Source organism: Mytilus galloprovincialis, chromosome 8, assembly GCF_965363235.1.
Source record: "Mytilus galloprovincialis chromosome 8, xbMytGall1.hap1.1, whole genome shotgun sequence".
NCBI classification, from domain to species: domain Eukaryota; kingdom Metazoa; phylum Mollusca; class Bivalvia; order Mytilida; family Mytilidae; genus Mytilus; species Mytilus galloprovincialis.
The window spans coordinates 90,796,658-90,857,605 of NC_134845.1; the positions used below are offsets into that span (position 1 = coordinate 90,796,658).

Here is a 60,948-nt window from a genome sequence, read left to right on the forward strand (position 1 = left end):
AGAAACTTGTTAGACAACTCGGCCTTCCAGACGCGTGTTTCATTCACGTGTACTCAACTTCTTTTTTTGTGTGTTTAATCGTTCGGTTGCTTCAACCTTAGAAGCAAGGAAAATATGAATAAAAAAATTGAATGTTGTTATCTTGAAGTTAATTGATTACATGATATTTCAAGTATGTCAGATAACCTAATTTATCTTGAAAATCTACTATACTAACAGACTGTACAAGGGATGAGAAGGTACTGATATATCTTTTAATGGCCGTTCATGGAAGTTTTCAATACATTTCTTTTGTCCTTTTTTCAGGTTAATTTTCAACATCACTTCCGCCTCATTCATGACACAAAATGACTTTTATCATTTGGCAACCTAAAAGTGAAGTAGCAGGGCTTTTATTGCGTTAGTCAGCTCAAAATATTAGCGAGTGTTTTAAACATGGTTTAAAAACTCACTTATAATCGGATTCTAAAGAAAAGCACTGGCACTGGCTTAGGAAAACGTCTTTGTTAGATATAGATCATTTACGTGTCATGGAGAAAACCAATGCTGGACAATATCAAAAAGATATACGTTATAAGCACACAAACATCTATTGCAATAGCAATTAAACAACCACTATACAAATCACCAAAAAGCCCAGGACTAAAAATAACGAACAAATAAGGCTAATAAAAATCGAGTCACAAGTGATTAAACACTAGCTAAAAAAAAGTTTTGTTATAGATAATAAAATGTCTTTACTGTAAAAATATAAAATCACACGCCCTTTGACCTACGAATCAGGCCAAGAGAAGCATTTCTACGGCATTCATACATTCACCCAACAACCTCTTTTAGTATTATGACAGTTGTTGTCCATTTTGATGGTTTTTTATCATTTGATTTTTCCATTTGATTAGGGATTTTCCGTTTAGAATTTTCCTCTGAGTTCAGTATGTTTGTGATTTTACTTTTTAGTACATTAAAAACGAAAGGATAAATATTGTTTAATCTTCAAATCATAAAATGTCAATGCATTCTATCCTGCTATCAGTTCATATCTTACCAAACAGTATTTTATTTGTAATTCTGATGGACTTATATAAACTTAGAGGGGGCGGGGCCAAATAATTTCAATGGATATGAGATATGCAAATGCTTATACAAATGCATACCAATTTTCATGTATTTGCTACTAGTGGTTACCCATAAATTGACCTAATCACAAATTAATACATAAAACTAAGCAAAATAGACCAAAAGACCATAACTGTGGGGATGGTGCTAAACAATCTCCATGGTTATGATATGTGCCAATACTTATACAAATGCATACGCTGAAATGTCTCGCCTTCTTTACTTACCATTGATATTATGGTGATAGTCTAAAATATAAAGCTTTATTACAATTGTCACATAAACTTAACATTACTCAAGAAATCTAAGCATTGACCAATAACCCTTTAAAATGAGGTCAAGGTCAGATGAACCATACCAGGCAGGCATGTACAGCTAGCAATTCTGCCATACAACAAGTTTAGTTAACCTATTGCTTATATCTTAGAAAAAACAGAACAAAACACAAAAACTTAACATTTAGCAATGAACCGTGAAAATGAGATCAAGGTCAAATAAAACCTGTGTGACTGACATATAGATCATAAAATATTTCCATACACCAAACAGTTAACCTATTGTATATAGTATTAGAAAAAATGACCAAAACTCAAAAACTTAACTTTGACCACTGAACCATGTAAATGAGACCAAGGTCGAATGACACTTTCTAGGTAGACATGTACACCTTACAATCTTCCACACAACAGATATAGTAGACCTATTCCATACAGTATAAGAAAAACAACTAAACTATAACCACTGAACCATAAAAATTAGGTCAAGGGCAGATGCACAGTGTACACCTTACAGTCCTTCCATACACCGAATATACTAGACCTTTTTCTTATAGTATCTGAGATATGGACTTGACCACAAAAATCTTAACCTTGTTTACTGATCCATGAAATGAGGTCGAGGACATTGAACACGTGACAGCCACCGCCGGACCACTATCTCTATGTCAAGCTTTCTGCGACAAAATCGCAGGCTCGACGAACACCACACCAAACAATAGACCTAATCACAAATTAATACATTGTTGATGCCTTCGCCGCCGCCGCCGGAAACAGCATAGCTTTGTCTCGCTTTATGACTCTGTCAAGCTAGACAAAAATTTAAATAATATGGGAGCAAGTCAACATTATATTACAATCTTAATAGCTATAAAATTTGTAAGGGTTCCGCGGAACCCAGTGTCTCGCATACTTTTGCTGTTAATCAAACACTCAACAAAAATGAATGGAAAAAAACATCAATAAAATTATTCCTCTTAATACTATCTATTGATTGTCAGAAGCTTCTGTTCAAGTTTGGTAAAAATCCAGGCTAGTTTAAGAATCATAAAAATGTTTTAAAAACTTTAATTGCAGACTGTATGTAATGTTAACTGGAAGAAAAACTAAGTCCATTTACAAGAAAAATACGGGAAAAATGGAAATTTATTTTCACAAAATTTACTTTTGGATACCATCTCCTGATCATAAACAAGCTTCTGGCCAAGTTTCGTACAACTCCAGGCTAGTTTAAGAAAGATATTAAAATTTTAAAAACTTCAACCACAGAGTGAATGTAATGTTTCCTGGCAGAAAAAACTAAGTCCATTTATAAGTAAAATACGGAAAAAATGGAATTTTATTTTTACAAAATTTACTTCTTGATTCTATCTTCTGATCATAAACAAGCTCCTGGCCAAGTTTCGTACAACTCCAGGATAGTTTAAGAAAGATATTAAAATTTTAAAAACTTCAACCACAGAGTGAATGTAATGTTTCCTGGCAGAAAAAACTAAGTCCATTTATAAGTAAAAAACGGAAAAAATGGAATTTTATTTTTACAAAATTTACTTCTGGATTCTATCTTCTGATCATAAACAAGCTCCTGGCCAAGTTTCATACAATTCCAGGATAGTTTAAGAAAGTTATTAAAATTTCAAAAACTTTAACCACAGAGTGGATATTTGTTGACGCCGCCGACGACGACGACGACACCGACGTCGACAGAATGTAGGATTGCTAAGTCTCGCTTTTTCAAATAAAGTCGAAGGCTCAACAAAAACCCCATAACCCTTGTGGTGATTATGAGCACATTAATATAAACACATTTTCATAACCTGACTATTCGAAGCCCAGACTAAGGGCAGTAAAGTTTACTCCTCCCTCCCGACATGTGAACACGTTTTGTATAAGTTTATAATTATTGTAAACACATTATGTTTTTTTCTGCAGATCTAAAAAAAAACATGATGTAAATATTGTTTTGTGATATGAAAGACTATACATTATTTTTCATTGTAGATATGTTTGAAAGACATGTATGCTGCAGCGGTCTTAGTGTAATACCAATGTAATTTGAGGACAGTTGCATTATTAGATAATAAAACTTTGCTGCACTTGTCTAGGCGAGCTGTTTCCCAAAGATATGTGTTTGATTTTTGTTCATAAATACTTTATTTGTATTTGAGGCCATGAATAAGAAAATAAGCTTGTTTATGATCATAAAAGAAGGACGAAAGATACCAAAGGGACAGTCAAACTCATAAATCTAAAACAAACTGCAACACCATGGCTAAAAATGAAAAAAACAAAAACAAAACAAACAACAGCACACATGACACAACATAGAAAACTAAAGAATAAACAACACGAAGCCCACCAAAAAACTAGGGGTGATCTCAGGTGCTCCGGAAGGGTAAGCAGATCCTGTTCCACATGTGACACCCGTCGTGTTGCTTATGATATAACAAATCCGGTAAATAGTCTAAGATAGTCTATGTTAGTCATAAGATAGTATCATGAAGTAAATTTGTAAAAAAAATCGATTCATGAACTATCCTGAATTTTTACCAAACCATTTGATATGGGAAATTCAGTTTGGTATTTTCCTTGGTATTTTTATTATTTTACTTATGATTTGGCTGTTTTTTCTTCAGATCCATGACTATTTGACCGCAAATGTAAGATTGTCTTTGGGTTAAGGGGAAGGAAGGTAATGATTGTTAAAGTCATGGGCTAGGGCAATACATTTCTCAATAGGAGCTGGGAAAGAGGGCTTGTACAGGCAAGGTTAACTTTGCTTTCCTTCTATACTTTTCTTCCATTTTATGTTTTTGAAAGTTTGCAACTGCTTTAAATAAATAAAAAAACAAATAATGATACATTTTATTAATATGTTAGAAACACTGAATGAGGACGGACACTTTCAGAGACAGACACTCGATATTCAATTACAGATCGTTTAATATACTTAGAGACAGACCTGAATAATAAGTGTAAAACTACACATTCAAGATATTTGCAGATAATATACAGATCAGTCTTTTGGTGTACATACGAAAAATTCTTACAAATTTTAAAAATAGGGTAAATAAGAAGACAATAATGTTATAATATCAAAGAAAAGAAAATGCCTTAAATTCAATAGACATTTAATTGTTTTATGGACTTTAAGACTTAAATCATAAGTAGCCAATACATGTCTAAGATTTGCTATATTATGAAAGTCGAGATAGAATTCATCAGAAATATGACAGTTAGTCGACAGGTCAAGCTTAAAAACTTGTTTCTGTAAAGATCTTAATGTTCCATAGGTAGAGTTGTTAGCAATCTATAAATACATCATATTATTATTCAGATTGTCTGATATTTTTGCAAATCATTGGCGGTACATTGATCAATAGAATTTCTCTTGATAACATATGATAAAAGTCATTGATGAATACAACATAACTATTAAATAATCAAGTAAAATATTCTCGCATATTGAAAAATAAATGCACAATACTTTCATAATTTTCATGTGTTATAAACCTTTGATTTCATATCATGTTCAGTTGAAACTTTAATTACAACCTTCTTTAGATTGCAGTTTAGAATTTGACATCTCATATAAGAAAATGCGTATGTTAATGACCATACTTTGATTTCTATATACATTTCAAACATTTTTTAAAGCTTTGTTTGTTAGCTGTCAAATGTAGTGTCACAATATACACATCATTGAACAGCTCCGAGATTCAACATGATTTGGATTTCTTAATATTATAATGTCCACAACCATATACCTAGATTCATTTCTGAATAGTTTCTAGTTTTATATGAGTTGATAAGTTAAAAGTTAAGATTTAAAAAAAAATTTCCTGTTATGAAAGTATCTTTGAAGCTATGGTTAGTAAATGATAGTTTTTATTCTACAAAGAAAGTGTCCATCGAAAAAAACAAACCACATGCAATTACTATGCAACTATGTACACTTAAGTAATTACTCTGTAACTATATAAATATACATGTATTAAATATCAAGAATAAATATTGCACATAAATACATTTGATTTAGTGTTGGAATATTGTTAAAAAAAAATCCCCCCCCCAAAAAAAATATATCATTAATTTGTTTTGACCTATATATCAGAATGAGGGTTTAGACAAAAGTCCTAATTTCTACTTTATACAATCCCTTATTTTTTTCTCGATTCATTACATTTTTTTTATTCTAATATTCAGTATTCTGTATTCCAATAAAATATTTTCTATACTCATCATTAAACATGAATACATTGGAAATAGTAAGAGTTTTATTTTATGGATTTCTTTATTGATATGGACAACAGAAAACAATGAGGTATTTTTAAGCGGAAATAAAAATTAACAACAACATATGAAGCATAATTATACATGTTATAGTACAGTATTAAACTATTTTTGCAAGAGGCATTTCACATTATAAGTTTAATAGATATAGGAAGATGTGGTGTGAGTACCAATAAGACAACTCTCCATCCAAATAACAATTTAAAAAAAGTAAACCATTATAGATCAATGTACGGCCTTCAACACGGAGCCTTGGCTCACACTAAGCAACAAGCTATAAAGAGCCCCAAAATTACTAGTGTAAAACCATTCAAACGGGAAAACCAACGGTCTAATCTATATAAAATATAAAAACGAGAAACAAGAAAGTTTAGAAATGTTTAGAGATGACAATTAAACGTGCGCATAGAAAAGTCACTGATGAAAAGACATTCAACATCATCAATTAGCTTTCTTTTGAATAAAAAGTTTTGAAGCCTTTCAAATTATTATTCTAAGGTTAATTTCTGAAAATATGTATGACTTATGCTGAATAAAGTATAGTAACTCACAACTTTAAATAAAAATACTTAATAAATTAAATTAAATTAAATCACAACACAAAATGGAAAACCACAAATCTATCACAGAAAAACAGCAAAAAGCATCTTGCTTAGTTACAAACTGCAAATCAAAGCAAAAACAGGACTGGGCTCTACAAAAAATCATTGATTTTTCAATGATTACATTAAAACAACATCTAAATTCAATTGAATTTGTGCAAACCAGTCCACTATATTAGCAGAAAATAAAAAAAATACAGGTTTATCAAAATCATGTTTAAAATCATTTTAGTTTAGCTTAAGGTAAGTTTTACCAATATTTTTTTCAAGCATTCACATAAAAAGGAGTGATACAGTCTGTGTTACTCAGACGCTTTGAATATATTAATGAAAATGGTTTTTCCACCACAAAACTTAATTTTTCCCCAGAACTGTTATGAATATTTAAGATCTTATATCAACAGTTCTTGTTGAAATTGATGAAAGAAAAAAAAATATTGAAAAGATTAACCAGTGAAGATAAGTGTTCAGAACATAATAATGCAGCGTGTGTATTAACCTATTAAACATACCCATTCATATGTATATATACCAACTATACAATTATCAAGATATTTGGTACACTAAATACTTCTATAATCACTAAATATGATAATTTACGAATTAGAAATACAATTCCTATTTATCACTGTCATTGAAAATACATTAAAAGGGGTTTGAACTTATATTAGTCCAGTGCTTATATTAAATAGTGTAATCATATATACATATATATATATCAAGTTTATAAAACAAGCAAAAATGCAACAGAAAAAATATATTGTAAATATTAAGGCTCTAGTCTGATTATTGATGTATTCAAAATAACTAAAAAAGTTTAAAATGTATCTTTTACCAAGCCATTCTGTCATATCCTCATTTTAATTTTGATTTACATATATATTCTTGTTAATTACAGCGCTTTACAGTTCTCAGACACTTAGGTTGACATTCAAGCGCCTTTACATACACAATATTTTTACAGTGTAAGAAAATAAATATTTTATTGCTACAAGCTCTAGAAAGGGGAAAAAGTGATGCTTCCTTTCACAAAAATTATAGCGCCTAGCAATAGTCTAAATTCTCAGCTTGCAACTAGATATCAATTTTGATTAATCTATAACTTTACTAAGGTATAAATTGTATGTTTACGTTATATGCTAAGTAATCATAAATACACATGTATAACATATACAAATATTCAGTTTATATATGTTACTATATTTAAAAAAAAAACAATTAGAAAGATACATGTAATTAGAGCACTGATTTCAAACAAAACCCATCTTATTTTGGCTCAATCAGTCTTACTTTGACATCCATCAAATAAATAAAAAAGAGCAAATATAAACAAACATTTGTCAATTTTTTTTCTAAAACATGCAAGGTTGCTATGGTTATTCTATGCTACCTTTGGCTCAATTATGCAAAATTTTGTTTTAAACAAAATTTGCTCATTGCTATTGGGAACCTACCAATTACTACCAACTATAAACATTGTATACATATTGAAATCAAATATCAGGTTAAAAACATTTGTTATTACAGTAATTGAAATATTTTCTTCAATTTCTAATTTTCAAGTCAACTTCATATTTTCTAGTATGGTTCAGGATCAATTCATCCCTATTTATATAGCTATTTATATATCATGTATGAGTACTTGATTTCTTTACAACTAAAAGACATGTTCATAAATTATATCACACCTCAATGATTTGTGTTCAACGTGAATACAAGTGAACAGAAATGATACATTGATAAAAGCAGTATAAAAATGAACATGCTGAATCAAGGTTTTAAGAATTAAAATAAAGCTTTTAAAAATCTATTGTAAAATACATAAAATGTGGAAGACTTCATAATTGCATATAGATGCTATCATCGTTGTTGCATTTAATTAGACTGAGGAAGATAGACCATGGTTCGTAAAGACTCACAACAATTTAATACATATTTGATTTTGCTTAATAATTCACTATCTCAAGTTACAAAACTGGATTTGGTATTTCTAGAACAATACAGTACTGAATACAGTTTTATGACTGAGAGCTGCAGTCAAAGACTTGACGTATAATAGAAAAAACATTAAAGGGAGCAATTATGAGTTACAGAAAATAACTATTTTTAGTTGTTTTATCTTAAATCAGGTTTAAATATTCATAAAATATTGAACTGTTTAATTAACATAAGTAATATCAATTAATGATATCCATTCCTTTCAGAAATAATAATCTCTTTGTCATAATTAAATACAACATCAGACATGATTTTTGGGGTAATTTTTTTTTATCAGATTTTACATTTTCATAAAATAAAGATTTTTTTTTCAACAGAATTAAATAACAATGGTCTATCTTCCTAGCAGAACAAAAAAAAAAAACTCATTGGCAAGATGATTACTGGCTTCATTTTTTCCCTAATACAAAAAATAAATTCAATCCAAATTTCCTAAACATTCAGATATATCATTGTATAAATGCCATACTTGTCATTTAAGTGACATTTTACGCATAATTTTTTCATCAGATGAAGCGAAATCATTTATTGTAAATTTTACATTTTAAACTATGGGAGTGTTTGTTTGTCCTTCAAACAAATGAAATAAAATCAATACAAATGAGCTGATTACATCTCCTTCATTTTCATTGGTTGATAAAAATAGACAGACTATGATGACACAAACTGGTGTATAAATAATTTAAAAGCATGCCAGATGGTTGATGGAATATTTGAAAATGGTAACAGTGATTTTAAATATGATAAAGCCTTTTTGGAATGCTATTTAAATTAAAAACAAAAAAGCTTTCATGGTATCTTTAATATCCATGTACTTCTGGGAACAGATAAATGCAATTGTCAAAACCATGAATGATATATAAAATACACAATGCTGACGAAAATGTTACCAACTTATATTTCTATTTTTTTTTATATATATCCATCTGCATCTAACATGTATCCTATAGAATTTTAATATTATGAATAATTCTATATTTAAATTATTTTGGGCTATTTCTTCTTTTATCATAAGACTGTTTCAAAGTGCCTTCCATTCCTCTGATGTGATAAATTTTTTAATCACCCTTAGCCGTTTAGAACCCTTGAACATTTTTAAATGGATTAGCATTTCGGTATCCAATACTTTTTGGCAAATACAAATGATTGTCTTTAAATGTCACATTCATAACTAATATTTTTGAAGCAATGGTAAATGAAACAAAATTTTAATCTGATAATTTCTATTCTTTCTTGTAAACTTATTACGTCCCATGCAAGATCAATAAGAATTCTTACATGTATATCAAATTATCAATAAATTAGTCTAAAAAGTTAAAACATGTCGTTAATAATAATTTTGTAAGAATAAACAAATATTGTTGATATCAATAGTTTTGGCTCTCATATGGCAATAGTATACAAGCAGACATTTTCACTGGAGTTTTAAGTCATTTAAATCTTGAAGACATATTATACATTAAAACCTAAAAGTTAAAATCTTCCAATAGAAAACTGCCATGAAATCTATTTTTAGGGTTAAAATCTAGAATGTTTAGTACTACACAAATAAGTTCAAAAGTTGTTGAAAAAATAAAATTTTAAATCTTTTATATTAATTTGCTTTTGAGTAAATTCTTATTCTAAATCTTACATTTCCTATATTCAAATTTCAAAATTTGACATTTCCTATAAATTGTATTGATATTTTAAATTTTACTTTTTTCTATATTGATACATGTATTTTAAATTTTACTTTTCCTATATTGATATTTTAAATCTGACTTTTCCTAAATTTCTTATTCTTAATTTGATGTTTCCTATACCCCCCCAAAAGAGGTCAACACTATGCAAAAGTAGTCAATTGATATTATTTATATCACACTAACTAGCTATAGACATTAACAAACAGATATAATCACAATAAATGCCAGTTCACAATAATTAGCAATTACAATTTTTCTCAAATAACCAGATACAATGTTAAGAATGGAACCATGCAACTTAGTTCATTAATATTAAAATACAGTCTGCACCAAAATTATTTCCAAAGATTAGTCCAATATTCTGATATTTTTCTTAAGTGTCTAAACAAATTTTAAAACAACTTGCTAGTCCAAAAAAGTTGTTTCCTAATCTGTGGACTAGTGGATAATGGTGCAGATTGAAAAAATGGAACTTATTCAAAATTCTTTAATATTCCACATAAATTATTCAAATCGTTAAGATTCCTTACATGTGAAGATATATTATCTAGCAGGTAGTACACATATATGTCTACCTTATCCCTCTATACATCTAAAAGATATTTTAATCTTAAAATTCACAATATTTGGAATTCAAAACAATTGCTAGCAACCAAATTCCATCGATGCCTGAAACACACGAGTCAGCATACATTATAAATGTCTATCATCATGATGCTGTATGCTTTAGTTCTGTTTGTTCCTCTTTGTTCTTATTTACTTGTATGGTAGCAAATTGCTGTACACCAGATCTAGGATGAGACCAGGTCGTAATCTGTGTTGAATGGCTGAAAAATAAATAAACAGTTTTAAACTACATTTTACATTTGAAAAAGCCTGTACGAAGTCAAGATATGACAGTTGTTGTCCATTCGTTTGATGTGTTTTATCCTTTGATTTTGCCTTTTGATTAGGGACTTTCCGTTCGAATTTTCCTCTGAGTTCTGTATTTTTGTGATTTTACTATTCGTTGGATACCAATTTCTGTGGATTTCATGGGTATAGCTTTTCCACGAAACTTAGTGTTCAACGAATTACCAATTCTCTATAACTTTATGTGCAGACTTTAGCAAAACCACGAAATCAAAATATCCACGAAAAAAACAAGTTTTCCTCAATCCACAAAAATTGGAACCCACCAATATAAATCAATCCACAGTACCCCCATACAAAAAATTGCTGTAAAAAATACAATAAGAAAGCAATCGTCAGAGGAAAAATTACTAGATATTAAATGTTAACAAGAATATCTGTCCATACAACACTATGCTGTGCTCGTACTATCTTATGTTGATAATCAGTTCAGCCATCAAAATCATGATCAAAATGGTAGTTATTCACATAATTATAGAAAAGTTCCCCTCAGTCTCACAACAAACAATTGTAACGAGTTTTAAATTTCACAACTAACTGTACTGAGTTTTAAATTTTAAAACTTACAAATTGTACTGACTTTTAACATTCACATGACCAAAACTTCAGGCTAAATTACCTTTACCAAAAACTTTAACCAGAAAATGTATTTATTACCCACACATCATATTTCTATGTTCAGTGATAGTGTATTCAGGTTCCAACCCTCAACTTAGCATATGACTTTAAAAGTTCACATCATACAAGATTGATTGATTTTTGGTGTATTAACAACACTTTTCAGAACCACATTTAGGCTATTTTGTGGCAGCCAGTTTTTATTGGTGGAGGAAGCCGGAGAAAACCATCGACCTTCAAGAGGAAAACTGACAATCCTAATCAATTAAGGTTGGAGTCAAGTACACCTGCACAAGCGGGGTTCAAACTCACAACCTCAGTGGTTAGTGGAAACAGTAGTAACTACTTAGACCACTCGACCACAAAGGACCCTCTCACATCATAAAAAACATGTGTTCTAAGTTTCAAAATTGTTGTTACAACAACTTTATTCAACTTCATTATTAACAACCTCATCATTAAACAGAACTGACGGAAGAACTCACATAGGATCTAATGCGTTCTGGGTAATATGTTCACAACAATACATCAAAACCTTGTGATTGGCTTAAACAATAGTAATTCAACCAATGACATAACGTAATTTTAATTTTGGGGTACGAATAAAAATGTTACAAAATCCTTTAGAAAGTCCAATACAATCAACATCAAAACATTGAAATTGGCTAACACATATCACAATGGCCTAAATAATGTGAATTTAATTCTAATTTTAAGATACAAACAATTTAATTACCCACAATACACTAGATTCCAAAACATTGTGATTGGCTTACAACAATCTAAACAATAGTAATTCAACCAATGATGTGTCATAGTTTTCATTTTTGGGGTGTAAACAATGAAATTATCCTTAATCCTAAATTTTCTGAAATGACAAATTACCACTTGTACTTACTTTAGGTAATACTTCATACCATCAGCAGTATAGGCTTCTTCCCAACCATACGGTAAAGCTGAAACACAGAGTTGATGCCTTTTGTAAATTAGTGCACATTAAACTTTGATGTTTTTTTAATATGGCCATGTTAACTTTATGTTAATTAATTGTATACAAAATGCTGAACTACTAAGTATTCGAAACACTAGGGTTTTACTATTTCCAGGTAAAAACTGTCTTAGTTGTACAAGTATTTGCCACACCTATTCAGAATTTTTTTAATGTGCCATAACTTTTATATTTGATTCAATCTTCAAACTGTTTTAATTTGAGCGCCTCCGATGAGTTGTATGTAGATAAAAAGTAATCAGCAAAACAAATTATAAAGCTTTGTATATTTAATGAGATAATTTAGATATCTTTTTATAAAGGATTTATGTGTATTTGTGCTTTACTTACGTTCAGCTTCAATAATAGATCTGACAGCACATACAACTTCTTTGGCTTCAGCAGCTATTGTCTTTGGTGATAACTTTTTATGTTTACTTAGATAAGCAGGTGGTTTGTTTCCTCTAGCGACTTCACCTTGCTGTCTACAAATTGATAAAATACATATATTGATAATATCCTTATATTTATCTATCATGAAAGGATATTGTAAAATTTAAATATCATAAGCTGTTTTGTTTCATTTTATATTTAGCTGTTACATTGATTTGCTTAGTAGTATTCATTGTGAATTTATTATTGATTAGATAACAAGACTTATGGATTTTTATATTTTCTAAAGACATGTATACATATTTTGGCAAATCCAGAAAAGGGCTATTCCAGAAAAAAATGTATTGGGGGGTTGGAAGGCACATTATATTAATAATACATGGGTGATGGGTATCAGAGCAACTTTTCACACTATAATGCACTATAAGTCTCAATTACAATTGTCTGGGTGGCGGGTGCTGACAAAAAAAGCCTTCCAACCCCCCCCCCCCCATACATTTTTTTCTGGAATAGCCCAAATCAATTTTCCACAAAACTAAAATGTTTTCCATAATCCATGAAAACAGGTAATTACAAATTCCACCAAGAATATATGACATCTTAGACAAAAGACAAGTCAGACCAAGGCAACTTGGGCTTATTCAAAATAAACTTTGATAATTTTTAAATACACTTCTTAAAATACTTTTTAAATACACTTCTTATAATACTTTTTAAATACACTTCTTGCCAGTTAGAACCAGATGCTCCGCAGGGCGCAGCTTTATACGACCGCAGAGGTTGAACCCTGAACGGTTGGGGCAAGTATGGACACAACATTCAAGCTGGATTCAGCTCTAAATTTGGATTGTGATTAAATAGTTGACACAGCATAGGTTTCTGACACAGAATGAATGTGTTCTAATGAACTTAAAATTTTTGTTTTCTCTTAGAGCAATTCACTATGCTGTTGAATATTAATCCTCTCAAAAAAATGTTTGAAGAAATTTTCTTTTTTATTTATGAAATTTCAAATGAGAAAAATTGAACCCAATTTTTTTAATCACATCCCCCTTTCCCTTATTCCAAAACTAATCTCAATTAAAATTTTTAATGGAGTTTGCAACAATAACTACTCATTTAAATACATCATAAAATATTAAGATGTAAAAAAACTGCTTGTTATCACTGAATGGTAAAGATTATTTTAATTTATCAGTTGGTAGTAAAAAGTGAATATACATTGTATATTGTATATATAACAAAGATTTAAGTTGATTCTGGACAAAGAAAGATAACTCCAATTAAAAAAAAATCTTGCTATTGCACAATATTTTGCAATTAGATATTTCTTGCTTACTATTCTGGACAAAGAAAGATAACTCTAATTAAAAAAAATTTTGCTATTTCACAATATTGTGCAATTAGATATTTCTTGCCATTGAGCAATACTGTGCAATTGAAAAGACTTGCTATTGCACAATACTTAATATAATAATTTTAGATCCTGATTTGGACCAACTTGAAAAAAGTAAAATCACAAAAATAAACTCAGAGGAAAATCAATTCGGAAAGTCCATAATCACATGGCAAAATCAAATAACAAAACGCATCAAAAACGAATGGACAAGAACTGTCATATTCCTGACTTGGTACAGGCATTTTCAAATGTAGAAAATGGTGGATTGAACCTGGTTTTATAGCTAGCTAAACCTCTCACTTGTATGACAGTCGCATCAAATTCCATTATATAGTCATTATATAGATGCGTGAACAAAACAAACAGACAAACTGGGCCCATAATAAAAAATCTAAGTACATTTTTGGATTCAGCATATCAAAGAACCCCAAGATTTCAATTTTTGTTAAAATCAGACTAAGTTTAATTTTGGACCCTTTGGACTTTAGTATAGACCAATTTGAAAACAGGACCAAAAATGAAGAATCTACATACACAGTTAGATTTGGTATATCAAAGAACCCCATTTATTCAATTTTTGATGAAATCAAACAAAGTTTAATTTTGGACCCCGATTTGGACCAACTTGAAAACTGGGCCAATAATCAAGAATCTAAGTACATTTTTAGATTCAGCATATCAAAGAACCTAACTGATTCATTTTTTGTCAAAATCAAACTAAGTTTAATTTTGGACCCTTTTATGGTCATAAACCTTGTGTTTAAATTTCATAGATTTCTATTTACTTATACTAACATTATGGTGCGAAAACCAAGAAAAATGCTTATTTGGGTCCCTTTTTGGCCCCTAATTCCTAAACTGTTGGGACCTAAACTCCCAAAATCAATACCAACCTTCCTTTTGTAGTCATTAACATTGTGTTTAAATTTCATTGATCTCTATTTACTTAAACTAAAGTTATTGTGCGAAAACCAAGAATAATGCTTATTTGGGCCCTTTTTTGGCCCCTAATTCCTAAACTGTTGAAACCAAAACTCCCAAAATCAATCCCAACCGTTCTTTTGTGGTCATAAACCTTGTGTCAAAATTTCATAGATTTCTATTAACTTAAACTAAAGTTATAGTGCGAAAACCAAGAAAATGCTTATTTGGGCCCTTTTTGGCCCCTAATTCCTAAAATGTTGGGACCAAAACTCCCAAAATTAATACCAACCTTCCTTTTGTGATCATAAACCTTGTGTTAAAATTTCATATATTTCCATTCACTTTTACTAAAGTTAGAGTGCGAAAACTAAAAGTATTCGGACGACGACGACGACGACGCCAACGTGATAGCAATATACGACGAAAAATTTTTCAAATTTTGCGGTCGTATAAAAACATTTCAAACCTTTAAAACTGAATAAAAAGTGTCAATATATGGACCAAACTAGTTTTTGTTAATGGTCAGAATTGTCTTATAAAGTGGTCCAAGTTGTTTTAAAATTGATTCCTCTACCAAAACCATGTGTGAGTGGTTAAAAAACTGCAAGCACAGAAACATAGCAGTGGTTCTGTGAAAACAAAATATGTATGTGCCTATCCCAAGTCAGGAGCCTGTAATTCAGTGGTTGTCGTTTGTTTATGTGTTACATATTTGTGTTTTGTTCATTTTTTATATAAATAAGGCCATTATTTTTCTCATTTGAATTGTTTTACATTGTCATATCGGGGCCTTTTATAGCTGACTATGCGGTATGGGCTGTGCTCATTGTTGAAGGCTGTATGGTGAACTATAGTTGTTAATGTCTGTGTCAGTTTGGTCTCTTATGGACAGTTGTCTTCTTGGCAATCATACCACATCTTCTTTTTTATATCATACAATTTCCATAGAATTGTTGTACTTTTTACGTACCTAATAGATAACACATTACTGCCTCCTGTCATTATTTCATGTACATTCTGCCAAAAAATGAATAATTAAATTAAATGCCACACCAAACAAATTACTGTAAAAAAGTATCTTTAAGTTTTCATATTACCATGAAAAAAAGCTATTCTAAATTAAAAAATTTTAGTGAGTGCTCTCACATACCCCATGTCCACACATTGTCACTAGACAAATAAAATTATTGTAGGGGAAAAAAAATTGAATCATAATATACATAGTATGTCCTTAATTACTTAAAAAAGTTTCATGAAATTCTTTTGTGTGGTTTCAGAGAGTTGCCATGACAAATTTTGCAGTAGTATATTGGGGCATATAAGTTCAAAAGGGCGCAACTCCTAGAAACAAAAATTGAATCATACTTTCCTGTCGATATGCACATCTACATAGTATGTCCTTATTATCTAAACAGGTTTCATAAAATTATGTTGTGGGGTTTTGAGTTTTTGCAATGACAAGAACAGGACTGATGGACAGACAGACAGACAGACAGCCAGACGGAGAGACAAAAACATTATAATTAAATGCAGGCTACTAACTCAACAGCAAACAATATACTGTTAAAATGTTTCATTTGAGCATAGATCAAATTTTGCAATTTCAAAGCAGAAACGTTTTTGCTAGGTTTTATGTTCCTCTTTTCTCATTCCTGACTCTTTATAATACCCTATTCTTCCTTAAATACAAGATTTCGCAATTGAACTTAATTTAGGCTGTAAACAAACAAACAATTTATATTAGAAATATGATTGAATCTGTATTCTCATTCATCATCTTTATCCAATACAAAAACAGAAGTTGTTTAACAAAGGGAGATAATCCCTAGTATTTAGGTTTGGAAATAATAAAATTATGTCTTCAAATACTGGAATACATGAATATCACAAAAATTAACCTCTGCAAACTGTAACAACTTTTCTGTAGCCACTTCATACGTCTTCCTGCCTGCTTCTGACTTTCTCAGCTGACAAGTCAACACCGCTATCTTTTGCTGTGTAGCTGGATTAACTTCCTGTCAAAATATTTACAATTCTCTTTTACAGAAAATAATCAAAGGTGTGTAAGGTTACATAAACTGTAGATTATTATCTTCTGTAGCACGGATTCTCATGAATTTTGTGGGAAAAAACTGAACTGATGTACAGTAGTTGTCGTTTGTTTATGTACTTTATACGTGTTTCTCGTTTCTGTTTTTTTATATAGATTAGACTGTTGGTTTTCCCATTTGAATGGTTTTACACTAGTAATTTTGGGGCCCTTTATAGCTTGTTGTTCGGTGTGAGCCAAGGCTCTGTGTTGAAGGCTGTACATTGACCTATAATGGTTACTTTTATAAATTGTTATTTGGATGGAGAGTTGTCTCATTGGCATTCACACCACATCTTCCTATATCTATTCAAATTAATTATCAAAATAGCAGATGCATAATTTCATGTTTGATAGTAAAATATGCCTTAATTGAATTTTGTTGAGTTATTTTCTTGCAGTTGCCAATACAATTTGGCATTAAATCCTTTATGAAATAAACAGAGATGTGTCCATGGGACACAGATGATGCTCCCTCCTGCATATACATGTAGCGTAACAAAGGGATATATCTAGAGGACTTTAAAAGTGGCACCACCAACATTGGAACTTGGTGTATGTTTTATATTAATAAGCATGATGTATAAGCATCCTAACATTTGATTGAGGCAAACTAAAATTAGAGAACAGAAACCAATTTTTGAAGGTACAGTTGTACTTGGACTCATTAATGCCCTCTCTGCTACAGCGTGTATTCATAACTGAATCATTGTTTTGTAATAAAAATTTGTTCAACAGGTCAAAACTGCTTTAAGAATGATAAATTTATTTAACACTATTAATGATTAAAATATGTGAAGTGTATACATGTACCATGGAAGCTACGCATTAATATATTTAAACTTACCCCTTGAAATCGTAACTGTTGCTTAAGTTTTGCAATTTCTTTCTCCAATAACTGGACGACTTCCTCATAATCTTGTTCCATACTTCTGGCAGCCCTCTGAGCCTGTTCAGCTAGCTGTACTTTGTCTCTGAGTGACCTGGTTTCATCAACTGCTCCTATAGCTCTCTGGAAATAATTTAATTTTGGATGTAACGCGTCTTCTGATTGGCTTACGTTATTTTGTTATCAAACCATAGACATAATTTAGTCATGTGACCGTGACGTCATCAACGTTTTTTCATGGTTTTCTACGGTTTAAAATGGAATTTAGAATTAAATTATAAGAAATGACTGTAATATTTTTTCTGTCTATTCGAAATAACATAAAAAATGTGGGGCACACTGTTAAATAACCCGATACGCGCGTTATTCAGTGAGCACCAAATTTTTTATGTTATTTCTTCATAGACAGAAAAAATATTACAGTCATTCCTTAAATAAAAATGATTATGTCAAACTGTATAAAGGAAACTTGCCACATTCCTATCAATACCAACTTGTTGCTTACCAAACACCTGACTTATTCCCAACATGGACAACATGCACATTCACTGTAGAAAATATAACCTCAGGAAGTGGTGTTAGATGCTATCAAATATTACTACATACTACATACTATGGTTATTCGTTGGATACCAATTTTTGTGGGTTTCTTGAGAACTGATGAACCAAAAATTTAAAGTCATATGAAACGAGTGACTGGTGAAAAATTATGTTTATCCAATTCTTGAACCCATGCATGTATATCATGTATATGTTACTAGATATAGGAAGATGTGGTGTGAGTGCCAATGAGACAACTCTCCATACAAATAACAATTTAAAAAGTAAACCATTATAGGTTAAACCCTAGACCGTATGAGTATTTGGACCGTATGCATACTTTTTGAAAATACTCAAACGGTCAGACTGTATGAGTAATATTTGTTATAAAATGCGTCATTTTTTTTAATTTGAGGTTTCATATGACTTAAACTGTTCAAGGAATTGCAGATTTTTCTATAGGCTTTTTATGCAGAGATTGGCAACCATGAAATAAAATAACCACCAAAATGGAAAACCAAGAAAAATGCTTATTTGCCCCTAATTCCTAAACTGTTGGGACCTCAACTCCCAAAATCAATCCCAACTTTCCTTTTGTGGTCATAAACTTTGTGTTCAAATTTTATTGATTTCTAATTACTTATACTAAAGTTATTGTGCGAAAACCAAGAATAATGCTTATTTTGGCCCTTTTTGGCCCCTAATTCCTAAACTATTGGGACCAAAACTTCTAAAATCAATCTTAACCTTCCTTTTATGGTCATAAACCTTGTGTTAAAATTTCATAGATTTCTATTTACCTATATTAAAGTTATTGTGCGAAAACCAAATGTCTTTGGACGACGACGAAGACGACGACGCCAACGTGATACCAATATACGACCAAAAAATTTTCAAAAAAAAGGGTACAAAAAAAAATATAAAGGGCAATAACTCGTTAAGGGGTCAACTGACCATTTTGGTAATGTTGACTTATTTGTACGTCTTACTTTGCTGAACATTATTGCTGTTTACAGTTTTCCTCTATCTATATAACAACATTCAAGATAATAACCGTAAACGGAAAAAAAATCCTAAAAATTACCAATTCAGGGGCAGCAACCCTACAACCGGTTGTCTGATTCATCTGAAAATTTCAGGGCAGATTTAAATCTTAAATATTATTATTTTCGTGGGTTTCTTGAGAACTGATGAACCACAAATTTATATGTTACAGACCATATGAGTATTTGGACCGTATGCATACTTTTTGAAAATACTCAAACGGTCGGACTGTGGTTATTTTATTTCATGGTTGCCAATCTCTGCATAAAAAGCCTATAGAAAAATCTGCAAATTTAAATATCAATTTTACCCTTGTCAGATTTGCTCTAAATGCTTTGGTTTCAGAGTTATAAGCCAAAATATACATTTTACCCCTATGTTCTATTTTCAGCCATGGCGGCCATCTTGGTTGGTTTAACGGGGCACCGGACACAATTTTTAAACTAGATACCCCAATGATGATTGTGGACAAGTATGGTTAAATTTGGCCCAGTAGTTTCATGAGAAGTGTTTTGTAAAAGTTAACGACAACGGACCCTGACGGACGATGGACCCCAAGTGATTAGAAAAGCTCACTTGGCCCTTGGGGCCAGGTGAGGTAAAACTCAAGAGTCATATCATTTTGCTCATTAGGCTTTGATGCTGAGTAGATAAACTCATAAACTTAGATGAAACTACATTGAAAAAATTCTATTAAATAAACAATATGCGAGGAAGTATGAATGAATATACAGTCGATTCTCGTTATGTCGAAGTCAGCCAGACCAGAGAAATATTTCGATATAAACGTAGTTCGACTCAAACGAACACCAGAAGTTCGACAATCTAAGGGACACAACTCTTGCTTAGCTTGGTAAAGCTAAAATAAATCCGGGTGAATATGGCAAGGGGATCGATATTCTAGAATCAGATTGATGTATTTGTATGTCACAGTCTTTTATTATTATAATGACATTATTTTTACTTATTCAATTGTTTCAATTAAAAAAAAATCCTATGGCTTTTCCAAGAGAGTAATTTCCATTCGATAGTTTCGTTATTCAGGTTGGTTATAGCTGACAAAATTGTTTATTCTCAGATACAAGAGATTTAAGAAAATTTTGATTTCTATTCATTTTGTTTTATCTCACTCTTTCTTATCAAAAGAAAATACAACAAGATTAAAGACGCTGTTTAAGTAGTTTTTAGGTGATCATCAACTGAAGCCATAATCCTCACTTTATACACACCCAAGCTCATTAGTGTAAATCATAAATTAATTGTTTTGTAAACATTTTAAATACTTTTTCATGAACATTAACAAAGTATCACTAATTATTTATATAAATAAAAATTCCATAAAAGATAATTTTAGGTAAACACTTATGGAAATAGCATGTCATAAATCAATACAGTGGACAGTGACAGGAAATTTAATTACACGTGTATTGTCAGATTAACTCTTCAATCCATTTGAATCCCGGAGGTCATGTCTTGACATATGTGTATAAGCTCGAAATTAAAAAATGAATTTTGAATGTTTTTGTTAACCTTGGGACCGTAAATTTAGTGCGACTCAACCGAAATTTCGACTCATCCAATTTCGACTCATCAGGAGTCGAATTACATACTTTTGTATGGAATAAAGTTTGGGACCATGTGAAAACTTCGACTCATCCGAAATTTCTAGTCAACCGAGTTCGAGACAACGAGAGTTAACCGTATTCACCTTTTTAATTCTGGCCAACTCTCCTTCAGCCACAGATTGGTAGTGGTCTTTTTCACTTAAAGCATTCTGAAATATACAAAAATTACAGATTTTATTAGATTCTCTCTCAACTACTGAACAACTAACTTAATGATAATCCATTAGTTCTGGACACTTATAATTTGCCGTTAAAATTTGATACTTATAATTTTGCCTTTAAAATTTTACTAAGGTTGATTAGAAACAAAATTGATAGGTTGTTATTAAAGGAAAACTAAAAATGTGATGTCAATGAACTTTTTTCAATTTTGATTTCACTAAGTAGCAATTAATTAAATACTATTAATTCAAAATGTATTGTGAGGTTTTTATCAATGCAAATAATGTGACTTAGTATCGCAATAATAAGAACTCGCATTTATATATTTTAAAAATATATATCTGTATGCAGATTTTCCTAACATCGCAATAATTAATCTAGCATTTTTGTCCATTTTTCAAAAATCGCAAAAGTATAAATGGGATTTTCAATTACAAATATGTATATTTATTTATGGGATGTTAAACAGATATATCATGTTAAGGAGGGGTATTTGCGAAAAATACCAGTCGAGAGAATGTTAAATTTCGCGAGCAGTAAGGCGAGGGAAATTCATTCTGAAGACCAAATACCCCTCAAGAACATGCTATATCTGTTTAATTACACCAAATGTCAAAAACGCATTGATGATCGTGGCGTTACAAGCGTCCAGTCCGATAGAGTATTTTTTGGCAAATACCATGGCAGAGAGGGTAAAAAAGGCATATCTTTTTTGCAAATACCCCGGCGGTGTTAAAAAATGAACGATATTCATTTGATAACAGTAAATTGGTGAAAAATACACTAGCTATCAACCAATCAAAACCCAGGATTCTTACATAAGGTGTAATTAAAAAGGAAATACAAACTTAGTGACTACGTATACGTTACACTGCATTTCTTGTGTGTGTTTTTTTTCAATCGTGTGATTATGTACAAGCTTGAGTGAACTTTACTTTTGTATATGAAATAAATTTTTTTAGAAGTAATATCCAATAACTTATCATTCTATGGATATGGAGATGTTGCAACAGAGTACTTAAAATACACAACCTTACCTTTAACCTTTGAACTTCATCTCTTAACTGATCCCTTTCAAGACGAAGAGATTCAATATCTTCTTTCTCTGGAATGTCCGTTATGTTACTCATCTAGATAAAAAGTTCATAAATATTTTTATAGTGACATAAAAAATCAAATCACTAATATCATGCAAGTCTTCAGCAAGCTTTTTGTACTGAGGAGTATCCAAATTGTATCAGTGTTTAACTTAGCTTTGATAATAAACAGCTGCGCATGATATGCACATCATATTTTCAAAGAATAAAGTTCAATTACTTCTCAATGTCATATTAGAAATTCATGAGAATCAAAAGGGAGCTTACATCAATAGATATAAACAATTCACCAAAGTTTCATGAGAAATGCTAGAAGCATTTTTGAGTTATTGTCTGAAAACTGGAAAATCCCCCCTTTTTCATGAATAAAACCTTGTAACTTGGAAACCTTAAATCCAAAATTTATAAAAATCGAAAGGGAGCTCATGTCAATAGATATAAACAATTCACCAAAGTTTTATGCAAATTTGTAAAAGCCTTTTTGAGTTAATGTCCGACATGATGACCAGGGACAGACAGTCGAAAAGACCAATAACAGAATACCATAATACGTCCCGTAAACGGGCGTATAAAAATTGAGTAATTGATTTTTTTTCTTCAAACAGTTTGACAAAAGTCTAATCATACTATGCATCTTGTTAGAAATGGTTCACCGTTGCCTGTGACATATTCTAATTAGAGCTTTTCTTAATGCTTGTAGTTAAGAGGTTCTGTAGGCGTATAAAACTTGAGTAATTGATTTTTTTTCTTCAAACAGTTTGACAAAAGTCTAATCTTACTATGCATTTTATTAGAAATGGTTCACCGTTGCCTGTGACATATTCTAATTAGAGCTTTTCTTAATGCTTGTAGTTAAGAGGTTCTGTAGGCGTATAAAACTTGAGTAATTGATTTTTTTTCTTCAAACAGTTTGACAAAAGTCTAATCTTACTATGCATCTTATTAGAAATGGTTCACCGTTGCCTGTGACAGATTCTAATTAGAGCTTTTCTTAATGCTTGTAGTTAAGAGGTTCTGTAGGCGTATAAAACTTGAGTAATTGATTTTTTTTCTTCAAACAGTTTGACAAAAGTCTAATCTTACTATGCATCTTATTAGAAATGGTTCACTGTTGCCTGTGACAGATTCTAATACATTTGTAAGAGCTTTTCTTAATGCTTTAGTTTAGAGGTTCTGTAGGCGTGCTTGCTTTGTTAGCATAAATGTTTCCTCAAGCATTGTAATTAAGATTGACATTAGTAATCCAATAGATAGACTGAGCTTCGGTCTGTAATTTTTAAAAGTTGATTCTTTTGTTGACATTGCATGCATCGTTACTCTAATTTAAACTTTTTTTTATTGGATTCATCATCTATCATCTATTCTAAAAAAAAATAGATGGTATTTATATTGTGTATACCTCTGGTCTGAATGGGGGTGGATCAACTAAATCAGTCAGATCACTGGCAGCAAATAACATAGCCCCTGTTGTAATGTTCCGCTCTTCTAACTCATGACGGAATACTTCTTTGGCAATTACAACAAAATCTAAAATGAAAAGTTTTTAAACCATTTATAAACTGATGTCTGACACAATTTCTCTCACTTATTTTATTTATTATGATACTTTTTCAGGGCAAAAATATATATTTATACATGTATATTCATATCGACTGTAACCTAACTGTAAAAATTATAAAGCTGGCCAGTCTGCAAACATAACCTTAGTGCTTTTATAGGGATTTTTATTTCTCTTTTTTTCTTTTAAAAGAGAGGGACGAAAGATACCAAAGGGACAGTCAAACTCATAAATCTAAAACAAACTGACAACGCCATGGCTAAAAATGAAAAGGACAAACAAACAACAGCACACACGACACAACATAGAAAACTAAAGAATAAACGACACGAACCCCACCAAAAAACTAGGGGTGATCTCAGGTGCTCCGGAAGGGTAAGCAGATCCTGTTCCACATGTGGCACCCGTCGTGTTGCTTATGTGATAACAAATCCGGTAAATAGTCTAATTCGATAGGTCACATTCATGAAAGGGAAGGGGATTGTTGTTACGACGTAAGGAACATATCCGATATCATTTGTGAAACGGTTATTCCATAAGTTTACCACAATAGCATTTCTAAATACATGTAGGTCATCATTTTATTGAGATTTCTCAAACATTGATTTTTCCTACTTTTGGTTGTTTATTCCCGTGATATAGAACAAATCTTTCACACTTTACAATACCAAGGAGTGACTTCTAATTTTCATTCATATTAATACCAAGGAGGTCTTATTTTCATTTAAATACCAAAATATAACTACAAATTCCTTAACAAGATTATTCACACTTTAAACCAAGGTGGTAATTCTATTTTTCAATTATTAGATTTGGTCATCTGCAAAAACTCATTGAAAAGATCATTCTCACTGTATTGTTAAGGTCAAGATTTTATTTCCGGTGATTTTTTCTCATCACATATTCATGTCAATAGAACATTCACACTGAACTATAGGGGTTGACTCTCAGTGTTAATACACCTAGTTAAGTGCAAAAATAGAAGTTGTATATCTATATATTCCCAACAACCATAATTTTCTTTTCTTTCTAGACTCTATAACTTTTTTTTATTTTATATCACTTCTTTTCTGTTAGCTTGTATTTCTTTTAAAAAGATGAATCCACAGTAACATGAGTAATTAATGGACATCGGTACTAATTTTAGAAAATTAAAAAAAAATATATATTTCCATCCAAATTTAATCCCTAGTTTTAAAACATCTGCATACAATCATTTTTTAAATTCTATTTTGTTGAACTTTTAATTTTTTAGTCCACCTTCTAGTGCATGAATCCATGAAAATGAGTACCCTATGAACTATAATGAATTCTTGCAAGGCAATGACATATTGTGAATTCATTTATTTTCATTGGTATCAATTATCCGTGAATTGAGGAAAACTTGAATTTTTCATGGATCTTTGATTTCCAGGTTTTGGCAATCTCTACATACAAAGTCTATAGAAAATTTGCAATTCATTGAACATTTCGATCCTGGTTCACCTGTACCCATGAAATTCACAAAAATGGTATCCAAGGAATAATAATGAATCCACAGTATACAGACCTCCGTAGTTGACAGTCCCAGACGAGTCCACATGAAGCCTGTTTCTCATTATTGACTGTTGTTCAGCATTAGGTTCCAGTCCAAGATACTGCAATGCCTAGAAGTAAATATTATTCATATGTGAAAGACATATCAATTGATATTTTACTGTGTGTTTTTCTATGTTGTGATGTTATGCTATTGTTTCAGAAAAAGGGAGAAGGTTTGGATCCATTAAAACATTTAATCCTGCTGCAAATGTTTGCACCTGTCCTAAGTCATGAATCTGATGTACAGTAGTTGTCGTTTGTTTATGTAATTTATAAGTGTTTCTCGTTTCTCGTTTTTTAAATTTTTATACCGATTAGACCATTGGTTTTCCTGTTTGAATGGTTTTACACTAGTAATTTTGGGGCCCTTTGTAGCTTGTAGTTCGTTGTGAGCCAAGGCTCCATGTTAAAGGCCGTACATTGACCTATAATGGTAACTTTTATAAATTTTTATTTGGATGGAGAGTTGTCTCATTGGCACTCACACCACATCTTCCTATATCTATATCAAGAACATTTCTTGTGAATAATTGTAATACTACATCCAACAAGAATGTATCCATAGTACACGGATGCCCCACTCGCACTATCATTTTCTATGCTTAGTGGACCGTGAGATTGGGGTAAAAACTCTCATTTGGCATTAAAAATAGAAAGATCACATTATAAGGAACATGTTTACAAAGTTTCAAGTCATCAAAATCTACCTTGACCAAAATCTTTAACCTGAAGCATGACAGAAGAATGGATTGACACATGGACGAATGGACACAGACCAGAAAACATAATGACCATAAATGGGGCATAAAAATTGTTGAACTACCATTATAAATCATCTTCTACTTTTTACATAATTTCTTTACGTTTTTTCCCCTGCTACAAAGAGGTGGGAATAAATATGATTTTGTCTATCACCTACCCCCTTTACACAGGCTAGTATTCACATCAATACATTTATAATCAACTGGAAAACCCTAAAAATTTAATATTTTTCATGCTTTTAGATTGACTGATTGATATTTGCTTTACACAACAGCAGCAAAAAATTCTATATCAGGGTGAAAAGCCTTTTTAGAAGTATAAAAAAGAAGATGTGGTAGGATTGCCAATGAGACAACTATCCACAAAAGACCAAAATGACACAGACATTAACACCGTACAGCCTTCAACAATCAGCAAAGCCCATACCGCATAGTCAGCTATAAAAGGCCCCGATAAGACAATGTAAAACAATTCAAACGAGAAAACTAACGGCCTTATTTATGTAAAAAAATGAACGAAAAACAAATATGTAACACATAAACAAATGACAACCACTGAAGTATGATCATTATTCATCATTGTTTTATTTAATTACTACAACCTCCAATATGAAAGTCAATATTAAGGGTAAAGGGCCGGGGGTATAAAAATAGAAAAAATGTTCAATTCCCCTGAAGATGGAAGTGTTTAACCACCTTGACTGGCTTTAAAACTGGCCTTGCATGGTCATGATGGTAGGGGGAAAATTCCTTTTACATTTTTTCCTTGAATACTAGTAGCCCTAAACATCAATATATATAATAATCAACTGGAATACCCCAAGTAAAACGTTGGGTATATCCTCTTTTTAGATACATCATCAATATGCACGACATCTAAATAGTACTCACAACTTCTAACTTGTCTATCTTTAATCGTACATGTGGATCTAGGGACAGTTTGCGTGATTGTGACATGTCTTTAGACTTTGGTAATCGGCTATGACTCTGGTGAGTGAAAACTGATGATGCGTCGCTGTTTGATAACCCGTGCAAGGGTCTGACCCCAGGGACAGGAGATATATCCTCTGGCGGTAACATGGATGATACAGAGCATAAACTATCTCTTGGTCTGGAACCTACAGAACCTGAGACAAAGTAAAAAGAAAATTCAGTATCAATATTATTTCTCATATTCTATTTCAAGTAATCCTTTTCTGGCCTACATTACTACGATTATTTTTCGTTATCTGGTAATTTTCATGTGTAATGTATCATTGGGGATTTAAGTTCTACATCTTTGCAACCATTTGTTTTTCAACTGATGAACATAAATCACTGACGAAAATTAGGATTGTTGCAGCTAAAGTTGAAAATAAAAGAAATTAGAATGTATACCATTACATTACAATTTATAACAGTATTTGTGAGAATTTCTTGCCCTTTATAATTCATAGAATTTCGTATTACCCTGAAGTTTTTGATACAAATATGAAGTGTGGGCTCATTGTGTATAGAATTCCAGCAAAATTTGTGCTAGAGCAGTCATTTCTATGTGTAGATACATTTCTTAATGCATATAATTAAATAAAAATCTTAATTTCTATCAACTATGAATACTCGGCCTCAAAATCTGTATGTTTTAAATTTCCTGAACAAACAATACAAAACTTTCAATATTTGGAAAAACTAAGGATTTTCTTATCTCAGGAATAGATTACCTTAGCCCTATTTGGCACAACTTTTAGGGATTTTTTGTCCTCAATGTTCTTCAACTTTATACTAGTTTGGCTTTATAACTATTTTGATTTGAGCGTCACTGATGAGTCTCATGTAGACGAAACTGGCGTACAAAATTATAATCCTGGTACCTTTGATAACTTTTTACTAAAAATTCCCATGGTATGTCCTAATTATAATGGATGCACTGTCAAAAGTATATTTGTTCCGCCTAACTTTAGTTCCACTTAAAACTTTGTTATAAACAATGTCATAATATCTGTTCCTGTTGGAACAAATGTTATATACTCTTTATTCTGTAAGGAACAAATACTGTAATATTTCTTTCATTTGAAACATAGTATGAAGGAACTTCTATTCCTTGACTGCACATTATATTGTATTAATACTAACCTTTGACCTGTGGGGTTGAGGCCATACTTGGGATCATTATGCGATACTGTGGATCACTATGTGTCCTTTTTGGAACCCCATTACATTTTGAATGTTCCTCACTACTGCTACTACCATTTATCTACATATTAAAAAGTTACAATGATACATTTATTTCTATTCTACAGCAAAATAAACAAATCAGTCCATTTCAATTTAATTTTCATAGTAAAATCTCATTTAAAAAAAAATCCACGAAATAATGTTATTGTCTTGGCATGTCAACGTAACAAGGTGACGTCACAAGTATGTTTCCGTAAACAAAAAATCAAATGTAAATACTGGGCGTTTTAAAACTTCTTGTATGTCTCAGCACGAATAAAATTACATTGGAAGAAAATATATAAGTGAAAAATGTGATTAAAAAAAATAATCATTGAACTATATAATATTACTAATATTATCATAATTAGGTAAAATGGAACAGCCAAAACAGTATCATATGTATAGGGCTTTCACAGTTAACAAAATTACCAAATTTGTCCAAATTAGCCCAACCCATGGTTAAATGAAAACAAATCTCTGACTGCCATTGTATTATACATAAATCTTAATAAATGAAATAGCTGTGGAAAAGTTTAGCGGTATGAAAGCTTCAGAATTTTTTTATTTTTTTTATTTTCATTATCCGTGATCCTGGAAATTTATTTTCTGTGACAATTTAACAAAACTAGATGTGTCAATGCGACACGAATGGCCCCATCTCAAAAAGTTGAAAAATCTGCAATTTCTATAATACATGTGGACACATACGTTATGGTAGTCTCACATATCATAAATCAGCTCAAAATCTGGAGGCGTATAGAAAAAATTTGTAAGGGTTCCGCGGAACCCAGTGTCTCGCCTACTTTTGCTGTAAAACGCAGGCTCAACAAAAATGAGAAAAAAAATCAATAAAATATTACTTTTGATAATACCTTTTGATTGTAAGAAGCTTTTGTCTAAGTTTGGTAAAAATCCAGGATAGTTTATGAATCTAAAAAATGTTTTAGAAAATCTAAGTCCATTTAAAAGTAAAATATGGGGAAAAAAATCGATTTATCTTTTTACGAAATTTATTTCTGGATACTATCTTATGATCATAAACAAGCTTTTGTCCTAGTTTGGTACAAACCCAGGATAGTTTAAGAAAGTTATTAAAATTCTAAAAACTTTAACCACAGAGTGAATATTTGTGGACGCCACCGACGACACCGACGACGTCGGAAAGTAGGATCGCTTAGTCTCGCTTTTTCGACTAAAGTCGAAGGCTCGACAAAAAAGGTCTGTATAACTGATTTTCAACAATTTTCAAAGTTGTAAACCCTTAATTTTGGCAAAAATTAGCAGAGGGAAACGAACTTAAATGTTGATCTGTAACTCATCATGAGTAACTCACATACCAAAAAATTAGCTCAATATCTGAAAGCATTTAGAAAAAAAGTCTGTTTAACTTTGATTTTCAACAATTTATCAAACTCCAAAGCCCGTAATTTTGTCAAAAATTTGTGGAGTGGAATGAAACTTAAACTTGATCTGTAACTCATCATGGTTAACTCACATACCAAAACTCAGCCCAATACCTGAAAGCATTTAGAAAAAAAGTCTGTTTAACTGTGATTTTCAACAATTTATCAAAGTCCAAAGCCCGTAATTTTGTCAAAAATTTGTGGAGTGGAATGAAACTTAAACTTGATCTGTAACTCATCAGGGTCAACTCACATACCAAAAATCAGCCCAATATCTGAAGGCGTTTAGAAAAAAAGTCTGTATAATGGTTTGTTGCGGAATGACGGAATTACGGAATAACCATAGCCCTTAATTTTGGCAAAAATTAGAAGAGCGAAAAGCAGCCCAATATCTGAAAGAGTTTACAAAAAAAGTCTGTATAACTGTGATTTTCGACAATTTATCAAAGTCCAAAGACCGTAATTTCGTCAAAAATTAGCAGCGTGGAACTAAACTTAAATTTGATCTGTAACTCATCATGGTTATTACTCACATACCAAAAATCAGCCCGCAATCTGAAAGATTTGAAAAAAAAATCTGTATAATGGTTTGTTGTGGAATAACGGAATGATGGAATTTCGGAATTAGGGAATTTATCAAAGTCCACAGCCTTTGATTTCGGCAAAAATTAGCTGAGCGTAAACAAAACTTAAACTTGATCTGTAACTTATCTTGGTTACCTCACATGCAAAAACCAGCCCAATATCTGAAAGAGTTTAGAAAAAAGTCCATATAACTGTGATTTTTAACAATTTATCAAAGTCCAAAGCCGGTAATTTCGTCAAAAATTAGTGGAGTGGAAGGAAACTTAAATTTGATCTGTTACTCATCATGGTTATTACTCACATACCAAAAATCAGCCCAATATCTGAAGGTGTTTAGAAAAACTCTGTATAATGGTTTGTTGCGGAATGACGGAATTTTGGAATTACGGGCAAGGGTAAAACTATATGGCACCGACAACTTCGTTGAGGGCCATAAAAATCAACTTGTGAATCATGATGAGACCCCCCATCAGGCCCCTCATGTATATGGACTTTTTTAATATTTGAACAGCTACATCATAAAAGAGTTCTTAAAAGAATAGCCAAATCAACTGAAGGACAACTTTGCTTGAAGAAAAACCTTCATTTGGTATATAGTTGGTTTTCAGGTAACATGTGAAATATTAGTATATCTCTATAGGACATTGTAGTAATACATACTATGGTTGATATTGTCATAAAATAATTCTATTTAACAGTAAAACCTGGCTTATTTATTACCTGCGAAGAATATCTGGGACTAGAACTGGAACCTGAGATTTCTCTAGGACTATTTTTGCCATCACTGAGTGAACTGTCTTGGTCCACATTAGGGGATTTTCTATGAGTGTCTGTGCCTGAAACGATCAAATATTTAATTTTTTGAATAGTCAATTTTGATATTTTTGACTGAATTTGGATATATATTTATTTCTATGAAGTTATTTCCCCTTAAGGTGGTATAGGAGTCTAAATTAAAAATGATAGAATTTTTTCATACTTTGCCAAAACATAGTATTCATTGATATATGTTCAAAAATATAATAAAAATAATAGTTCACCGCACATTTTCTCAAGCTACAGCTTATGACAAAATGACACATTTTATATGGATTATACTGGAAAAAACACAATTATGTGATTAGAAGTTAATCTAAATGATAGAATTGTAAAATAAATTACAAGAAGATAGTTTTTAGAAAATGCTTTGAGAAGATTAAAAGAAAAGATTGGGTCACAGTGTGTTTTTTTCCAGATAAGATACAAAATAACTAAATTCCATGTAGATTTCTTCAGAAAATGCACTATTTCAGAGTTATCTCCCCTTAAAATGCCAATTTAAAAACATTATAAATCTAGCAAAAAATAATTTATACTTTATAAAATTAAATTGTGCTAAAGAGTACATAGATTCTTTAAACACTAGTGTGTTTATTTAACAATCAGCATTACAAGCCACAAGAGAAAGAAGAAATACTAAGGACTGTTCAATTAAAAAATACATGGAACCTAGGGAAGGCCCTATAAAAATATGATATTAAGCATTTTTTGTTATCACATTTACTGTACAATTTTTTTAATTTTATATAGATTAGACTGTTGGTTTTCCCGTTTGAATGGTTTTACACTAGTAATTTTGGGGCCCTTTATAGCTTGTTGTTTGGTGTCAGCAATGACTTAAAAGCATGTATAAGATGAATATCTGCTTACCATATCCAGATGGAGTTGTTGCCCTTGATGTAGACCTGTTTTGAGAATCATTAGGAATAGGTGTACATGGAAAACTGTACCCATTCTGTTTCTCAAGGATCTCTTGGAATTCATTCCTGTAAAAAACATGCAACTTATTCCTAGAAAAACAACCTCCTTTATACATGGACTGTCTTTAGGTACATAATACGTTTAAAACTTGTTTTTCCCTGGTTTGTTAAAAAAACCCAACACAACATGATGACCTTTGAACTTGTGCAATGTGTCATGCAAGAAAAAAATAAAATTCCGATTTCTGGTTTTAGGTTTCAATATCTGTAAATTATGGATATTTTTATGTTATTTTTTTTGTTGTTGTTGCAAATCTGTTTCTCTAATGATTTTCAAACTATACTCAGGCCAACTTGTTCCTTCTTTTCCAATGATCTGCAAAAAGATGTGTTCTTTCTATGTGAGGTCATCTGGCATGGTTGCCTTTTTTCAGGCTGTCACAATAGAAAATTCATAGGAAAGCAAGAAAATTCGACATCATAATTGGATTTTAACCAATAAAGAACCAAGATCAACCAAACCACACGTTGATTTAAATTTTTTTATCGCTATTTTGTGCATTTTTCCTTTGATCTTTTTTTGTGGTAATTTTCATATCATGCTACTCGCTTGAGATGGAAAATTATTGCTAGACCTAAGCATGCACGTGGCGTTGCTTACGAAATTGACATGAAGTTGACAACGTCGTCATAGGTAAAATAGCGATAAAAAGATTATCATTGTTCATCTCAACTCGATTGCCTTTCTTGCTGAGATGATCACCGATAATCTATAAGTATACAATGGGTGCAGAAAGGGATAAATTTGCAAAGAATTAGAGAAATATATATGTATTAATATCAACTATAACTTGCGTTAAATTCTGAAAAAAAGCATTATAAGCACTCATTAATTAATCTTTATTTTCTAATATCGCAATTGATTAATTAATGCATGGAATAGTTTTATTAACTTACACTTAATATAAGTTTTACTCGATATAAAATTATCTGAATTGATATATACAGATATATATATTGTGTTACTTTTATCATAATGTTTGAACTTTAGCGTAGAAGCAAGCTAATAAAACACTTTTACAGTTTTTTCCAACCATTGATGCATATATATACCTCTAAAACTTATATTATAAATATAATAATTAAATGCATAGAAAATAAATATACATTTAATTAACATAATGCAAACACTTTAAATTTTTCAGCAATATTTTAAACAAATAGTTAACGACAAAACGAACCAATCAAATAAATATCAGGGTCTCTTTTCACAAAAAATCTGAAGTAAAAAATTGATCATTAGTTATAATGAAATGATCACCACTTAAAAGTTATTTTTAGAATTCCCATCATACCTTGCTATTTGATCTCTACAAATCACCATGACTACATGATTAGTAGCTGAAGCCTGACGCAGTATAGCTACAGCCCTGTAAACAAATTTAATAGTTTGTAATAATAGAAATATACAAAGTTTTTACCTGGAACATCATGCACCTGTTCTGTAAATAAATATTAAAGTATAAATTTTGTTTTCTTTCTAAAAATGAAAATGTTAACATGGTTAAGGACTATTCCATTAAAATTTATGTTGGAGGGTAGGAAGGGACTTTCAAAATATCCCTACAACCCCAGAACATTTTTTTTGATAATTTTGCATATTGGTAATAGATAGATGCATACTGAAAAAGGACCCATGACCTACATTCAATAATTAAACTTCCTTTCATACCTGCCCACATACATGACATACATTTCAATGGAATAGTCTGATTTAAAATCATACATTACTCTACCATGTATTGAAATGTTGCAATTAAAATTTTGATTTCAGTTCAAAAACTATCAATTACTAAAAGTAAAATAACAAAAATACCAAAATTCCATTGAAATTCTAAACTAAATTACTAGTATGCCAAAAAGCATTTTATTACCTTTGTTTGTGTATCAATGACTTAATTTTACTTACAAAGGTAAAAGTTAACTCTTTGACATAAAAAACTACAAAGTTTTGTATTAGTTTTACACGATAAAAGTTCTTTAAAAGCGTTCATTATTTATCCAACTTGTACTCTTACAATCAAATTAAGAGTCACTTTTTCTCATTTTTGAAAATAATCAAATAAAAGTTATGCAAGAATGCACAATTTTGTTAGTCTTCATTTATATGTATTGAAGTTTAGTATGACACTCACAATTTCCAGCTCATCACTGTTGAGCTAACTATTACAGAAGAAAAATGTATACAGCAGGTGTTATCTAATAGTTTGTTTCTATGTATGTTGTATTGTCGTTTGTTTTAGGTGCACTTTATTTTTTCTGTTGTTTTGTTGTTTGCCTCTTATAGTTGATATGTTTCCTTAGGTTTTAGTTTGTAACTCACATTTGTTTTCTCTCAATCGATTTATGAATTTTGAACAGCGGTATAGTACTGTTGCCTTTATGTACCATACAAGCAATTCAGTGTCTATTAATCTTAAGGTATGAAATGCAAACTAATATTTCACTGAAAATGTTATGTTTGTTGTCAAGGTGATTCAATTTGGTGGCAGGGGTTGTTATTTGATGGCCTGTTTCATTGATGTATTTCTGAAAACTCTTTTTCTCATCAGGCAAATATGGCAACAGATTAAAATCATGTTGGCAAGCTATTATGTCTACCTTTCATTTGTTACACCTTCTAAACTTTCATCATTAACTCTCAATACGTGGTCACCTGCCTGCAGACGACCTGCAAAAAAAAAGGAAAATTTTGAACACCCCTTTTTAAGTCAGAAATTATACAATTTAGAAACACATTACATGTTTAGAAAGCATTTAAAAATATCATGATAACTTGTACATTTTGTAGAAGAAGAAGAATTGACCGCAACATTTTAAAACATTCTTCAGAAGCAAAAGATACTGAACAACTTGAACGAGCAGATACTCAACCTAGCAGAAGCAGAAGATATTGAAAGTGAAAAAAAGTTTTACAGTGGGACCTATTGAAAAATATTTAAACAGGTTTGCAAAAATATCTGATCATGATTAGGCCAATTAAAATTAATTGATAGATTTTCATCCCCGCCCGCCCCGATTTTTTTTATTTTGAAAAAAATATGATTTCCGAATTTTGTTCATGATAGTTACTGGTAACCATTGATAATTTCGTTTCACTCAAAACTTCCTGTTTCAAATTTTGGTTTTGTATTTCTTAGAGTAATCTTACTAAAATGATTAAGTAGACATATTCTGCTGCTCTATGATAACAACATCATGTACAGAGAATACAGATTGATTACGAGAAGTGCATGAACTATTTGGATTACGAGTAAAATGCTGTGTTCAAGAACACTAATCGAGGTATGTCACAAATGATTAGAAAACCGTTTTTTTTTTTAATTCATACAATGACTTTGAGTCAGGAAATTTGGACTGTGAATTCAATGATATCAAAAGCGCAAGAATCGTGGAACAGATTAGTCCAAAAAACATGACTGGATTAACGAAATTGATTCAAGCACAAACTTGTTAGACTAATGACCGTTTATTGAGCTAAAAAAAGTTGAAAAACATTATAATTATAGCAAGCCTTTAGATACACATGGCTGTCGTTTTTTGTTGACAAACAGCAAACACCCTCTGTCCCAATACCCTCAATATAGTCATTAAACAACAACTTCTTTTTGGTTCAGTTCATGTTTGACATCATAATTATATGTGCATCCTGCTTTAGCACCAACCCTATTCATGCTATTACTTTCAACACTGTTTGAGTTTTCATTTATTCTGTACTCATAATACTTGTGTTGCATACATTTGTATCAATTAATACATTTGCTTAATTTTATGGGGACAACAAACCATCGCTTAGAAAGCAAAATAAATTTGGTGTAGGTATAGTCCAAGCATTTCTCCATGCTTTTGATGTTTACTATAAATAGGTTTCTAAATAGTCTGAGATTACTCTGACGTACAACGGCTATTTTGCCAGACAAGCTTGTCCCACGGCCTTTGGACGTCAGAGTAATCTTGGACTAATTTCTAAAGTGACAATTACATGTATAACAGCCGACTGTGGTTGCCAATCAGAGATATTTATTTAAGAGTTTGAAAAATTATGTACGATTCCTTATACATGTATAATTTCCTGCGGTATGAAGAACTCGTCACAAGAGGGTTTTTTATGAAATAAAATTTAAAAAATAAAATACTCCCACCCGCCTCATTTTTTTCAAAAATCTGGATGAAAATCTACTAATTAATTTTAGTTGGCCTTATATACATGATATATATAAATTAATAATTTTTTTTAATTTTCATTCTAGCATTATCTGAAATGTTGAAAGCTTGTGTTGACCAACAACTTATTTAGTAGAAATGGAAAAAAAAATAATCTGATTAAATTAACTTATATGTGGATGTTCATCTACATATGGCAAGACCTGCTTAGTCACACATTCATATGGCGTGATTTAATCCTGCTGTGTAACTTTTACATATGATGAGATTTAACCCTGATGTGATACTGCATTGCGTGAAGTTATCTTGCAAAGTAGAACTCTAACTTACCATCAATATCAGCCAGTCCTCCTGGTAAAACTCTCTTGACAAAGATACCATTGTCTTGTCTGCCATCTAGACTACAGCCACCACAGATCTTTATACCTGAAAATAAAATCACAGTTTGAAGGGTGTATCATTGGGGGTTCTGATCCCGGATCCTGCTTACTGTTTTGTCAGATTCCCATATCCCACTTACATTATGTACGTAAGCAATTGTCATTTTTTTGTAATTTCCCGTGTCCCGCTAGACTCCATTTCCTGTTTTCACAGCACAATAATTTGACTTTCACGTGTCACGCTTACAAAAAATCTGCAATCTCACGTCACGCTTAGACCCCAATGAGACCCACTTTGAATGACTTCAGATTTTGGCCTGTCATAAAAAGTTTTTGGATTCCATGTGTTCCATAGACATCTCAATCCTTTATTTTGGTATGGGTTTTTCCCTCCAATTATTCTAAGCCACACTGGTTTTAAAGCTACTACTTACCTCACTTAAGGAGGCTCGCAGGTACAAAAATTTCAGCGAAAAACTAAACATTTGTATTTTCACTACAAATTTTATTTATTACACTATTAGTTATAACTTTATGATATGGTACAAAAATCAACCAGCAAAATCGATTTGGTTTGGCCCTAGATGACTTTTAAAATGTTTGTATCATTGAAAAAGCTCCAAATTATCTCCCTTTGGTGCTTTAATGCCATTTTTTGGCATTAAAGGGGCACTAGCTCATGTAGCTGTCAAATTCATGGTCACCGATTTGACTCAAATTCTCATATTTGATTTATAATAATGTAAAACATTTATCCAAACTATCAAAAGTCTAAAATAAACAGTTTACAGAGCATGGGGTAGATAATATATAGGTTCGTTTCGTGTGTATTTTAGTCCAGACGCCATCTAATTAACCATTATTAACTATCAATTTGACCTCAGATGATCATATAAGCGATGTAAACAAAAATAAAGATATGAATAGATTAAACTAACACGTGCAATTGGATTTTTATAGGTCTGTTTGATTTTATTTTATAGATTAAATGATTAAAAATAGATGTTTCTCATTGCTTTTAACCATATAAGAATGATTTTATGTGCATCGAATTAGTAATCAAATGATTTACCGTAGTTTCACTTTCATTGTTGACATTCTTTTTCTTTAAATAACCAGTACACGAACAATGCATGCGTTGTCAATCTCTAGCTAGGGGTTAAATTGAAGTTCACATGAATACGGATTTAAAGAGGTCGACTCATTCACTTGCAAGTGAATAACTAATTATCAATGTTTCTTAGCGTAATTTGACAAAATTGAACCTTTTTGGCTGCAAAAAGCGAATTGTTATTTCACTATTTCACTTTCATTATTGATTGAACAAAAAAAATCAAACTTTTTTTATATATCTCGTAGCTAGTGCCCCTTTAAAATTGAAATATTTTTTAACTCATCGGTGACCGATATTTTTTATTATCATTTTCAAATAAGCTGTTCATAAACTAAATAATTGTAAAATTTTAGCAATTTCTGTAAATTAGTTCTTTTTTTATTTCTATATTACCTATCAACAGAAAAAAAGGACATTTACAAAAATGTATGCTTTTTTCGGAGGCAGATTGTGAGCTTAAATGAACAGTGACCCCATTTTTTAATTCTATTTTTCTATTAGGTATAGGATAAAGTTAATTTATAGAAAACAAGAATGTGTCCAAAGTACAGGGATGCCCCACTCGCACTATCCTTTACCATGTTCCATGGACCGTGAATTTGGGTAATAATCTAATTTGGCATTAAAATTAGAAAGATTATACTACAGGGAACATATGTACTAAGTTTCAAGTTGATTGGACTTCAATTTTATCAAAAACTACCTTGACCAAAAACTTTAACCTAAAACTCCCACTTTCATTTTCTATGTTTAGTGGACCGTGAAATTGGGGGTCAAAAGTCTAATTTGGCTTTAAAATTAAAAAGATCATATCATAAGCAACAAGTTTACTAACTTTCAAGTTGATTGGACTTCAGCTTCATCAAAAACTACCTTGACCAAAAACTTTAACCTGAAACTCCCACTTTCATTTTCTATGTTCAGTGGACGGTGAAATTGGGGTCAAAAGTCTAATTTGGCTTAAAATTAGAAAGATCATATCATAAGCAACAAGTGTACTTAGTTTCAAGTTGATTGGACTTCAGCTTCATCAAAAACTACCTTGACCAAAAACTTTAACCTGAAACTCCCACTTTCATTTTCTATGTTCAGTGGACCGTGAAATTGGGGTCAAATCTAATTTGGCTTTAAAATTAGAAAGATCATATCATAAACAACAAGTGTACTAAGTTTCAAGTTGATTGGACTTCAGCTTCATCAAAAACTACCTTGACCAAAAACTTTAACCTGAAACTCCCACTTTCATTTTCTATGTTCAGTGGACCGTGAAATTGGGGTCAAAAGTCTTAATTTGGCTTTAAAATTAAAAAGATCATATCATAAGCAACAAGTGTACTAAGTTTCAAGTTGATTGGACTTCAGGTTCATCGAAAACTACCTTGACCAAAAACTTTAACCTGAACGGATGGACGAACGGAAGCACAGAGGGACGGACGGACGAACGGAGCCACAGACCAGAAAACATAATGCCCCTCTACTATCGTAGGTGGGGCATAAAAATAGCGAAATCCTATATTAGAACAAAAAATTGATTTATACCCGCGAGCCCCCTTAATACATTTGTAATATGCTTAAAAAGTGACTTTACTCCACACATGTCACAGACCTTTGCATCCTTATCTACGGTACTGTAAATTCAGAAATTATTGTCATGTTTTTATCATTGCCAAAAATGCAACAGGTCTATAATGGTTATAATTCAAACTTTGAAATTCTTATATGAATTGAAACAGGATTTTTCTCAATATAGCAAAAAATTTAAATTGCATTTAACATGTTTAAGTCTTAAAATCACAATAATGAATGCATGCAATAATTTCTGAATTTAACGTATATTGATTGGTTCAATTTCCTTCAGAAAAGTCTACCAACGATACCAGTGTTTCAGCAATAAATAAATATCAGTACATTTGTTTATCTTTATAAAACTGAATTCAAGAGAAAATCTTTAAAAGTATTTATTTCATTTATAATAGGTTCAATAGTTGAAAAAACTAGAGTTCAATTAACAGCTCTATTAACACCTTTGTTATGTATTTATAAACCATGTGTGAGGTATTTATTAATAAGAAAGCTGTAAATTTTTATGTGAAAGAACAATTTAGTAATTAAAGTATAATTCATCTGAGCTTAATCAAAGTGCTTGTAAGCATTGAAGGGTAAAATAATTTTAATTTTTATAGTGGGAAGTATATTTCAATATTGCATTGTACATACCTGTCAACCTGTGAGGATGAAAATGCTGGTCATGACCTGCATTGAAGAATCAAATCTCAGGTCATAACGCGTACGAACTTTTTCGAGCTGAATTTCAGTATTTATGGTACATTTTCGTATAATGTATATCAAAGATACCAAAACATCAATGCATGTTCACTTTGTTAAGTCATTTTGAATCTTATTTTTTAAATCTTATTTCATTGCACTTTTAAAGATTTTTATAAATTTGTGTAACTCAGTCTTATGTGCTTTACTTTTTGAGAAAGAAAACTACTATCATCAAACACTAGATTTTAATGTAATTCTTAAATGTTTGAGACTATTTTTTTTTTTTATCTTTAAAATGTTTGAGACTATTGACTATGTAGCCTTTAACCATAATATATTTCATTTAACAAGGAAATTAGACTATGATAAAATATAGTAATACAGTTAAAGGAAGTATAAATGTAAAAAAATAATTTTCAACTTTAAAAAAAAAAATTGTATAAAGGTATAAAAATAATGAAAAGTTATTTTTCAATATGTATTTGAATTTTATATTTCTATGATTTAATCTTTTTGACCCATAAAACGTAAATATAAGGAATAATTTTGAATTGTGACAAATAAGGGGAAGTAACTCTAGTTCAGTTTGTAAACCAATGGTGCAATTTATTTACGAACTAAAGTTAAGATAATTGGTGTTAATTAACAGTGTCTTTGACACTAAAGCTGTCAAGCAAGTGAAGCCATGCACTTAATGGGTCACTTAATTTGACAGTTTACATAGCTAGATGAACTTCCTGTTCATGGAAGAATTACGAATTTGCCGGTATTTCAAAGGAATATTACTCATTACTTATGAAATCAATCTCAAGGCTAAGAAATACGGGTGAAATCGGGTCATTTTCGGAATTCCCAGGTTACTTCAATGACCCGGCGGGTGTTCCGGGTGATCCCTTAGAATTGTGAAAATCTCGGGTCACACCCGCAGAATACGGGTCAGTTGACAGGTATGATTGTATAAAGAATTTTTTGCACTAGAATTATAGTCTAAGGGAGATAACTCCAATATTTAAGATGAATTTAACAATTGCCTGTTTCAGAATCTAAAGAATCATGGGTAACTTCATTGTTCGTACCCCTAAAAGAGAATAACATCACGTCATTATGACATTTCTAACCAATCACAACGTTTTGGTGTACACTTTTGAAAATATTACCCAGGATGCATTAGATTCTGAAACAGTGAATTGCAATTTATTTTCTTAAAACAGATATGTTCCTGCACAAATAGAAAATCAGATGACAGAAACCTATGAATTTAATTATTGTATTTCATTATCCTCAAAATTTGATCATTTGAAAATTTATTTTTCAGAAATAACAAAAAAGTTCTAGGGTCGGGGGGCTGGAACTAGTGTCGGCGGTCCTGTAACTGGAACCACACATATTTTTTTATTTGGCCTCACATACTGTGGATTAATCATTTTTTATTGGAAACCAATTTTTTGTGGATTTCGTGGGTAAAAAAAACAGTTTAAGGTAGCACAATACAAAGATTTTTTTACTTCCAATCACTAACCTTTAAAAATGCTGTAACTTTTTTACGAATGCATAAAAAATAATAAATGAGGTATATATATAGATAAAAGATTAATCTTTTAAAGGGGCTCGCGGGTCTAAAAAAATGGGGTCACCGTTCATTTACGCTCACAATCTGCCTTCGAAAAAAGCATACAGTTTTGTTAATGTCCTTTTTTTTCTGTTGAACTAATAGAAGAAATAGCGGTAATATCGGAATAAAAAAAGAACTAAATTACAGAAATCGCTTAAATTTTACAATTATTTAGATTATGTATATCTTATTGGAAAACAACAATAAAAAATATAGGTCACCGATGAGTTAAAAAAGATATTTCAATTTTAAGGCCAAAAAAAGGCATTTTTGCACCAAAGGGAGATAATTTGGAGCTTTTTCAATGATATCGACATTTTAAAAGTCACCTGGGGCCAACACGAATTGATTTTTTGGAATTATTTTTGTACTATATGATAAAGTAACAACTACTTAAGGTAAAAAATAAAATTTGTAATGAAAAATAAATGTTTTATTTTTTTCTGAAAATCTTATACCCGCGAGCCTCCTTAAATGAATGCAATATTTTTATTATGCAATTATTATGTAATTAGTGGCAAAATCTCAGTCAGTTCACTTCAATGAATTTAGCTCTATCATCTCTAACTATACAGAAAATTTTAACGAAATCTTAATCAACACATCATGGGCTTTAAAAGGGTGTCTCAAATTGTCCCTGTGGTATTTCGTTCTCTCATAAATCTCTAATTAGTGTGAACATCCTAACCACATAAAAGAAGATAATGTTTAATTAGGTGTAAAATTTGTTCTATAAATTCTATCTGAAATCTGAGACACCATTTTGTAGATAATGGCCATAGGAACAATATATATAATAAAATCAACCCTGAATACCTATGAGGAAGCTAATTTCAATTGAAAGTGGAATTTTGAGGAAAAATATTTTAGACACAGTTAACATAATAATTGGTTACATGATTGTTGCATCATACTAACATTGCATTAATTTAAAAGAGTAATCTGTTATCTTTCTATAACTATCACTTTTATAAATTTTCAAGCATTATTAAGAAAGTTACAGCTTTTTAAAACTTGGGAGTTGGAGTTATAAAATCTTTGTATTGTGCTACATGTACCTTAAATGTTGAAAGATTTACAAAAAGTCCTATTGGCTGGTATGCTGACTTTGGCATAACCATGAATAAAAATATCAGCAAAAGTGCTATTTTTGAGGGGCCTGATGGGTTATTTTTGTTCATCGTGATCGGCGCATTTTCGCTACCGTAATCCGTTTTTCTACTGATTTTTTTTTTTTTTATATTTCCGTTATCGGTGATCATGGAAATTTATTTTCTGTGAATAGTGATTGATAAAAAAGATAACTCGTGAATCATGATGAGAACCCCCCTCCATAGGCCCCTCACTGTAAATTAATTCTTACCAAGACCTTTAGAGCAATCATCAAACTCTATCTCCTCAGCAGCTCGAGATACTTCATCCTCATCATTACTGAAATGTAAACTGAAAAATTTCATCATGTAAAATATTACATAAGAATTCATATGCAATGAACAAGCACAAAAGACAGAATTCCTATAAGAATGAACATTTTTTTTTTATATAGATTAGACCGTTTGTTTTTCTGTTTGGGGCCCTTTATAGCTTGTTGTTCATGTGACCCAGGGTTCGGTGTTGAAGGCCGTACATTGACCTATAATGGTTTACTTTTATAAATTGTTATTTGGATGCAGAGTTGTCTCATTGGCACTCATACCACATCTTCCTATATCTATGTATTGCAATATATTTATAAAACATAATCATGATAATAATCATTAATTTTAGTGATGTTGACTTTTTAATATGTCATGTATGTAAAAAGTCAACATCACTAAAATTAACATGATTAATATTACGAGCAACATGAGCAATAACAATGAATAAAGATTAGTGAAATTATTTCTGTGGATTTATGAATTGTTATATAATTTGCTCTCCTTTTTTATTTCAGCATGTTCATGATGTTCATGATGCTCAGTCTTTCTATTCTAAAATTTATTTTAATTAATGCATTTCTTTTTTTTATCAGAAATGAATATGGAAAAGAGAATGAAGTTAGGGAATGTGTCAAAGAGACAGCAACCCAACCAAAGTGCAGAAAAAAGCCTAAGGCTACCAATGGATCTTCAAAATGTTTTTAAAATGCATCAACAAAACCTGTGCATGAGGAGACAGGCTCTAGCTGAGTTTTACACTGGCACAGTGACCTGCAGTTGTGCACATGTTTGTCCAATAGCATCTATACATCATTTGTACATCTTTAATATTCACTTATTGGATAGCTAGGTGTTTAGTTGACAATCATACCACATCTCCTTCAGTGTTGTCCCAAGGCCGTTTTATCGCCGCGATTTTCAGCGCTATTACAATTTCACGCTGTTCTATTGCACTGACCACAGCGCTATCCATCGCAAGCGCGTCGCTATATTTTTTCGTAATTTTCGAAATTTTTCAAATTTCCCGCTTATTTTCACTTCGGATCACATGATGGACCTTATTTTCAAAATCCTGTAAATAATGCTGACTGTACCATTGTGTACCATACCATGCATACCTTAATCCATTTAAAAGTTCCTCTTTATCTAAAACTTGGGTTAGGCACACTGTCGTTGACATAATCTGTTTCAGTAAAGATCAACATCAGGACAAAATTTCCATGAAATAGTACAATGTACCTGAAAAATATAAAAAAAATAACCACATAATGTTTTATCAGCTGATTATCATATGACTTTTTGGAGAACCAAAATTTTGAAAAAAAGGGGGGGGGGATAAATGCAATGAAATCTTGAACTGATCAGAGATTACATGTACCTCAAAAGTCAATTGAAATAGACAAGGTTTACTTGTTTATATATACTTATACATTTTAATGCTTTACATCTAATTATATATAACCTTCATAGAAATCTGACACAGACATGACAGAAATTATGAAACTTGCCTTTCATTGCCATGATTGTCTTTGATGATTATGTAATTTTTATACAAAATATTTAAATTTCTGGAAATAATTTGCCACCACTCAATTTTTGAATTAATCATGTTAATTGTCAAAATGATTGTGTATCTTTTTTTCATTTTATTTTTTCGATTGGCTAAATTTTATCCTCATGTGAACTGTTTTGGGATGTTATTTACCATGTTTACACTTAAGTAATCAAATTACACATTTACATGACTGATCATATTTTTGGGGGGAATTTGATTTGTTATAAAATAGGCTGTTTGTATTCTTAATTGAACTGTATTATATTTTTCAAGTAGGGCCAACCATAGACATGATAGCGTATGGGTTTTTCACATTGTTGAAGGATGTATGGTTGCCTTTAAATGCTTACATCTGTTTCAATCATTTGACATGTTTGAAACTTAAGCATGTTAAGTTGATAATTGTCTCATTGTGATTTTGCACTCATACCACATCTTCCTATAGCTACATGTCCTAAATTTGATAAAGAGTTGCGCTAAATCCATCTATTTATAGAATATAGACACAAATTTCGTACATTTCTGAACCTGTCTGAAACCAGAAGAGGAGGAGGCTGTTAATTAATGACAATTCATGTATGTGTTAATTCTGTCAAAATTAGCTTTGAGACATGTACAACATGCATGACATGTTAGACATGTTAACTAGACACGTGAAAAACTATAAAAAAAATAATAAAATCAATATATTTCAAATATTGAGAAAATCAGTGGAGACCGAAAACAAATGGAAAAGGTAAGCCGAGTCAATAGAGTAACGCTAAAAAGATTTTTTCTGATTGGACAAGCTAGCTTGATATCAATGAGCATGAGAGCTGATGAGCAATAAATGAAGGTGTTACTATTACCAAAAATCTATACTTATTCTAAATCTACCTTATGGATCGCATATTATGTACGACAAGTAATAGTTCAGTGGATAATACCAGATGGTGGCAACACAGAACAGACACACAAAGCTGTGTTCATGTAATCTTAGTCATAGCATGCATATTAGTCTAGTCAATTTAGTGAACAACCTGCAACTAATAGCAACACAAGGTTTTTCCCTGAAAAACAAGTCTGTATTACTATCTATGAACAACATACTAAAACTATACAAAAATATATTTTGCGGAAAGTGGTTTAATTCACGAATATTATTTGTAGTAAAAGTAAGGTAATATGAGTTACAATGTACTTCCCCTTATCAGTCAGAGCTCAGACATAAACAAGTCGATTTCTGTTTTTGACTTAAAGAAGTCAAAACATGTATTTATTATAAAAATGTGTTTTCAATTTTAGACTTATCTAAGTCACAAAATGACAGACTTGTTTAGGTCTATTTATGTTGATGAACAAACTTAACTTGACTTGGTGGCCAAAGTACACCACCTATGACAGCAAAAACCTGTCTGAGAGTTCACAAGGACTTGAGCTATCTATATTTAATTATCCAATTGAACATCCTTACTAAACACAGATGTTTTTCCTCATTAAGTGTGGTACCAGGTGGTTGCATTGTAAGGTTAATTAACATTATCTCCGATTTTTTAGACTCTCATTCACCATGTTCATATTTTTCTTTAGAAGACAAAGTATTGTCTTTCAATGTTGTCATTATTTGATTTAAATGCATGACCTTTTTATAAATATGTGTGGGTCTTCAAGTTAACCAATTTTGATAACTTATCGACTTGTAGGAGTCGATATTTGCAATTTTTTTATTCTGGTCAATTATTTCTTGCTTAACAATATTTGACTTTAAAGTAGTATTTTGTCTTGCATTAAAGGGAGACAAATCCTAAAACTTACAAATTTAGACCTCTATGAGTCAAAAGCAGATTCAGACTTATTCACGTTTGATTTTTTATAAAATAGGCTGTTTGTATTCTTAATTGAACTGTATTATATTTTTCAATAATGATAATACTTTAACATACATGACATATATATATATATATATTCTGAGGATTTATTTATTTGCTTGGGTACCTTTGTGGTTTGTGATGATATCTAATTTCTTGGTTTTGCCAAAGTTTGTATACAGTCATTTATAAAATTGTAATTTGTTCATCAAATTGACTTTAACCTCGAAATCCAACAAATATTTATGAATTAGTTAATGATTTAGAAGATTGAATTGATAAGTTTTATTATGATATCATTCATGTACCATGTGTACAAGTCCTTTATTTTAGCAAATTTTTCAGAAATGTGCACAGTTAGTAAGGTAGTATGGAGGCGGGGCTTATTTCATACATGGTTAGTAGTGGTGTTACCTCCTTTTATATTCCATATAAGGTAGTAGGGAGGCAGGCTTATTTCATACACGGTTAGTAGTGGTGTTACATCCCTTTAAAACGGTACTGAGAAAAAAACGTAAAGGTTTCAACAGACGAAGCAATTGATGATTCAGATTGAAATAAATTCATAAAACACATTTAAAATAATGATACTTAAAGAAGTGATTTTTGGGAAGGAAATTGAGGTATGATACTTAAACAAGTGATTTTTATGTCATTATCCTAGATTCAGTACAAGGTCATCACCTGAAATGACCTGGTCATCCTACCAACACAGATGTTGATTCTGATAATTTTAGAAACATAATTAGTCTCTGGATCATCAGTATTCTATATTTAAAGCTACAATAAAATTAAATCACTTCTTCTAGTGATTAATTTGTACTACTTAAATAGGTGATTATTAAAGAAAGACAACTCTAACTTCCAACCTTTGTGGAAATAATGTTACTTGAATCAGTGATTTAGAAAATCACTCATTTAAGTAAGTCCCCTGACTGTTTATGATTAACACTAACAGGTTATAGATCTGAACGGTAGTAAAGTGACTATGCAAGAACATGTTATAAAATTGTAAACATGAAGCATGCTGCTGTCAACCTACATGTAGTCCAAATAATTATGACGTCTTGGAAGGCTATGTTAATTTTTTGCTTTGATGCATTCCTGCGATGTGGGGCGTCAAAGAAAAAAAATATAATAGACTTTCAAGATGTCATAATTATTAGGACTACTGTCAAGGATTTGTATAGTAAGTCTTACTATATAGTCGACCTTCGTATGGATAGAAACAAGTGCCTGTGTGCCTGCCCCCAAAAAATTATGGACAGGTAAAATAAATTTATGGTATGTGATAAAACTTGACAATATCTCATGAATACAGTTTGTGATGCAACCTAAACCGTTTTTTTGAATTATTCTTTGAATAAAATAGCTGCAAATAAACAAGGTATATGTAATATAAACTTTAAACCATATCAACATTAGAACTTACAAAGTTATTTTTTCGAACCGGAAACAAGTATCACCCTACTACGCAGGCGCAAATTGCTAATTTTCCCGAGATTCATCTAACGGCCGCCATAACAGCTGAGAGAAGTTGTTTATCGGCTCAAACAAAGATCTACTACAAAGCAAGGATGATTTGGAACTATTTATGATTATATATTTCAATAAGCTTAAACTAAGTCTCCCAGAAATGTACTGTCTACTTAGAAATCAAAATGATGACAAAACAATCGCAAGCTGAAAAATAAACAAAACGGTGTCACAACAAAACCACTGTCACTGACACTTTGCTATCCTGTTTCCTCAACAAGTTAAATAAAATAAAAACACGCTTCATATATTTGTTTTGTTAGAATATGGGATCAAGAGGCGTACCTGTGGATAAGGTAACTTTTGTTAAAAATATAGTAGGTTAGCTATGCATGCAAAAAAATGTGTCCTTTTCTTTGCTGAACAGTGAACTTTATGAACCCTGCAAATGAGTTAAATTAAATCAAGATTGTCGATTTTATAGAAAATCAACATTTCATACAACTAGTAACTATTTATCTTTTATTGCATTCCCCCGATATCCGTGAAGGGAAATTCAAGCTCATATACTGACAAAAATTTCACCCAGTTTTTGTTATTTTTTGCATGCACTCAATATCCGGTCAGTTGCCACTAAAACATGTTCGCACCACACACGTTTGCCCCCTAGGTCCGTTCGCATCCTACTCCTAGCACCCAAATCTCATGCATGCACCAAAATTTTATTCAAGTACACATCAGTCAGGGATGTAACTCTATAGGCAAAATGATAGGGTTATTACAGGAAAATAACATACATTTGTTATTGTGGACTAAAAAATCAAAGAACTGTGATAACATATGTATGTTACATGTTTCAAAGAGACAATATACATCATTAGTGGTGCATTTTCGTCAAAAACTCTGGTTTTAGTGAACATCATCCCTGTGTTTAGGGGCATCGTCACTTCTGTTCTAATGTCATGAATGTTGAGTGAGTGGTTGAAAAACTATAATACTAGATATTGCACGAATTATTTGGCAAATTAAAATCTCATAATTGTCAATCTGAACTGCTGTCATACGGGAATTGTGATTAAGTACTTACACAACAAACATTATTTATAGTTTATCCTGCACAATGATGATCACTAAGACGCTTGATGAATATTAATAGTGCAGGGATACAGGCGATCCCCTCTATCTGATACTGATAAATGACGTCATAATGACACACATAATTGACCAAGTTTTTCCGGTGCGTGAAGATAAAATGTACACTTTCTTTTAGACGACATAAGAATCACCTGTTTTTGATGAATTATGTTAAACATTTTCCAAAAATAATGTTAACAATAATTATTATAGACCTGACAAAGAAACCTGTCAGAATCTAACTTTATTTCGAAATAATGGGAAAAAAAGATATTTATAGCATTTTACACTGAGAAAAACACAAAACCATTGATTGTGTTGATTAAAAGTGTGCAAACAGGCTCTAGGTCATGTAGGTGCAAAAGTGAAAGGGCGGGACTATGTTTTGGGGTGAAAAGACTGTGATTCTGTGCACTCCAAAAATGTGGTAGGATAGTCAACCAGTGGATGGTGGCCTCTAAATGACTGGAAGAAGAGGGTAAAGTTAAACAGAAAACGAACTGACTACTCCATCATGTCCATGGCAAAATACAAACAACATTTTTTTATACACTTTCCATAAATTGTTTTACTAAAGATTGAGCAACATGAACCCCTCCATAAACCTGGGGTTATGGCCGTTGCTTCTTAGGGAAAGCAAATCTTGCTTCACATGTGACAAATATGTTGCACATATACAATCCTGCCTCGCATGTGACAATTATGTTGCAATTATGTACAATCAGTGATTCACTGTACAATGTACATGTACACATGTAAGTATAAATTCAATGACAATGTTGTCACAGTTAAGGAAAAGAGGACAGTTCTGAGTTATTTCCCTTCAAAGTCTAATGAATTTAACCATTTCCTAGATTATTGACGATAATTTGATTTTCACTAATCATACTACATGTAATACTAACATGTAATAGACAGGATTGATAAAGTGTAACTTTCAATGTCAGAAATGATCAGCAAGACATTATAACATAGATATGTCAAACATTGGCGAACTTGTCACACAAACAATTAGAAATGACTGAATTTTGGACTCAACAGACAAGCTAAAAAAAATCTAGGGCTCAAAATGCTCGTCTTGACAAGATCTTTACAAATAGGTCAATTGTACACTATAATTTCTTGTTATTATATAGGCCTGGCCTCTCTACTAGGGGTTTTCTTGGTAATAACATATATGTACATGTATGTATATATATAGACCCAAATGATTCCTTCTACAGCACCACTTCAGCTTATAATTTAGTCAACATGGTCAAGTCATTTTAATGCAATATTTATATTTTCAATTTCAGATAAACCTAAGACTTATACTGGTTAGTGGCAAGACAAAAGAATTTTTGTTTTTACCGAATGATTCAGCGGCAGATATAACTGATCATGTTTATACAAACTGGCCGACAGGTATGTACATATTTATCATGTTTATAGAATTTTATGTGTATACTATAATAAACATGATAAAGTGAATGTTTACAATTTTAAGTATAACATGTATAATGGTAATGGCTGCGAAGGTCCTAACAATAAATAAAATGAAAAATCATGCTAGGGGGCACCACTTTATAACAGACGAAAATGTAATTCATTATTAAAATCACATCCAATTTAATGTTAATATTTAACATTCTTACATTGTATCTGCTAAATGATTGGAGTTTTCCCAAACATTAAATCTTAAATCCACACCTAGATTATATTTAAAATGTAACAATGTACATGATGTACAGTACAAGCAAAAATGACAACTGTTCCTTCGATGATGAAAGTTTTTAATGACCTTGACTGGCTATGCAGTCCTTTCAGTTGGTAACTGTTCCTCCTTCATACATGTAACAGATTCCTTTTATTCATTGATTTACAAAAAAATTTACAAGAAATTCTACAAAGAACACATAAGATGAACAGTCTTAAATATCTATTCAGGGTGTTCAGATATTTATTTTAAAATTGTGTGTGTTCGAGTCCTGATTTATGACCCTGTCATATGCATATATATAGGTATATTTTTGTTGTTATTTACATCGAGACATTGGTAAGTCATGTAAGTTACAGTCTTCACGCTGAACTGCTAAATCTACAGGCCCGCAGCTCAATTTTTAAAATATTTTAGTTAGATTCTGTTGGCCTGTAGGTCTGATTTTTACAGGCCTGAGAGCAATTTTACCAGCCTGGGCTGCCACTCGTCGTGAAGACTGAAGTTAAAAACACAGAAAGACAACGCTAGTTGAAACACATACATGACACAGAAAGACATTGTCAGTTGAAACACACACATGACACGGAAAGACATTGTCAGTTGAAACACACACATGACATATAAAGACATTGCCAGTTGAAACACACACATGACATAGGAAGACATTGCCAGTTGAAACACACACATGACATAGGAAGACATTGTCAGATGAAACACACACATGACACAGAAAGACATTGCCAGTTAAATCACACACATGACACAGAAAGACATTGCCAGTTGAAACACACACAGGGCATTTAAAGACATTGTCAGATGAAAAACATACATGACATAGCAAGGCATTGTCAGTTGAAACACACACATGACATATAAAGACATTGTCAGTTGAAACACACACATGACATATAAAGACATTGCCAGTTGAAACACACACATGACATATAAAGACATTGTCAGATGAAACACACACAGGACATATAAAGACATTGCCAGATGAAACACACACAGGACATATAAAGACATTGTCAGTTGAAACACACACATGACATATAAAGACATTGTCAGATGAAACACACACATGACATATAAAGACATTGTCAGTTGAAACACACACATGACATATAAAGACATTGTCAGTTGAAACACACACATGACATATAAAGACATTGTCAGATGAAACACACACATGACATATAAAGACATTGTCAGTTGAAACACACACATGACATATAAAGACATTGTCAGTTGAAACACACACATGACATAGAAAGACATTGCCAGATGAAACACACACATGACACAGAAAGACATTAACAGATGAAACACATGCATAAAATGGAAAGACATTGTCAGATGAAACACACACATGACATATAAAGACATTGTCAGATGAAACACACACATGACACAGAAAGACATTAACAGATGAAACACATGCATAACATGGAAAGACATTGTCAGATGAAACACACACATGACATATAAAGACATTGTCAGATGAAACACACACAGGACATATAAAGACATTGTCAGATGAAACACACACATGCCACAGAAAGACATTGCCAGTTGAAACACACACAGGACATATAAAGACATTGTCAGATGAAACACACACATGACACAGAAAGACATTGTCAGTTAAATCAAACACATGACATAGAAAGGCATGGCCAGATGAAACACACACATGCCACAGAAAGACATTGTCAGATGAAACACACACAGGACAAAGAAAGACATTGTCACTGCCAGTTGACACACACACATGCCATAGAAATACATTGCCAGATGAAAAACACACATGACACAGAAAGGCATTGCCAGCTGAAAAACAGACATGACACAGAAAGACATTGCCAGATGAAACACTCACTTGACACAGAAAGACATTAACAGATGAAACACATGCATAACATGGAAAGACAATGCCACTTTTCCAGTTGAAAACACACATGACACAGAATGAAATTGCAGATGAAACATACTCATACATTCATACTGAGTTATTGCCATGTAAATCACCCAGAGATATTCATGTACATTAGCCAAATGAAACACACAGATAACTATAGGTTAACACACAGAAACCCTCAGTGCAGCTGTCAATTTTTCACGCAATATGTTTTCTATTTGTCTGACAAACATGACAATACATTTAACATTTAAAAAAGGAACACACCTAAAAGTGACCTATCTTGCCAGTTCCTTACAGCAAAAATCTTGGTAGAAGTGTGTGGATACAATGAATTTTGTAATTTTGTCCAAGATGAAACACACAGAAAGATATTGCTAGATGAACATGGTGAAACACATATATATTTATCTTATAGCCAGGTGAAACACACTAACATTTTACCTTGCGAAACACACATATATTTATCTTATAGCCAGGTGATAAGAAACTCTGTAAAATTTGTTCAAGTGGAAAAAAAAAGTACTGAAAAATTCCTTCTGTCTTGAATTTATCTTTCATTGTCTTTTGAATTCCAATGAACTTCTGTCATGACTTACATGTATAAACAGATATTTCTCCAATCCCTACGCAATTCACATTTATCTTTTTTTTCATGTTTCTTGACCTATTGATTATTTTTATTTAACCAACATGGTTTATTTGATCTCAGTATTTCATTGGTCAAAATTCCATTATGTTTCCTCATTGAAATTATTGCTCTGGGTGTTTTTACTAATGTCCAGGATCTTCATTATTTAGCATATTTAGAGCAAAGTTGACCCCTGTGTAGTGTATCATGTTAATGTATTCCAATGTCATTTAATCATAATTATCTATTACTGTTAATACCCTATATAATATCAAAGATAATCAAATAACTGTTAAAAAACAAAATGTCAAAGTGGCTTGGCACTTAAATGGCTTCATGGTACCAAGAAATATTTCAATTGCATGATTTAAACTAAATAAACCTCAATTTTTCAAGTATAATGACACATTCCTAAACTACAATATGAATTTATGCATTAAAAAGTAAATATTTTAAGATATTTCTCTTATATATTCAAACAATTGTCAACATATTATTTGTGACTTTTTGTCCTACCAAATTTGTGACTTTATGTCCTGTGACTTTATGTCCTGTGACTTTTTGTCCTGTGACTTTCTGTCCGTTTACCGTTAATACCCTATATCATGTATATATGCTGAGAAGACTTGACATTTTGACAGAATGTACTGATTATTTGTGTTTTGTCTGATTATTATAATTTACATAGATTTAGAAATTTTTATGATTTTACCAATTTTTTTTAATGTTTTTCCTTTATACCATCATACCATGAATATCTTAAAAACTATAAAAGACAAATGAAAACTCTGAATAGCAAAAATAAACAGCGAAACAAGATTAACCAATTACTTAGTCAAATGACCAAAATCAGTCAACTCCTTTCACATTCCTTAAGCTTTTTATACATGTTATCATGATCAGGTTATAGGAGTTTTTGTTGTTTAATGAAGATTTTTACCATTTGTTTTTGTGTTTTTGCCAATGTCTGAAGATGAACATGTACAAAGACCTAGGCTAGCAACACATGGTTGTTAAAGCCTTTAGTTTGAAATACAAGAGTCAATGAACTTCCATTCTTAACTCTGATTCTTTATAAACATCATATCAGACTCTTAAAACATGATTTAGAATTAAGTCAGTAGAGTCTATTCTATTGACTTAAAATTTTAAATCATGTAAAGAAAGACTTTGAAGTTCAAATGTCGTGGATCTTCATTATTTAGACATGTTAGAGCAAAGTTGACCCCTAGTACCATGTGTAGTGTATCGTATATGTATTCCCATGTCATTTAATCATAATTATCTATTACTGTTAATACCCTATATACATTTATGCATGAGAAGTCTTGACATTTTGACAGAATGTACACTTGGACAATTGAATTGATTGTAAACATAGTAATACAAATAACCGATGAAATCATAAATATTTTATAATGTTTATTAACGGAGTACTTATACCAACTTCATTAACGACAGATTAAACAAATAATGCAGTCATTTCCTTATTTAAAGAAATTGATTACATTTGACATTATATTTCTTTTACCATATTAAGTAATTTTATATTGATTTACCTGATGGTCAAAATGATATTGATTATATATTGTAAACTGTATTTTGATACCTAAATAAATATATACATAAAATTGAGAATGGAAATGGGGAATGTGTCAAAGAGACAACAACCCGACCATAGAAAAGACAACAGCAGAAGGTCACCAACACAGGCGCGGATCCAGAGGGGGGGTTCCGGGGGTTGGAACCCCCCTTTTTTTTTGGACGATCAATGCATTTGAATGGAGACATGTAATTGGAACCCCCCCCTTTGTCCTGGGTTAGGAACTCCCCTTTTTAAAATGGCTGGATCCGCCCCTGCAACAGGTCTTCAATGTAGCGAGAAATTTCCGCACCCAGAGGCGTTCTTCACAAGTATATAATATTTAGACATATTCATTAAGTATCTAAAGTGTAAATATAAAAAAAATTAAAGCAGTGTTGTGAAAGTTACAATTTACTGTCTAATACATGTAATAGAAGTGGGTCTGGTTTCTAGCCTATCAGATAACGACCTTGACTATCTTTGTTATATAAATATAAATTGCATGTGTAAAGGAATAATGTGTGATGAATTAATGGAACCAAACAATCCTTATTTCCAGTTCCATCTTTAAGAATATATTTAGAATAATGTGAAATTGTGGATTTTTTTTAATGGTACCCTTTCATGGATTGAGAAAATGTTGCATTTTCAAGGACTTTTGATTTTGTGTTTTCTTCCAAATTCTGCATATATATATATACATATATTTTTGTATCTTTAGATTTTGTACAAATCCAAGATTTTTTTTCACTCAACACCTCCACACATAAAAAAAACCAACCATATTTATCCTTAACATTTTATACAGATCTATGAGAAAACATGAAAAAAGCTTGTCTCAATTGACACAATATTTTTTTCGAATAAAACTCTGTCAGATAAAAACCATAGAATATCCATGATAGTATTGATTATAAGTCCCAACAGTTTTGTTTTTCATAAAGATCATGTATTTTTATATGTATTGATATATATTTACTTTCTGTAATCATTGTTAATGATAAAGTATTGTAGTTTAGTATACAATTTAATAGCAGTATATTATCAAACAGATCAGGTGAAATGGTAGGTTTCCTCTTGTTGCCTTTAGTATTTGTATTGATTTTTGATTTGTAATAGTATATGAATAAACATACAATGATACAACAAATCCAGAAAAAAGGTAAAAACATATTTTAGATATTTAGCTCTATTTGAATGAAATTGTCAGAAGACAAGGAACACTAGTAAAATGATCAAGGGGGTCATTAAAAGCATATCTATATAGCTATTAACTCATGAAAATATAGATTTCATGTTTTCATTCAATCATTATGAAATATGTCAATTGCTCTTAATGTTTTCAAGGTCAAAGGTTATGGTAACATTATTAAACTAAGAAATAATTCCTTCGTGTCATGCTCTATGCTCATTTTAACATGGATAGACATTATATTTGTATAAATTTTACACTGAGTCTGAGCTTTAGCGAAGTGTAAAATGTGGTCAAATATAATAACTACCCATGTTAAAATGAGCCTAGAGCATGACACAAAGGAATTATTTCATTCTACATGTTCTAATAGTACAAATACAGTATTTTTATAGGATGAAGCGTACGAAAATACTGTAAAAATGTTTGGCTTTTCCTGTTTCCTCCCCAAGGAGTCTGTGCATTACATTACATATATTTAATTAGCTTAAAACCTACGAGCAGGGTAAATATAAAAAAAAATATATAATAAAAGTATATGATATATTTTAAAGGATAACGATGGACATAACGTTGATATACACAGTAAGTTCGTGCACATGTGTCAAACATATTTTGTGCTCATTAGATCACGGCCATGTTTAGAAAGCGTAAAAAGGACTTCATACAACTGTATATTTTATATTTTACAAAATTTTACTTGCATTTGAAAATTTCTCCAAAAATATTTTCTTTACAGTCAGACTATTTTACAACATGCATGACATGTGTATAAGATATAAGAATGTATTGGTCAGTACCGGTAACTGATAATTAGTTAAACTAATGATATTTCTATTTATAGATTGGTCAGAAGAACAGCTACCTAGTAGTAACATACTGAGGTTGATATACCAAGGAAGGTTTCTTCACGGGAATGTTACACTTGGTGGTATGTAACTCACAATATTGAATATAGTTATATGAGGCAGGCATTACCTGTGAATGGGGACGAAGTCTGAATTATTTTCTTTTTTATTCAAACATGTTGATAAATGGAAATACCGTAACGTTTCCGATATTGGTTCTGTTGTTAGGGATTTAATTGTGACGTTATTTAAGTAATGACGTCATATTCAATGTAAACAAAGAAACGCTGTTATCAGGTTATGTTTTTTCATATCAAACAATTATTCAAAATGATTGGGTGTTGAATTCCTTCCTATATTTATTGACATGTTGATAAATATATTTTATTCAAAGTCTCATGCCAACAAGACCAGAACAGGAAGCAACAAGACCGGAACAGGTAGATCTGAAAAAAAAGTTAACGATTTTGAGTTCATTAGTAGAATGCAAAATTCGGGAAAATTTTCCCAATTTTTTTTGTATTTTTTTTTGTATTGATTTTTCTACCGTAATTGGGGACTTCGTCCCCATATTAAGGAAAAGTGATATGATAGTCAAAGCGACAACTATCCATAAAAGTTCAAATGCAGTGCATGGGTGTAAGCAATTGTAATGGCAACCATATGCCTTCTAAAGATGAAGTTCTTCTGAAAAGAAACACCATAAAAAGATTTCAAGTCACGCTTACAAGTATGGTTTCAAAATACACAGTCATACCTTTGCATTGAGTTATTTATAACTTTATCATGTTATTTTATAGTATGTACAGTATATATTATTTTAGATTTTAATTTCAGCTTTACAGTTACCGGTTGGTAAAACAACAGTAATGCATCTAGTGGCCAGGGAAAATTTACCGGAGCCAAATAATCAAGGTATGGTCATATGTATATTATTATCCATCCTAATTTATATGCTTGAAACATGTCGTGTACACACAAACAACTTTAAAGTACTCTTTAAAATCAGTTTTCGATATCAAAGTCAAAGGATAAAGTTTTAAATCGGAGACTTTTCTTGTTTTTAATAAATTTTTTCGTCTTAACAACAGTTTTCTTTTCTGGACTATCATTATAAGGAGAGGAGACGTCAAAACTTTGCTTCGAACACGTGCGTCGCAAAATAGTTAATAAATGATCCTTTTATGACATATGACGGATGCCATTTAACCATATCATAATGTCAACAATACAATTAACACCTTTATTAATTAGTCCTTTGTTGTTGATATCACACAATGCAATCAGCTGATTATATAATTATTGATTTTCTGTCAAAATCTAAACGAGTTCAAGGTGAATTCCGAGTATATTGTCTGATCAGATAAAATCCGAGAAACCCGAAAAAATGTAAATAAACAAGATGGCTGAAAATAAATCATATATATATTTCTTTCACCAAATTCTTTCGCCACAATTATTATTTTTTCGCAAATTGCGAAAATGGCGACCGAAAGCGGAAACCTTGGTTTTAAGAATCTTACCAGCTTACAATGAAATAATTCCAATATTTATTTGGAAATTCGGGGCAAGTGCACACAACAAATTTTTCCACATTCTTGTTGGATGTGAGAGTGTTATATATGAATTAAAACAATTAGAATGGTGCTGAATAACACATATAAGCCTTATGTGTGTTATTTAGCACCATTTTAAAGCAATACAAAGATGACAAATATCTTGCATTTTAAAGCAGCGAAAAGAAGAAACATTTGACTTCCTCTCTTTTATATGCAGTGCATTATTATGATCAATTCCCATATTTCTATTTCAGGTCAGTTGAAGAAAGATAAAAGTGGAGAGAGTGGTTGCGGTTCATGTTGTGTAATACTATGACATCATTATAGAACACGATCAGCAACTCTCACTAGTCTGTGATATTTAGTACCAAATGGGAGGTAACTCTCCAAGCAGATCTGTAAATCATTATTATATCAAATTTTACTGCCAAACAAACTGAAGATGACAACTGTTCTGCACAGTTTGGCATTTTTTTCACATCATATTATAGTATAGAATTGCACAATATCATCATCATCATGGGATAGGAATTGATTTTTATCATGAGATCAGAAATGAATTTTATCATGGGATCGGAATGGATTGATCATAGGATCGGAAATGATTAAATCATGGGATCAGAAATGATTTATATTTAACAACAAGCAGGGAACAGATCCTTCATGCAGCAGGAATGCAGTCACATAATTGATTAAAGAAAAAATTCAAATATATTAGTTTCAAATATGAAATTGTTCATGACATTTTTTATTTATTATCATTCTAAAACAACAAAATGTGCAATGATAAACATGAATGAATAATATTTCATAATTAATTGAATTCAAATTACAAAATGAAAAAAGGATGATTTTTACTCTGATCAAAACAACTTGTTTCATTTTTGAGTGTTGTATGCAGTTTGAAAAAACAATTTTTTCATTTTACGGTTCTTTACACATCAGCAAATCAGGGAAATAACGTGTTGTAAGTTAACAGAACTTTTAAACCCGTCTGCAAAATAAAGCATCTTATTAACAGACTAATATTTTCAAATTAGACCACATCTGCTGGTAATTTGATATATATTATATATGGAATCTAGTTGCTATTTTTTTTAACAACAACTTACAATGATTGTCAGTGAAATTATTCATTACTTAGAAAAAAACCCAGAAAAAGCTATATGACTAAGAGTATTTCCAGTAAGATATCCTTATTATGCTGAAAGGGAGGTAATCCACTACCTCAGAACAAAGGGCTGTAAGGATGTTTTATTTGTGACTGGTTGTTTGCTCAATGATTACTTTTGACTCCATAAATATTCCTATACAGTAAAAAAAAATATTGCAAGAATTAGGAAAACAGGTTTGGCTTTGTTTAAGGCTCTGATTTGAATTTTTGTTAATGACGTCAAAACAGATTTCATACTTGCAATATGTTGTTTTTTTTTAAAGATTAAAATTTTCAAGATTCTTGAAATTTTTTTTAGTTGCCATTGACTAAAAATTAATTTTAAGTGCTTAACCAAAAAAAAATTGAGATTATCTTTAACATGTTTAAGTTTGTGTAATGAATACACATTTCTGTGTTATGATGGAAATGAAATTTGGTTTTGATTTTGTGCATTTCGTCTTATAAGTATTGATGCAAACTGTGCATTTTCAGATTTACGAATTATGCTAGTCACTACTTTGTAAATCGCTCAGTTATTTTTAATTATCTTTAAGATTTTTAAATCGTACAGGAAGTACACACAACTTTTTTGTTATCTGTCATGTTATTTGTTGACTTGTAAATATTTATATAATATATGTAAATTTATTCATTTATGCGTAAATTGTGCTACATAATGTGTTGACTCATTCTTGTTATTGTGTGACTTTGTTAAAATGAAAGAAAGAATTATGCATAATTTAATGTTTAGAATGGTATAAATATTTTAATTATTGAGGTGAAGATTAGTCTTTTGATCAGCTGAGGGCTGTTTCAGACTTAAATGCATGAGGGTTGAGGGGGCATGGGAGACGCTTTTAAAG

General features: G+C 31.3%; 2 protein-coding genes across 2 annotated transcripts; one reads left to right on the forward strand and one right to left on the reverse strand.

Moving 5' to 3' along the window:
• Window positions 1-4,242: 4,242 nt before the first annotated feature.
• LOC143042823 (syntaxin-binding protein 4-like) lies at window positions 4,243-48,385 on the reverse strand. The gene is made up of 20 exons (XM_076215292.1): window positions 48,320-48,385; window positions 44,604-44,724; window positions 43,431-43,510; window positions 37,024-37,119; window positions 35,131-35,200; window positions 33,825-33,899; window positions 32,420-32,535; window positions 31,451-31,566; window positions 28,659-28,779; window positions 27,438-27,673; window positions 25,757-25,853; window positions 24,049-24,176; window positions 22,590-22,682; window positions 21,474-21,539; window positions 18,140-18,304; window positions 17,102-17,218; window positions 16,174-16,220; window positions 12,839-12,972; window positions 12,398-12,455; window positions 4,243-10,796 (listed from the first exon to the last, which is right to left on the reverse strand). The coding sequence occupies exons 2-20, from the start codon at window positions 44,663-44,665 to the stop codon at window positions 10,679-10,681; spliced, it is 1,995 nt and encodes a 664-aa protein (XP_076071407.1). The 5' UTR covers window positions 44,666-44,724; window positions 48,320-48,385; the 3' UTR covers window positions 4,243-10,678.
• Window positions 48,386-48,393: 8 nt separating this feature from the next.
• Window positions 48,394-59,485, forward strand: LOC143042824 (ubiquitin-like protein 3). Its single transcript, XM_076215294.1, has 5 exons — window positions 48,394-48,719; window positions 50,793-50,901; window positions 57,367-57,453; window positions 58,208-58,285; window positions 59,184-59,485. Exons 1-5 carry the CDS (start codon window positions 48,690-48,692, stop codon window positions 59,243-59,245), a joined length of 366 nt encoding a protein of 121 aa, XP_076071409.1. The 5' UTR covers window positions 48,394-48,689; the 3' UTR covers window positions 59,246-59,485.
• Window positions 59,486-60,948: the final 1,463 nt, after the last annotated feature.

What these genes read in the sequence shown, in the direction of transcription:
- LOC143042823 (XM_076215292.1), bottom strand. Translation starts at nt 44,665, where the DNA reads ATGTCAACGACAGTGTGCCTAACCCAAGTTTTAGATAAAGAGGAACTT. An exon ending in GAAGGTGTAACAAATGAAAG is followed by an intron (nt 33,900 to 35,130) that starts GTAGACATAATA and finishes ATTTGTTTACAG; the next exon opens with GGCTGTAGCTATACTGCGTC. An exon ending in ATGAAGTTCAAAGGTTAAAG is followed by an intron (nt 21,540 to 22,589) that starts GTAAGGTTGTGT and finishes TGTATATTTCAG; the next exon opens with AATGCTTTAAGTGAAAAAGA.
- LOC143042824 (XM_076215294.1), top strand. Translation starts at nt 48,690, where the DNA reads ATGGGATCAAGAGGCGTACCTGTGGATAAG. An exon ending in TTATACAAACTGGCCGACAG is followed by an intron (nt 50,902 to 57,366) that starts GTATGTACATAT and finishes TTCTATTTATAG; the next exon opens with ATTGGTCAGAAGAACAGCTA. An exon ending in CGGGAATGTTACACTTGGTG is followed by an intron (nt 57,454 to 58,207) that starts GTATGTAACTCA and finishes TTTTAATTTCAG; the next exon opens with CTTTACAGTTACCGGTTGGT.